General features: G+C 35.1%; 2 protein-coding genes across 2 annotated transcripts; both read left to right on the top strand.

Moving 5' to 3' along the window:
* Positions 1 to 792: 792 nt before the first annotated feature.
* Positions 793 to 17,664, top strand: LOC134534558 (FLYWCH-type zinc finger-containing protein 1-like). Its single transcript, XM_063373039.1, has 6 exons — positions 793 to 866; positions 1,618 to 1,769; positions 5,185 to 5,432; positions 6,103 to 6,184; positions 14,399 to 14,659; positions 17,405 to 17,664. The coding sequence occupies exons 1-6, from the start codon at positions 793 to 795 to the stop codon at positions 17,662 to 17,664; spliced, it is 1,077 nt and encodes a 358-aa protein (XP_063229109.1).
* LOC134534007 (FLYWCH-type zinc finger-containing protein 1-like) lies at positions 17,406 to 28,652 on the top strand. The gene is made up of 2 exons (XM_063371895.1): positions 17,406 to 17,693; positions 24,287 to 28,652. The coding sequence occupies exon 2, from the start codon at positions 24,292 to 24,294 to the stop codon at positions 24,631 to 24,633; it is 342 nt and encodes a 113-aa protein (XP_063227965.1). The 5' UTR covers positions 17,406 to 17,693; positions 24,287 to 24,291; the 3' UTR covers positions 24,634 to 28,652.
* Positions 28,653 to 60,948: the final 32,296 nt, after the last annotated feature.

Raw genomic sequence — 60,948 nt, 5'->3', positions numbered from 1 at the left:
GTAGCAAGATTTGAACCATGTCCCTTAAGTTTAATAATCACATGTTTTACCACTGTGCTACCATTCCCATGTTCATATTGCAAGACAAATATGTATTATGTTAATTGCAATTCCAGTTTTCTTTGGAATTTTAACACATAAGATTACCTACTTTTTACAATGACTTTTATTTTACCAAATATTTCCGGGGTATTTTCACAATCGTAAAGTTTCATTTGGTACACCAATACGTTTGGTATGTACCCTAATGTTTACGAAAGTGATTATGTATGTGTTTACGTTGCTACACACAGGTCCACCATCTTTGTGTCATATTTCTGTTCATCGATTTCCATTCAATTTTCACGAAATTACTCATACCAAATGCTGTATACTAAAGAGCTAAGATGGTTACTCATAAAAAAGTTTTGATATATTCCATTGCATCCACAATTCAGATCTCTACTTAAAAAAAAAATTATTACAAAGTGTAACCTGCTAGAACTGTGCTGAAATCACACCTGACTAGAAATGGCAGCAGATCAATAATGCGACTTGGTGGCCTAGGTCAACAACCGAAATTCACCTACAAAAATCTGAATGCAAGCTGTTGAATTGGCACCAAAATAAATACAGAATGTGTCGAGCCATAGCATGTCGTATTAAGAGATAAGTGAATATCTCGCTTCTCTTCCTCTTGGCTCCTGAAAAGAATATGACTTAAATCTAAGAGCTACGTCCCCACAATTAACTCTATATGTTGCTGTAGCCTTTCATTTGTAGAAACATAGTCTGTGTATTGTAGCATAGGTAATGAGGGCTGTGAGCAGGAGTAGAGTAAAGGTCCTGTCTAGTCAGAGCTATATTTGTGTTAGTGGGGCGGGATGGTAAGTGTGACGATTGTTGTTGTTTCTGGCTCGGTATCATCTCTAAGCCCAAGGCTGTGGACATCGTCTTGTCGTGCATAGGGCAACAATGAAATCTGAGCGGTAACCAAAAATTATGTGACAGAGAAATTAAGATAATAGTGTAATGCAAGTCCCTTGAGTGGTTGAATGGTCCAAAGGATGTATGGTCTAAACATAATTGATTTGTGAGTAGTAAAAGTATAATTAAATATTTATTTTATAACAGATTACATAAATTTTGATGATTTTTTTACTAGAAGAGATAAAGGTGGTAATCTTTGCTTTTAACTCTGTCAGAGTCAGTAAGTAATTTAAGTCTTGGTACCACTTGCAAGTTGATTATTTGCCTTTTCATGCCATTATTTTTATTTCTAGCACAATTTCTGTGGATGTTCCACAAGTATAAACATTGCATTTTGTGTTCTGTATCAAATTGTGTCACCCCGATATATGCTTCATGTTATTTGCCATGTCTTTAGTCAGAGAAATATTTACAATTAAAATTATTTATAAATTCTAAAGGCACTATTTTGGTGAAATTAGTATTTAGAAAAGTTTTGTTGTATTTGTATTTATTGAAAAAATAAATAATTTTTATGAAGAAAAAGAATTAATAAAAATAATAACACTGAAATATCCTTTTCAAAAAAATTGTCTTTAAAATAAACCCATTAAATCTTGTCTGTATATTCGTGGTTTGGTTTCCAGGAGGCGTAAGGTTTATCCGCAGCAGGAACGGCCACGCGAATCTTGTTCTCGGTGGCTACGTGCACTACGTGAGCAAACGCCACAAGAACATGGAGTATTGGCGTTGCACGCACTACGACAAGGATGGTTGCAGTGGCCGCCTGACCACCGTGAAAGGGGTGGTGGTTAACGTCCGTGGGGAACACAACCACCTGCCGACCGAGGGAGTATCCTCGACAAGATTCCGCTTCTAGTGCTTGTGTCATTCTCTGCATCGCTAATTCCAAGACTACACTGTCAGCTTCGTTTGTGTTTGCTGAAGAAAAGAGGTTGAAAAAGTTCTGTTTCATGTTTGCTACAAAGAGAAGAATTTGTGACATTGCAGGACCCTGCTTTCCCCTGCTTTGCAGAGTATTCTTGTGATACAATGTTTTTCAGTAATGCAGTTTATCAGCTGATTATATGGTTTAAGGTTAAGGCTACCTAGTTTGGTACTGGTATTTTATTGTCATGAATATTTTTGAAATAATTTCAGATATTAATTATTTTTATTCAGAAAAGCAGTTCACTATTTTTTTACTTTTTTTTTTCACGTTGTTTGCCAGGTTTGTAGTTGTCTAAGTGTCATTTTCAATGTTTATTCACTTAAAAAAATTGTTTTTTTGTCCTATATTTTAACGTTTCTGTTTATTTGGAAGCTATAATTATAGTTCTTAAACATTGTGTATAGTTTTTGGAAAGGAAGGGACGAGAGACAGGTGCCCAAGGTGGCAAGTCCCTGGACATTTTTTCAGCTGCTGAGACATTCTTGCATTTTCTGTATGAATTCTTATGATTAAAAAATCTGCAGGTGTTGGCTTTCATGGGAGGTTGTTAATTAATCACAATTTTTGCACTAGCCAATCAGAAAGAACTTTGTGCTTATTCATGTTTGTTTTTTTACAGAAAAGCATTGATGTAAGGGTTATGTAATTTGTGTAGTATTGTGTGTGTCCTTGGGTGTAAGAGGTGTGCTGTGATTGGTTGGTGAGGTCATGAACCTGTCATTTTCCTGTGGGTGGTAACCTCATCAGTCGTTGTTAGAGTGCTGTGCCGATTGGTCATGCCGCATTAACTTGTAATCTCTTTGTCTTTTTTTTTTGTTAATTTTCATTGTTTTATTTAGAAAATAGGCCCCAGACATGTGGCGCAAACCGGATAGTTTGTTGGTTTATTCTGTACGTAGCAGGCAATGAGGTTGCTAAGGATATTATTTCATAAAGACACCGAACTGAAGAGCGCTCTGCAAAAGTGAGTGAGTGCTTTCTTTCAGACGCACATGTATTTTTCGTCAGAAGAATAATTAATTGCAAAATTCATTACAAAATCTTTTATTTTAAAATAAACATTCATAGTTTTGAGAGAGCCAACAGTAATCAACAGAACTTTACACTCACCTACCTGCAACAGCTGATGAGGTAATTTGTAAGTTTTCTTTTGAATGTGCAAGGAACAGTCATTGTCTTAGCCGGGCATGATTGCAACTTTTCACAATTTATAATATGTACAAGCTTTCAATATATTTGTGTGATATTACTTTTTTTCATTTATTTTATGTAATGGTAAAACATTATCCTTATCCCCACTACCAACAGATTTAACTTAAGTGCAATCACTAACCATTAATTTATTTTTAATGTTTGTGAACTTTAGTAATTTTGATTAATAATCCTCATCTTGTAATGTGTCTGGTTGCATATGATGCTATAATGTGCAAGCACATTTTGCAATGTTAGCTTTTACTGTGTAAAGTTTTTCTTATTTACTGCTTGTATTCCTTATGCTATTTTTACATTTTACTCCTTGTCTGATGTTGAGAATGCTTAAGGCTGCATGAGAAAATTGAATTTCTCTGGCAGTGCAGCCACAGATTTGCTAAATCATTCTGCCGGGATAAATCATCTAGTTCCCATTATTAATATTGCATCGAATTTGCGTAGTAATATTCTCAATGAGTAATATGAAACTATTAAAATGAGGTGTTTTTATAAGTTTTTGAAATGCTAACGTATACCTAAATAATTAAAGAGCGCTAAAGTCATATAAATTCTTATCTAGGTGTTTAGGCACTCAGTAATGATTGTTACGTACTTCACAGACTTACAGGGGTTTATCCCCTTCCAATTCATTATTTTATATTTACAGGATTTGTCTATAAAGTAATGAGACTGGCCGCTCCACGGCGGGGGATGTGTGGTGGGGGGTCTAAACTAAGCAACGGACCTGGTGACCGTCGCTTCCGAGCTCTGATGCAGTGAGGATCACGTTTGGCGCACAAGCTGTATTTGAGTTTTTGTCACAGCAGAAAATATCCAAAATGGAGCGTTCGCTGGAGCAGCGCTACGCGATTAAATTTTGCTTTCACCTGGCCAAAACCGCTTCCTATACACTTGCCTTGGGTTAGGGAGGCTTACAATCACGACGACCTCTCCTAAGCTAGGTTTGCACCTTCAGGATTTTTTAATCCATGTGATGTCTAGTGTGTGAGTGTTGTGTGTTATTGAAGAAATGATGAATGCTTCTTGTACATGATTTACAAATAGTCAGTAGCTAACATTTTTAAGTTTGCTGCTTTGCCTATGTAATCTAGTACAAAATTTTCTTGGTGTGGTTTTTTTTCCCCATAGAATCATTATGATAAACTGGTTGTGTATTTGTTAAGCATATTTGCTTTGTAAAGTCCCTCTGAATTACCTACTCCGGTAAGTTAACAATAAACACTGGGCAGGTTGTTTGAATGTAAAGATGTTGTTACTGTATAGCCATAGAATAGCTTACGAACCACTATTATAACTAGCTAAGTTTGATATTTTGATACATTTTTTGAACTGTGATATTCAGTTTGAAGTCCGTGTTTGTTAAAATAAAATGTAATAAAAAATTATGGTGTAAAATTATCTACTTTTTTCTTAGTTGTGCTTTAATTTTTAATATGTTACACAGTTAAAACAAAATTAAATAAAAATGATATTACAATAATTAATGAGCTTCGACGTATTAAATATAAACATGTACCTCATGGTTACATTCTCAAACAATGAATATATTTTTGCATTTTTTAGAGACTGTTAAGTTGGTAATTAATTTATAATGATAGAATGAATCTGTTCACTGTTACATCGTTGAAGAAACACGACAAACAAAACTTCAGTAAGAAGAAGGCTTGATGAAGTGAAATTAAAAAAAAAAAAAAAGCATATAATGTAATGCTAACTATTGACTATCAAAAAATGGATTTGTTGAGTTGTTGATGTAATGTCAAATGATTATGTCATGGGTGCACATTTGGCACTCGCTTTCAGTTTGTGCTGACTGCCGCCAAGTTATTTCAGTTGATACAATTGAATATTATCTGGTAAGTAACAAAAAGTCGGTAAGTATGTATGAACCAAATATGATAGAGAAATGCCCGTTATAAAGTTTTTTTTACTGTTACTTGTGTAAGGTTAACTGTATGAGTAAATAATGCACATACATGTGTTGTCCTCTGCAGCGTACGTAGCTGCGGGATTTAACTTCGGTGTCAGGAGTGGGACAAGCGTAAAGCCTGTTGTGACGCTCGCTGTTGTAGGCAAGGTGCAGTTCATCACCAGCCGCAGGGGGCACCTCCAGCTGGTGCTGGACAACTACGTGTACAAGAAGAACAACGTTAAGGGCAGCAAGGTGCACTGGGTGTGCACCCACTACTACAAGACCAACTGCCGCAGCCGCGTGGCGACCACGGAGGGGGAGCTTCACCTCACCATGACCCAGCACAACCACGGGCCGCAGTTGAAGGACTCCAGCGAGCTCGTGCGAGATTCTGGCTTCCTTGACTTGGTATAACCCCTTCCCCCTGACGCCAGCCATCTCCGCGGCGACACAGCGGAGATTCACAGTGCGTTCGGGGCGCAGCTACAACTGTGGGAGCAGTCCATTATGGTGAGAGGGCTGGTGCATCATGTTGAGATTTTAAGGAATGGACTGGGTTATCGCTTTGTATCACTTTATTCGTTCAGTAATCAACATTTCGTCACCTTACACCATTGATGGTTATTCTACCAGTGAGGAAGAAAGAAACGAAAACGAAAAAACAAAATAACAAAACAATTGCATAGTGAATAGTGTTGCCACAGGGCATAATATAAGGGTCAAACAATCGATATATAATAATGGTAATAATAATATAGAGTGCAAGAGTTCAATGTCTCAATACTCTCCCTCATTGAAGAGTGCACTTTAGTCGTCATCACTTTAGTCCAATTCCATCGATGTGGTTTGATAGCTTCGGTCTGTGAAGTGGTTTTGTTAACATGTCCGCTAATTGGTTGTCCGTTGATATAGGTTGAATGTCAATTAGTCCTTCCTGTACGACTTCTCTGACGAAAAAGTGCCGGATCCGTATGTGTTTTGTTCTTCGGTGCATTTCCGGGTTATTGGCTAGTTTGATAGCGGATTCATTATCGACGTAGAGGCTCGGAGTCTCACGAAGGCTGCCGAGCTCTGTTAGAAGTCCTCCCAGCCAGACCAATTCCCTTGCGGCCTCACTGGCGGCCACGAGCTCTGCCTCAGTAGTGGATATTGCAACGCTGGTCTGTCTCTGACTGCACCATGAAATTGCTCCTCCAGCATACTTGGATATTATCCCTGATGTGGACCGTCCGGTGCTGGGGTCTCCACCAAGATCCGCATCACTGTAGCATTCGAGGAAACTTGGGTCCTTTCCTGATTGGTATACGATTCCAAGTTCCTCAGTTCCTTTCAGGTATCGGAATATTCTTTTGACACAAACTATGTCTTCAGCAGTTGGTTTTTCCAGTGCACGCGAGGCAACGCCTACAGCGAACGCGATGTCCGGTCTTGTTGCTACCATTAAGTACATCAGTGCGCCTACCGCTTGACGATATGGGTAGTTTTCGATTTCTCTCCCTGATTCAGAATTCCCTTGTGGATTACTTACAATGGGTGTCGACACGCTCCTACAGTTTTCCATGCCAAATCTCTTCAAAATCTTCCTAGTGTAGTTCCTTTGGTCTACTTTGATCGTACCATTGTCTTGATGGGTTACTTCCAGTCCGAGGAAGTAGGACAGCTTCTTATGGCTGACTTTGAACTCAGATTTCAGCGCTTCCAAAAAATTGTCCAACTCCCTTTTGCTGGTTGATGCAATTAGCCCATCGTCAACGTACAGTGCTAGGATGAGTTGATCTTCACCTATTTTTCTTGTAAATAGACAGGGGTCAGCACTACAAGTAGTGAAATCTAGGGTTTTCAGAAAATCAACGAATCTCTTGTGCCAACATTGTGCTGCTTGTTTCAGTCCGTATAAGCTCTTTTTGAGTCTGCAGACTTGATTTGTGCCGTCATTGTATCCTTCGGGTTGCTGTATGTAAATTTCTTCGCTATCATAGAGCTCACCATAGAGAAAGGCAGTGGACACATCAAATTGGGCGAGTGACATCTTCTTGCTTGCTGCGATGCTTAGGATGGTTCTTATAGTACTCATCTTCGCAAGAGGACTAAATGTTTCATTGTAATCTACCCCTTTCTCTTGTGAGAACCCTTTGACGACTAATCTGGCCTTGTATCTTTCAATGTTTCCATCTGGGTTTTCCTTGATCTTGTATGTCCACTTGCAAGCCTGTGCCTTCTTGTCTTTGGGTAAGCTCTGAAGCGTCCACGTTTCGTTTTCTGTCAATGCCTTCATTTCTGTGTTCATAGCTTGTTGCCAGCTCTCGGAGTTTTTCGAATTTATTGCTTCCTGGTAAGTACCTGGGGTGTCGGGATTTTCTGTCTTAATGAGTGAAACGTATTCTTCGTATCGCTGGGGGGGTCTTATTTTGTCCCTGTCTCTCAGTGCCATTTTCTGGTTTTTGACATTCTCTGGGTCGCTGAATTCTAGGAAATCTTCCAGATCACTTGATTCTTCTTGACATTTTTCGGGAGTATTTTGGCTATTGAACTGTTTTTCGTCCTCTGATTCGATTTCCTTTTCTTGACTCTCTTGTGACTGAGATTCCTCACACTTTTTGGGAAGGGAAATTGCCATTTTCGTTGTCAATGGTTTTTCGTTGAAGACTACGTCTCTGGATCTTATAATCCGTCTTCCGTTGTTCCATATTCTGTATCCGCAGAAGTCGTATCCAACTAGGATACCTTTGATGGCTTTTTTGTCCAGTTTACCCCTTCTTTGCTTTGGTATGTGAGCGTAGCATTCGCTTCCTATTATCTTAAGGTGCTTGAGGCTTTCTTTCTTCCCAAACCAAAGTTCAAATGGAGTCTTGTCTTCTATTGTGGTTGGACCAGTTCTATTTAGAATGTAGACAGCTGTATTGGTCAATTCAGCCCACAATGCTTGAGGTAGGTTGTCATGAGCGTGTAACATAGCTCGAGCAGCTTCCACGACCACTCGGTTGTCTCTTTCTATGTATCCGTTCATCTCGCTGCAGTAGGGCATCGTGAGAATCTGTTGGATACCTTGGTCATCTAATAATCTCTTCATTTTGGAGTTGTCAAATTCTCCGCCGTTATCACTCAGAAATGACTGTGCCTTGTGACCAGCACGTTCACATTCTTTCAGCACTAGGAGGAATTTTTCATAGACCTCAGATTTTTCCTTTATGAAATATATGAATCGAAATCTCGTGAAATCGTCTTTGAATAATACATAATAACAGGAACCTGAACATGATGGTTCGAATGGGCCGCATACATCGGCGTGGATGATTTCACCGGGTGCTGTGGCTCTTTTCTTTCTGCCAAACTTGAGTCTGTGTGCTTTGCCATAAACACAGCCTTCGCAAACTTCAGAATCTATCTTGACAGTTATGCCTAGTTCTCGTTCGATGAATGCCTTTACATGCTTCTTATTTTGATGTGCTAAGCGTTCATGATAGAGCTGCAGAAGATCTTCGTCGCTGGATACAGAGTTTACATGATTAGCACTGGATAGATGCAGTTGATACAGTCCACCATTCCGCATTCGGGAGCCGGTCAAGATGTTCTTGTTATTGACTTGGAAACAGCATTTCTCGGCTGTAGAAACGAACTTGCTGCCAGGGTTTTTGTCCTGAGCAGACAAGACAGAAAATAGGTTTTTGCTCATTTCTGGCACGTACCAAACATTAGAAAATGTTAATTCTCTCTGTGTACCGTCAATGTAGGTGTGCACAACAATATCGCCTGTACCGATGGCTGGCACACTAATGCCATTTGCTGTTGTCACCTTATGGGGAGAACTGAATTCTTTAACAGACATAAAAAGAGACTTGTTGTTGCAAACATGGTTTGTGGCGCCATTATCTACAAACCAATTTTCATTATCACAGTTGGCGGAAAATACATCATTGTTGGTAGCATATAACACCATGTTGCTGTCAGAAAGGTCTTGAGATTTATTTTTAGGTGGCCTACCATCCCTTTTCCATTGTATGCAATTCTTAATAACGTGACCTTCTTTATGGCAGTAGTAACAGGTTACTTTGGACTTGAAATTATGTTTGAATGCAACAAGTGCCTCTTGTGAGTCTAAACATTTGGCCTGAGAGCCTTTGATTGCTAATTCTCTTTCGTGGGTACAGAGCTGACTGGTTAAATTCTCAACCGTCCTTTCACTTTTAGGCATTAGAAGCCAGCTGGATTTGAAAGAGAAATACTCAGGGGGCAGAGTCTCCAGAACCTTACAAACGAGTAACATATCTGGCAGAGTTTTAATTTCCATGCTTTCAGACAACTGTATGTTGAGGTTATTCCAAATATTTTTAATCTTTGACAGGTGACTAGCCATGTCGTCATTGGAATCTGACTTGTACGTGAAAAATTGCATACATAGACAGAAAGCTTTATCTTCAGTGACACCTTCATATAATCTATGTAACTCTTGCCAGACTTCCTTTGAAGTGTTGTACCTCATTACTTGTGTTAAAGTTTCTTCTGTCATGTTACTTGTCAGAATCAATAAAGCTTTCGTGTCCGCATTTTGGTAGAAGTCTAATTTGGTATCATTTGGTATGTTGAGCAGAAGCCGTTGGATCGGGTGGGACAGGCTTGGTCAACTTGCCGATGACAACGTCCTCACCCCCGGGAATACTTCTGAGTAGGATAAGTACCTTGTACTTCCATGTAGCCCAGTTGTTCTTTCCTTCGAGATTGCCAATGTTTACCTTCAGATCCATTTCGAAAAACTTCGACCGACTAATGGATCAAGAACTTGAAACGGGTTAACACACGCGCAACGAAAAGATAAAGTCGATAAAAACAGTCCTGCGATTCTGGGCCCATAACCTGTTGAGATTTTAAGGAATGGACTGGGTTATCGCTTTGTATCACTTTATTCGTTCAGTAATCAACATTTCGTCACCTTACACCATTGATGGTTATTCTACCAGTGAGGAAGAAAGAAACGAAAACGAAAAAACAAAATAACAAAACAATTGCATAGTGAATAGTGTTGCCACAGGGCATAATATAAGGGTCAAACAATCGATATATAATAATGGTAATAATAATATAGAGTGCAAGAGTTCAATGTCTCAATACATCAAACGTGAAAGCAAATGATTATGTGCAAACTTTTCAGTTTTTAATTAAATGATTATGTGCAAACTTTTCAGTTTTTAATTAAATGATTCTTCAGCAGCGTTTCACTATAAAGATAATTTTGTTGGTAAAACAAACTAAGAAACTGACACATGAATTTATTTCTTAGAGGTTAAGTTTATGCTGTGTTTGAGATGGTATCTAAATACAGTGGAATCCCCATATCCGAAACCCACTAATTCGAAAATCTAATGAGTTTTAGATGGCAATAAATATTTAATAAAATAAAATTTTTCTTATTTAAAAAATTATATTTGGTATCATGACCCAATTATCAATATAGTCAGTGTTTTCCCGATTGTAAAAATGTTATAGGCTGTGTTATGTGAACTGCTAAATGCTTAGAAAGAGATGTGTTTCACATCACACTGTTGCATTACAGCAGTTATTCTGTTAATTTGAAAATATTGTAATCCAAACAGGTCTCGGCTCATTTAGGTCAGATTAATGGGAATCCACTGTTTTTTTTTTAAACCTCTTACCTTTTTAGTAGGTTATTTGTACTAATTTTTATGTGTGTAACAACATAACATATTTTATGTTTTAGTCATACGACAGTATTACTTTCTTCTTGTAGTAAAATATATTTGCATGTGTCATTTTCAGTTATTTTGGTAAATTTGCAGCCATCCTGTTATACACTTTGTTGCTTATCCTATATAATCATGTTTACTTCATTTGGAGAACTATTTTACTGAAAGTAGGTAGTCTTTTAAGAGCTTGTACATAGGTAGTCATAACCATGTTGCATGCATGAGCAAGTAATATTTTGCTGTTAGAACTTGTCAATATAATTAGAAATAATTTAGTAACTTTATAGTAAAATCTTAATAAAAGTTGAAAACATTATCATTTAATGTTGTCTACTTGAGGGGAACTTAGTGGGTTTTCTGCTGAATTTTTTTTTGCTATAATTTCTATCTTGAACAATTGATATATTTTTCTGACTTGATAGGACAAAGTTATGAATGTAGCAGCTTGGTATGAACTAACAGGATCCAGCTTTTACCATTACCATAAGAAGGAATTACAGATAATTTCACACAAAAGTGTCAACTATTTGATTTTACAGATGTCCAAAGTTATGTCCTAGGCTGTTTTGGGTCATAAAATATGATACAAATTGTATGCTGAAAGCTTTAGGATGATCCTACTAATATTATAAACGCAAAAGTTTGTAAGTATGGATGGATGGATGTTTGTTACTCAATCTCGCAAAAATGGCTGAACGGATTTGATTGAAATTTGGCACAAATAGTTTATAACCTGGATTAACACATAGGCTACATATTTATGTGAAATTCCATCCCTAAGGGAGTGAAAGTGTGATAATTTCATTTTAAAACAGAAAAAATCATAGGTCATGGACATACAAATAGTGAGTGTCATTTCTCTATGTCTGCCACACGATCATAAACATAGTAAGTTCTGGCAAATTCATATCCTTCTCCTTGGTCAGACCAGCCCGCTTAGTGGAGCTTGCAGCGGCTAGCAAAATAAAGGCGCTAATAACAGTTTTGTTCTTAACTTCGTCAATAGATAGAGTTGCCTTGAATTTTAAACGAACCATCGTTTGATGCGTTTGTCAAGTCTTGAATTTTCTTTTGTTTGTGCCGTATGCGTTCCTATACCATTCATCCGATTGCGATGAAATTTTGGTGAGTTAATAGGTAGCCCGAGAGTCGTTTCAATAAATGTGTTTATTTCATATTATATAGCGGCACTTTGTCAGTTTTCATTGTATAAGTGCGCACACATTAGACAATTTAATTAAATATAAAAGAGAGACAGAGATAGAGTGATAGATATAGAGTGAGATTGAGAGAGACAGAGATAAGTTGAGGTAGAGCTAGGTATAGGGAACGAAATGGAGTTAGATAAAGAGATATATAGATGTATAGAGCTATATAGTGTGGTATATAGAAGAGATAGATGGTGGGAGGTATAGATGTATATATGTATATATAGAGATAGATATACATAGATATATAGATGCAGATAGAAATATATATATATATATATATATATATATATAAAGATGGATAGATCATTTGTATATGTGTAACTCCTTCAAACATATTACAAAACAAAACTGAATGAGGCATTGCAACGCATGCCGAGCATTAGATAGATAATGGAATATTTTCTATATAAGTAATCTTTTATTTTTTTCACCTTTTAGCTATAGTGCTTTATAGAGTCTAGATTACATACAGACTACCAATTTTTAGATATATTAAGGTAAATAACTAAACACTGGCAGAACGTCTACTGGGTTCTGCCAGCGATATAAATTATTTTGCACATTTGACATTCAAACGAAGAAGACAATATTAATGTCTACATCTGATTTCGAAAAAGGTCCCCTTCACCCTGTGTTCAGCCCGGGCAACGCCGGGTACTGCAGCTAGTATTTTAATAAACCAAATGTAAAAAAAAATTAAGCCTCTTAACCAGGGAATATGACACTTTTCATCAACACAAGATAGTTAACAGGTTGAACAGTTGCAGAGTACTGATAAATGTTAAGGGCCCTGCCTACCCCAGCACACACATGGTGTGCAGAACTTCAGAAAAAACCACGCAATTTAAAAACTGATCAAGATATCAGAGTGGGGTCGTGTTTAAAAAAAAATAGCATTTAAGAATACGCCAATGGTGGATAAGTAATCCTGTTTCTGTATTATGTTTTAAAACTGTATTTTTATAAAAGTGTAAATGGATAAAACATGTGGTTTTATAATATTTTTTAGGCCTGTAACTCTTGGTAGAGATTCTTGAAATCACTCAAGGGACTGGAAGTACATCTTTGTCTTCATTTCTCAGCCATATAATGTTATTGTTACTGCTCAACTCTCATAGTTGCCCTAAGCACGATGAGGAGACTGCGCGTCAATCACGGCTTTACTCTTTAGCGTAATACTGCACTAGAAGCATCAGTGAGCATTGCACTTAACATCCTTTCCCTCACAAATACACCCAGGACTAGGTGGGCCCCTTAAGGGGAATTGCGTGCCACTATCTTGTATTTTTTAAAATATTTTTGCCATAATTATAATTATGAACTATTTATACCAATTTTTAGCATGTGAAGGCATATATCATATCTCCCAGGCCTTCTATACCTTGTTTCAACCACATATTTACTAACAGGCTCTAGTCTTTAACTCACGCGGGTGCCTACAACTATCATGATAATCATACCAGTTCACAAGTATTGACTTCAAAAAGTAGCCAAAGCTAAGTCTTATTCCCTGTCAAACTAAAACATTTATCACATAAGCTTTATTGCATGCGGTATCAAAATATTTAAAATTGCATAATAGCCATGTTCAATACCCCTTAAGTTCTCTCTGCAAACTGATTTTTAACATTATTTCGTACACCATGTCTTCCTCTTAATAGTGGCAGGATCAAGCTAAACGATGACTCAGGTTGTGTGTTTTTTCTATGTTAGATTTTCTTATGTGCATGTTAGTGTCATTTTTTTATTCACGACCGGAGTTATAACAACTTTTTGGTTTGGCCGGAAAGCTAGAGGAAGTCAGTAGGGGTTCATTTTAGCCACGGCAATCAGTCGTTGTTTCTTCACTGTGACTGCTGCCAAGATGAAGATGACCACTGTGTGATTCGTGGGCATTGCAGCGTAGCAGTACTGTCTATAGGGTGCATGCTAGGTGTGTGGAAACCAGTGTGTAGTGCCAACATTAAACTTTTTTTTGCCAAAGAACATTCGAAAACATGTCGTAGCATGCAGGTAGCATGTTAAGCATGTTAAGCTATATAATATCATAACTTTAGTTTTCTTGAAAAAATGTGGTACAAATATTTGCACTGCATCAGACATTAAATGTACGTGTAGGTTTGTAACAAAAGTACGAGTCTCTTGGTGTATCATTTAAATAGAAACACACATTGTTAAACACTGGACTCTCAATCCAGGGGATCAGGATTCCAGTCTCGGCATGGTCATACTGTTATCACTACAGGCATGATCCTTTACTCTAGACCATAGCTTATTCCATTCCCAGTATCCCTGGCCTGTTTCGTTTTATGGTATGTCCCATCACAGATGACGACATTTGGAACCTTAGAACCATTGAAATTTAAAGATTATAACAACATTTTCGATAACTCAAAAGTCCCGTATGCTGGATGTGAAGTGAACGCAAATGAGTCTTTCTTCATCTTGGGCTTGCATTTTGCAGGGCCGGCGAGGTTCATCCGCAGCAGGCAGGGCGGGGTGCAGCTGCTGCTCGGCGGTTACGTCTACGGCATGAAGTACAGCAAGCGCGGCAAGACGTACTGGCGCTGCACCAGGTACAACCGCTACGACTGCCGCGCGCACGTCACCACCTGCGACGGGGAGCCGTCCTTCACCTACGGGGTCCACGACCACCCTCCTCCCCTCTGCGCCGGGACGCCCGGTGGCAGGCCCTGGCCAGCCACGCTCCAGTGGGGCGAGAAGTGTTTGAATTAGCGTACGAGGAACACCAAGACGTTAAAATTTGGCAGTGATGAGGCTGGAATTTTTTAGGTGAAAAAGGCAATATCTGAACCAAATTTAAGTTTTCGATGTTCGAGGAGTGCAACGAGGTCATCGCAGGATGAAGCAAACGCTGCCATGTTTCTTTTTCCAGGTCACTTTATCCCAAGAAGCTTTGCAGCTTATATGTGCGTTGTGTTGTGCTTTTTTGGAAATTGAAAACATTGCTGACTTATAGTAATTAAATTTTATTTCTTCTTACTGTTGTTATTTAAAAATCTCTTTCTCTCGCTGTCCCCTATTTTTGGGGAAGCAAAACAGCAAATTGTGTGTGGGGAGGTGTAGATCAAATTTTACCTACATACATAGTATCTTCACTTATATACATAATTTCCAATGAAAAGACTAGGGACGCAAATAAACCCTAAAAATATTGCTTTCAATTATTAAAGTCTGCTCAGTTAGTAGTTCACAGTACATTCTAACAGGACTTGTTTTAATTTTTCCTATTATTTTTTTGTAATAAAATTTTTAGGAAAATGACGTTTTTTTATTGAGTTTATTGATACTTATCTAAATTATTAGCTAAGCTATTTTTTATTTAATATATTTGTTTCTTTAGTGTCCAATATGTAGGAGTTGAAAATTGTTACAATAATAGAAACACATGTTTGTTAATTGATTATTTAAATGAAAAATGACCTGGTGATAATTTTTCATTTCTCAGCAAATAATTTAAACACAAAAAAATATATTTTGGGTGATTTTTCAATTAATAATTGTGTGTACATGTACACACACACACACACACACACACACACACACACACACACACACACACACACACACACACACACACACACACACACACACACACACACACACACACACACACACACACACACACACACACACACACACATATATATATATATATATATATATATATATATATATATATATATATATATATATGTACATGTACACACAATTATTAATTGAAAAAAAAAATATATATATGTGTGTGTGTATACATATATACATTATACACACACACACACACATGTATATACATATACACATACATTCACACACACATATATATATATATAGTGTTACTTACCGAAACTTTGGAAAGAAATGCCATTAGTTAGGTAGCACTGTTGTACACTCTGTTAAAATAAACATTTTGTGCCCATTTAATGCCTTTGTAGATTTTGTAGTGGTGTTATAAAGTTATAAAGTTTGCTATTATAAATTTATATGTTATAATTGCTTGAGTGCTAATTACCTCATTAGTGTGTGTGTGTGTGTGTGTGTGTGTGTGTGAGATGATGACATGAATTTATTCTTAATGGTCTTGTAAATTTTGTAAAATATAAAATGTGGATTATTAGTGTTCATAAGTTTGGGTTATGTGCACGTGTATATAGCAGATAGAAACTTTTGGAAAATGTAGTAATTTGTCTTACCAAATAATATTTTGCACAGTACCTTGTTGAAAGTAATAAACATTACAATTACATATCTACTTGATGTCTTCTCTATTTATTTTTCCCATGTTGGCTAGTGGTATGTTAGTATGTTATGTCTAGTCTCTAGTGTCCAGCTACATAAAATGCAGTGTGCGTACTTTACTTCTTTCGTGAAGTAAGCACATGAGTTTACAGAATCAATAGGAAAGGTACTCGGTGGATAAGACTGGCAGCATCCAGTCGTGTAAAGTTTTAAGGACTAAATTATTATTTTTTGTCTAGGTAGGTATTTGTTTTTATATGAAAGCAAATATGGTACTTGTTATGAGTCAGTTTCGTAAGCCAACTAGATTTATATCTAGATGAGATTTAAAAAAAACATTTCGTGACACACAAGGTTCATTGGAGAAAACAGTTGTAGTAACATTCGGGGGGGGGGGGGGGGGGGGGGGGGGGGGACTTGCACACTGCAAGGTTGATTCTGTTTCCTGTCTCTGATCATATTCAAGTAATTTATGCCATACTATTATTTATAATATCAGAGTTTATTCCAAATTTACCGATTTTATTCACGTATTTGATTGGCATCTGCAGTAAAATAAGATCAATTTGCATATTTTCAAGTTTAGTCATGCAAATAACTGCCAAAAAGAAAGGTCTTTTGATGCTTAACGTATAAGCAACTGCACAAAAAAATGTTGTGTATATGTATGTTATAATCTTAGTTTTACTAGTGCCAAGGTTCCTATTTGCTATGATAAATGCCTATAGGTTAGCAAAAATGTTTGAAAAAAAAGTATTTCACATTTTTAATTGACTTTTATAGCTAAATTTACTAGACTTAATACTTCAGAAGTTTAATACTAAATTTTTCATGTAAATTGGAAGACATTGTGCAACCTAGTTTTAAGGGGCACATTAAACTGCAGCAATCTAGTGTTTTCTGTGACAGTCAATAGGTCTGTGCAACAACTGAAACTTGATGTCGTCGGTCAACATCTTTTACATGTCAGTGTAAGCTTGACACTTTGGTCCCAACGTACCGGTCGCTAAGTATCGGTATTCTAAAATAATGTTGACGTGTCACACAGCGTTACAGGTAAGCAGTCTGTTGGGGGGGGGGGCCTGGTTGGTTTTTAAAGTATTACCTAGACGTGTAAGCTAAGTTGAAGCTACGTTTCGTACCGTCCTGCTGATGAAGCAAGCTGAGCCGTGGTGCGGAGTGCTGGTACTGACGCAGGTTTCTCTCGCAGGCGCGCCAGAGTTCCACCGCACGGAGCGGGGCGGGCACCTGCTCGCACACGGGGACTTCCTGTACCGCTTGTCGTACCAGGTGGTGGACCGCGCCTACTGGAAGTGCGTCGACAGCAACGCCCTGAAGTGCCGGGCGCGCGCCATCATCGCGGCCGGCCGGCTGAGCGTGTCTTGCGGCGAGCACAACCACCCCCCGCACCACGACAGGATCCGGGAGAGGCGGTGGATCACCGACAAGTTCAACCGTGAATACTGTTAGCTCGCCGGTGAACTGGGCGGACACTCACGGTAAATATCGGCTACGCGTGGTCCGTATTTAGTATTGCTTGTGTCATATTATAAATGTTAAAGGTCTTGCAGATAAATAAATATTTGTCTTTTTTCTGTGTTGATGTTAACCTGTAATTATTATTGTAATTATTATTTCTTTTTTTAGATAAGTTTTATAAATTAAAGCTGGACATACCTCTCCATATCTAAGACTTTATCTGTGTACTTTAAGACACCAGCGATCCTAGCTACTTTAGTATATACACTGGCTAAATAGTTAACGGATATCCGGAAGTAGTTCCGAAGGTGATTTGTGATAAACGGGCTGCCTCTTCTCTCTTTCTTCCTTCCCCCTATTTCCCTGAAATTGTCTGATGTCATACTAAATACCAAAGCTATATCTATATGAAAGTTTGGATGTTGAGGACAAGGAATGTATAAAAGGCAGATATGGGTCATTTAACTCTGATGTTTACAATAATGGCCACATAAAACAATGTGTGTGTATACTGAAGAACTAATTATTTAACATGGGCATACATGATAAGAAAAAAAACTGTACAATAAAATACATCTTTCTCGGACCTAACAGAATCCAAATCCAGGTGTTGTTAGATTTAGTTTATTTTCTAAACTGAATAATTTTGAAACTATATTTCAAAAATGCATTAGTAGTAATTTTCCATGAGTAAAACAAGATATTTGTGGGTCTAAGTGCATAAATTATTATTAGAATTCTAAAAGGCTATATGTTTGGGCAATGTTTTATTATTTCTTTGTTTGAAAAGAATGAAAAAAAAATACACTACCACCCTCTTTGTCTTTTAAGGGTGGGTGTACAAAGAGTCCATTAAAAAAGTGAAACATACTGCTTAATTGGTTTATGAACTCACCTTGAGCTTAAAAATACCATTATTAAACCCCCATTAGGATCAAATAACTGAAGTAAGTAGGCCCTTGAGGCTATTCGTGTACAATTACTAAGCCTGTGTGAATATCAGTTATTTAGTTTGAATAGAATACGAACATCAAATTTGAATAATAAGAATTAGAATTCCACTAAAATTTTTTTTTCACATTTAACAAATACATATTGAAAGAAAAAGTAAATGTGTGGCTTCTGGAAAATTAGATAAATAATACTAAAGTGAAAGGTTGGTTAGGTTAAGTTAGCTACAATTTATATAAATAAAATTTTGTTGAAATTTTTCAATTTTGAAAGGCAAATATAGTAATTATTTTTCATGGTAATCAATACAGGATCTGCAAATAAAATAATATTTTAATAAACAGTGCAAAGCGAATATGTAAGGCAGTTTCAGTATGTGTGAACCAACTTCAAGAAAGTTGGTTTAAAAAGAATGTACAGTGAGCATTTTTAATCTATAGTTATATGTGATGTACATCTAAAAAAAATTTAAAACTTGTTTGTTTTTTCTCTAAGTGAAAATAAATAATTATTTATATTAAAATATATTAATTAATATTTGTGGATTATATTTTTTGGCTTCGTTTATTTAAAGTATAGGAACACAGACGATGCTTAGAATGTTCTCCTCTTTTTGTGTCCAGTCTGTATGTGGTTGGTAAAAGAGGCAAAGTTTTTTTCCCAACTTTTAGTGTGACTTTCTTTTTGGCCATGCGGGAGAAGATAATTGCCTGAGCTTTCACTGCTCTAGGAGTATGTGTGGGCCTGTATCCGGTCGGTTTGTCGTTCACTGTGTATTATACACTTAAAAAATGTTGTCGTCGGTTGTTAGGCTTTAGGAGTCTTTGCTGTGAGTATGCGACCAGATGTTTTCCACAAGATCTATACTAGATTTTTCTCTTCGCCGCCCCGTCCTGAACTAAACTAATCACGATTAGGCATGCATGACGTGTGTGTTTCTACGCTCTGATTTGAAAACTAAACTTTAACACCCGTGCAATGTTTTGATTTTTACAGACGCATATTTATCCTTATCAGTATTCTGTCAGTTCTAATCTATGACCTGTTGGACTCTCTTTTTGGGAAAATACTTCAGCTGATAACTTGGGTGTTAGTAATGGTTCCGAATTACTGTGTTAAATCCAGCTTTACATTAATCTTTTCAAAATTTACGTGGCCAGTTGTAGGAAAAAACTCCTCATAAATAACCTTAATAAATTTCTTAAATCCTGTGGAAATTTTGGCCCCGCCAGATGAGAAAATCTTTGATCTCGAAGATTTTCTAGCCTTTGGAAATTCCGCACAGCCATATCTGTTTGTATATTTGAATATTCACACAGGCCTAACAATTACTGATTAATTCTCTGTTTATGTAGTCACATAAAAATCTAAATTTAACTTTTAGTTACTTCATATACATATATACAGAGGCAAGATTATATGTTGAATAGCGATAAAACCAAATTAACAGCGAAATTCAGTCAGTATACCACCAAACATCGAAATGGAAGTCAATACACAGCTTAACACTGAAATGGAAGTCAATAACACTGCATAACACTGAAATGCAGCAAAATTCACCTAAATTACAATTATAGCCAGGGCTAGATTTTAAGCAATATTTTAACCTGCCCAACGGACAGGTGTAATCGAAAATTTGCCTGTCCGCCATCCAATTTGCCTGTCCGCTGTTTTACCCAAATAAAAAAAATTTCAAAGTCGCTAAAAAAGTGAGAAAAAAGGATTTTTGCTATATTTTGCACCTATTTTTATCACACACTTAACATCCTTATTTAATCATAATTTTCAGACGAGTCACTGTCTGAGTCACTGCACGAAGTACTTGGCTGATTCTGTCTTGAACATCTTCGATAAGGAGGCTGAAAGGGTCGACGTTTTCTCTGAACATTATGATACCAGAGATTTATTGCTGGTGCTGGATCAAACTCACTTTCAGCCATTATTGTTTATTTATAGATATTGTCAAAGACGTTTTATTTGCAGTCGCGGTCGCGGTCGCATAAATGTTATTAATCACCTCTGCTGCATTAGTGCGTGCGAATAACCTCGGCGTCACAAGTTGCACCTGTCCACCGGACAGTTGCCTTTTTTATTTTGCCTGCCCGGACGAGTTTTTGCCTGTCCCGGGCAGGCGGACAGGTGCTAAAATCGAGCCCTGATTATAGCTATTAAAATTTACAATTAATTTCATAAGTCTTTATGTAGGTTATTATTTAAAATCCTAAAATATTATGTACTAAGTAAAAACATTTCTTAGTTTCTATCTACAGTATTTCCAAAGAAAAATTTAATAAAAGCAGTCTATAGCTGATACCATACAGACAAGGGTAAATGGCCTGCAAAGAATCACCACAAGAAAATGTTTACGTACCTATAATGATTTTGGGGTTTTAACATTGTATATTGATTTTTTTATTATTGAATGTTATATTTGAAGTTTTTTTTAACTTTCATCAATATATGTAGTATTGTTTAGTGTGCACATTTTAAGTATGTTAACTCAAATTGTTGAAGCAGTTGATCAAAGTAATTGCGCTTGATTATTAGTGTTATTACATGTGTTTAAATTTTGAATGACGATAACGATGAAATCCAGTATTTTTATTGATGAAATGTGTGTTTTCATTACACCATAAAATCTTGGTTCTGTTAATACATCTTTTTCACAAATTTGAATTTGAAATAAAATTAGTATATTTTAGGTGTTTCATAATTGTAGAATAGATATAGCTAAACAAAAGAAACAGACTATATTTTACTTGTCTGTAAATTTTTTTTTATAATTGCAAACAATCTGGCAAAAAAATATTTTATTCATAGACATGTATTATTTTAAAAATGTTATTTTAAAAATGTACGTATTACAATTCTTTATGCAGTACCTGTTATTGACGTGTTAGATGTCCATTTGGTCATATAGCATTCTGATACACTGGGCTCCGTATTGCGTTATTTTACATTTAGTCACTGTAATTATTGTGTAAACAATGTGAAAGTTTATTTCTTGGTGTTGCGCCACACTCTCGCCATACTAAGTCAAACTAGACTGTTGAATGTTATCCTGTTTAAGAGATTCTTTTGCCTTGTGATATAACTGAAATGCTATCATTTACACTAAATACACATTAGAAAAATTTTATATTTTTGTAAGAGTAAAACAGAATATTTATAAAAGTAAAAGATAAAATTTTCCAGTGGGTTATGTTTTAAGCCTAACACAAAGTCAAATAATAGTTACTCTTAAACCATCCTGTATTAAAAAAAAAATCTCATGAATTAATTTTTAATTTTAATTTGTTATTATATTGCAGTTATTTTCAGCATATTAACGACTACCATTTTATAAATTAGCATTTGTGTGATCACTGATCATTTAACTTAGAGTGTGCGGCTATGCAGCCGGGTGCTGTTTGCTTGGGGGCATTGTGAAGTCTTCTGAAGATTTTGCACTAAAAAATTCATCATTGTGGGAACTGATATGTTCGGTTCAGTTCTTGATCAACAGTCCACAAAATTGCTCACCCAATTAATTTGTGCTTAAAAAAATGGCATACATGAAACACCATAATTAAATTATGGCATGAGTCAATAATTAAAGCATTATTATTTTATTTATTGATAAATCTCAGTACAAGAATTGAAAATTATTTGCCACTATTGTAAGGCAACAAGAAGCTGATTTGAGATGTAATCCACCAAACAACATGCAGAAGGGGTTACTAACACATTGGTGTCACATCTGGGCTTATCCATTCTGAATTAAGTTTTCCAGGGACAAAGGCTGTGGTGAAATCCTTCCCCTATTAACCTTGATTGTATGTCTGTATCTATTCTAATAACCTTGTCAAAGAGATGCAAGTCCGAAATAACTTAATAAAGTAACAAGATCGGAAATTTAAAGATGACATTGGTGACGGTCATTAATTTTTACAAAATGTATGCAGGAATTAAATTAAATTTATTGGAAAATTTTTAAATAAAATTTTTCAGAATTTGGTGAAAAATAATTGTCAGATACGTTAACCACTGGATAGTTTTCTGATTTTGAAATTGTTTAAAAAAAAGTTTAAAATTTAATAAATGGCATACATTCCATTTCGACATATGTGTAAAATTAACAGAGGCAAGTGCGAAGGAAGTGTTTAGTATTATTTTGTATTAATAATAATTTTTTTTTAGCTTAAGCAACTACATTTTAAACCACTTGCCTACATTATGCACATGGTCTGTCCTCGCTTGTTTTTCTGAGCAAGTGTGATCTGTGACATACAGTGGTGAGAGAATCAGGAGTGCATCTCTTGGCTGCAACACTTGGTGACTTGTAGCTCAGGGACAGTATGACTACTTGTTAAACAACAGGGACCTTAGCTTATGTTTTACCATCAGGAAGTTAAATCACAAAAAAATAAATTATGTATTTGTTTTCTTAGTTCCTTCAATAGAGTAAAAAAAAAAGTGTTTCCTCTGTAATATGTGTGTGTGTGTGTGTGTGTGTGTGTGCATGCGTGCATGCATGCTGCTGTACTTACAAGGTATTGTGTAAAACATGTATTGTCATTGATTTTCTTATGAAGTGGTGGTAAGGCCAGAAGAGAGAGATATTTCTTTTTGTTATGAATGGTTGTTGGTAGAAATACTAAAAATCTGTACCTCAAGAGCCAAACGAGTCTGAGTCAAAACTGGGTACTTTTTATTTTATTGCAGATTATGTCTTAAAAGTTGGAAAAAATCCCCCATCTGAAAGAAATCAACAATAACTTTCTTGTCGGTCACAAACACATATAGGGTTATGGAAAAATAGTCATTGAAAAGCACTTTTATTTACTCTCCTGTAAAGTTGTAAAATTATTTGTTTGGTTCTGAGGTACAGGAGTGAAGAACAAGTAACAATATTAATGTGTGAGGTTTTAACAACTAACCTTTTTCCTCTGTTCAGTCATGTGATGATGCTGCCAGGAAACATCAGGTGGTGGGGGAAGAGGGGATACCCCACTCCCTCTCTGATGTCAATGTTAAAACAATTTCTTTCTTTCATGCTGTCAGTGTGTTGATCATTTCAATATCTATATTTTTGTATCTGTATTAATACTCTGTAGAATTAAACTTTAATTTTTCACTGTCAAAGAAAATGGAAAGAAAAAACAGTAATTGTTAAGGCCAAACTAATTTACACAAACAATTTTTGGATATGTTCCTTGATGCTACCATTAAGTCAGATATTTTACTAAAAATTTGTTTTGGTAAATTTCTTTCTGTTTGCAACTGGTTGCCCTGCATTTAAAATGTTGTGTTACTAGGACCACACAACATGGGAGAAATAGTTTTTTTACTGGTTACCACCATGGATATCATCAATGATTAAATACCCTCAGGTTTCTTACTTAAAAATCCACTGAGTAATTTTTCAAAGCCCTTATTTGTTGATGTTTTTTCAGAACACTTCAAGAGCTGAAAGTTCTTTTCAGCTTGAGTCAACTCTACTCACTATCATCTATTAGGAATTAATTGTAAATTGTTGTTATTGAATAAACAATTTTTTTTATTGTAGATGCTTATTGGGATTGGTTGTGTCACCTGATAATCCCTACCGTTATTCCCATTCTTACATTTTGCTAAGAGGGATTCTCCTTGAGAACGTATAACAGCGTGCTCTCTGTTGCAGGGGAGATGTACTACATTCCTAGCCACAAGGGCCTACCCTTGTTGGTGTACGACGGCTTCATCTACTGCATGTCGCACCGGCTGGGCGACCGCAGGTACTGGAAGTGCATAGAGTACTGCACGGTGAAGTGCGGGGCGCGGGCCATCACCCAGGACGATGCCCTGATGAGGCTGAACCCGGTGGGGCACTGCCACGGGACCCACCGCGACGAGATCCGCAGGCGCACCAGCCTGCTGGGCTCCGTGTCGGCTCCTTGGTGCGAGCGCTGGCTCAGCGGGACTCCCCTCCTCGGACAGTCCGAGCCGGCTCCCGGCAATCCGGGGCTCAGCAAACATGGGGATTTTTGACTTCGAGTGTAACTCTCCAAAACTGTAATAGCATGTATTTTTCAGGAAAAGATTTCAAGACTTAACTTAGAGTTAAAATACTGTGACATCGTCTGTGTACCGTGATTGGGGTGGGTTTCTTTGCTGGCAAATGTCTGCTGTTACAATACCAATCACAGTAATTCAGTGTGGAAGCAAACTTGTCCTTAGTGGCTTGGTCTCTTGCACACTGCTGCCAATTGCAAATAAGAAACAGCTGGCACAGGCATACCATATTTGCAGTCGAAGGAGGTTAATATATTTTCGTGGAAAATGTCTGCCCCTAGTTATCATTAACAGTGTATTATACTTATTAAAAACTATTTTTTCGCTTGCTTATACACTCGATGTGTTGAAATCACTGTCTGAACTTTTACATTTTGTCACAGTGGAATGTTTTACTTTAAAATCATTTTGTATTATAATTTTTCAAAACATTTACTCTAAAATATAATGTGTGCACTTGTGTTGTACCACTATGTTGTTATGTCAAGATAACTGCTACCTATTAATTTTTTTGTTATTTTGTACATAGAAACAGAATAAAAAAGAATTTGCTTGCCTTGTTTTATAATACTATTTCTATCCCTAAAACTTAGAATGTATATAAGATAAAGTTAAAAGAAGACCTTTGCTGTGATTATTGACTATATGTTTGTGATAAATATAGAACTTTACGGTGGTTCATCACTTGTAGAAAGTTTATATCTTCTGCACAGCAGAACTCTGTGGATCTTCCTGTAGAGCTTTCAAACTTAGCAATACAGCTATAGTAGCTATCAGTGTGTGTCTTTTTACTCCTCCAGTGTGTTTTGTATTTACAGTGCATCAGTGACTCACACCAGTATCCCCCCAGCAAGGTGTTCTAAATTAAATTTCATGAACAATGGTAGGAAATAAACTAAAATAAGCTTTGTAATGATTACACCAATTTTTTTTTTCCAATGAATTATTTAAAAAAAAAATCTAACTGAAACATTTTAAAAGCAATGTCAAAAATCATAGTTAACGTGGGCTATACTTGTTGAAACATCTGCACTCGGATCTGCAGTGGGTGTAGAGGAAAATAAGTATGTAGTGGGTCTAAAAATTACCCGAACCTTAAGAGTGCTCATAAAATTACTGCAATTTAATTTAATTTTAAAAATTATATTCATAATTTTTTTAATTTGTTTAATGAAGTCACTAATAGGAGGCAGGCTGATGCTTGCTATTTTGATATTGCTTAAGCATTTGATATGGACTAATGGTTAATCATTCAATTATTTTTGGAAACTTACTAAATTTTGGTTTTAGTGACAATTTTGTTGATTGGTTCTCCACCTATCTAAATAATAGATCTTTTTATGTATCTTTTAATGATAATATTCGCTCCTTGTCTAAAGCTTGCTCAGGAGTCCCTCATGGAAATACATTGTCACCTCTACTTTTTAATATTTTTTATTTATGATATTTCTCAAGTTCTTAATCACACTACTTGTGTACTTTTTGCTGATCTAAATTTTTTTAGAAAAATCACAGCATTCCATGACAGTATGCTAATTCAAAATGACATACGTAAATGCAATTAACATGTGGTGCAAACAAAATTTAGTTACTTTAATAATAAAAAAATCAAAATAATGTATTATGCCAGAAGATATAAACCTCTTAAATATGACTATAAATTAGACAATGCTTCAGTTTCCAAAACATCATTTTTAAAAGATCTTAGCATTATTTGAGATTCTAAATTATACTTTCATCATGTATAATATTTAATTTCCCGTTCCTGATGAACCCTTGCCCCAATTAAGTACAGTACATCACTTTTTATGCTACTAATTTTGATTCTATTCTCACTTAATTTGGCTTTAATCAGATTAAAATCAGAATACTGGTCATTAATTTGAAATAGTAATAACATATCTGATAGTGAAAAAAGTAGATCACGTTCAAAACAAATTATAAAAATAATAAATTTAAAGAATTTTCTCAACTTACTTTAACTTCCCTTTCAGATCACATAGCTTATTTAGATCGCTCTTTTTGTTTAAATGATATAATTTCAGAATCAATTGCTAGTATATTTTAGATAATACTGGAGAATGTCCCATTTCAGTAGTCGCTTATCATCAGCTTTGTGTACGGTTTATAATAATAATTATATTATTTATAGGTAAATTCAAAACTCTGACAAATTTTATTTGAATTTTTATTAGTTAAAATATTTATACTTGGAATATTTTTACCTTCTATTTATTGTTCTTGCGCTCAATTCTTTATTTTATGTATATATATGTATATATATGTATATATATCACAAAATATTAATTTAAAATTAAATATTTCCTTGAAAATGTTAAATTGTTTTATCACTTTGTTTTTCCAATTAAGTTTGTTATATATTTAAGTTTTCCATAAAAAAATAATAGCTTTAACTTATCTTTTGTGAACTACCACATTTTGTCGTTCTCAAGAGACCTGGTGTTGATATTCGTTAATTCCCACCCACCTGCACCTTCTGCACCTTTCACACCACCTCCTGAGCAGCTGTAGCACTTCAGTTGCTGACGTTGTAGTTGCAGCTACCAGTGGAACTGTCTAGTTGTTACTCGAATTCTCTTCTGGTAACATGAACACCTTAGTTACTGTTTAGTTGCAGAAGATACAGCCCATTCGAAAAAAAAAAAAGCTATAAAGATTCTAAAGAAAAAAGGTTTTAGAGTATAAAAATAATTTTTTATGATGGTGGACTTAATGAAGGGAGGTTTAGCTGTAAAACTTTCCATGGTACCAGTGGGTATCTGTATAATTTGTATTGTTATCTGTGCTGATTAATTTGCTGAGATTGGCAGAACTGAGAACCATGACAGACACATCAATTATTCTTTAATTATTCTTTCATTAAATAAAGTTCATTTTAGTACTTAAAACTAATTTTGATCACATTGCATGTTCTTTTTAACACGTAGAATGCAGATAAATATTATGTATTTATTAGCAGGAAACACTTGAATGTGGATTGTTTACTTATTTTATGTGCAGATATAATTTTTTTTATTTTTCAGATAGCAGTAGCATAGTGGTTCTGCAGTATGCCACAATGTTGGTAGGTTTATTTTGAGCCTGAGGTTATCTTAATTTCCTTTGGTGCATTTTACAATCCAAAAAAATAAACAAGTAGGATGTGAAGTTTTTATTATAATAATTAAATAATTCTACATTTTAAATAAAAATGTTTATTTTGATAATACTTTAGGCAAAAATATCATTGATCATGGACTCGAAATTTCTCTGATGAATTTTCAGTTCTGAAAGTACGTACATTTTTATTATGAAGCATCATTTAGACCTATAGCATTGTCAGTAATTCTGTGCGTTACACTGCAACACAAAATTATACTGATGTAATTAGCAGGAATGTGCAGATATTTTGTAGTGCAATCAATATTATGACTTTCAGAACATTTTATTTTCAATTTCAATAATAAATTCTTTTACTTTATGTCAATGAAATATACATTTTTGAGTCAAAGGATTATTTAATGGCCTAATGAATTTTCATTTGGTTTACATGAAATTACTGTACTATGTAGTTTTGAATCCAATTTTTTATTTTATAATGAAAAATCTTACTACTTCAATTATCAATTTTAATTTTTTAGTTTTAAACATGTTTAGTTGTTCTACAGGATGACCTTCAATATAATTGCTCTAAAATATAAATGAATCAAATGTAGGGTGACATTAATATAATGCCTTGAAATTAAGGTGATGTAGAACATAAGACTAGCATAAAAATTAACTCAACCATGTTTACTTTTCATTTCTGTCTTGTGAAAGTTCATCATTTAAAATTTTTTTTTTTCACCTAAATAGTTGTTGCATTATAAAAATCAATCCTATTTACCCTGCAATTTGTGTAAAAAAATGTTCTCCAATTATTTAATTAGTTAACTAGGTAAGCTTAGAGAATATTCTTTATTAAATGAAATTACATTATTAAAATTTTAATTTTGTATAGCAGAAGCAAAAAATTACTTTTCACAAGTGTGAAAATTGTTCACATAGGTGATCCTTAAGGAAGAATTATTATTTTGGTTAAATTTTCATGAAATGTTCTCTTATGGTTTCATTTTTGTTTAATTGTATAACCTAGTAATCAGCTTTTAGTTTTATGTTGTTTTTAGCATAAAAAGTGAAAAAAAAACCTTTTCAAGATTCTTGAATATAATTAATTTAAGATAAATCATTTAAGTAGCTTGTATTTTATCATTGCTTGTGAAATTTTTATGTACTTTGATATGCAATTGTTTATTTGAATTTCATCATTTAATTGTATAGTGATAAGTTGTTAAATTTGTGATCAAGTGACACAGTAAAGTTTAAACCATATAAAACATTAATTCAGTAAATACTTAATTTTATTTGCTTAAATTAATGTTCAGAAATCAGTTTTATTTTTATGAAATAAATGTTCACACACAAAAAAGAACTGATCTTAGTGTAATTTATTAAAGACTGACAGTACTTAAAGTTAAAACAAATTTGTCCAGTCACTGTTTTCTTTTGGAGAAGTTAAAAATGTTTTAGCCATTGCGATGTGAGTTGTAATTGTGCAGGTCGATAGAAGACATAATTTTTAAATTTTTTAATTATTTGGTGTCTGTGGTTTTGTTACGTTCAAATCTCATAACTATAAAATAAATCAACTATTCTTTAAATAAATGTGTTTGCTAATGTAAACAAAGGCTTATACCACTTTGGAATGACTTCACTTTGGTTAAAACATGAGAGAAATTACTTGGCAAAAATTTTAAACACTATACTTCTTTTAATAATAACTTTATTTTACATAATTGTTACTATCTGTATGAATATGTAAGCATTTTATTTTTAATAAAATAATGAATTGAAAATTTTAATTATTTTTACTTGCTCCAGAAATTTCAGATGTACAGAATGTTTGGTTTAATGTTGGTAAGGGAAATGTTGATGGACTTAATTTCAACTAAGGTGTTCTATAAAATGGTTCTGAAATTAAATGCAAATGTCATTTACTTAATTTTCTTTCTTTTTGTGCCTATTTATCTTGACCATAATCAGGTATACAGACCACCTGTTAGCTAAGCGAATTGTTCAAGCCAATACATGAATACTGTTTTGTGAGTAGCTTTCAGTGCAATTCAGGAAGTAACACATAGTTATGAGTTTTGTCCACTTGTGCTTGCTTCATGTTAAACCTTGCTCTGCATAATGATTCATACAAAATGTTTTTTTTATCTACCACAAAACCAAAGCTGATGTGTGTATTAGTCATAGCTCTGAAAGAAATGTAGTGTGCTCATGGTCTGAATTCTTAACCATTAATCAGGAACACCAAATGGCTATTATTTGCTATCTTAGATCTCTTAATCATTTAAAAAATAAATGTGTCCAAGAACAAAGCATTTTTAATGCTATAAAGTATTTTTAAGCTTGAAACCTAGCAAACATGTTCATCTTGTTCAACTGTTTGTGAATTCAATATTTATTAGTGTAATTGTTCACAAACTTTAAATATGACGTTAAAAATATGTGTGTTTGGAAACATTTTTTTTAGTAATATAGATTGGTACTTGTTATATGGGAGAGTACAATTAAATATATTCTTGAATTCTATGGACTGATAAATTACGATAACATGAGGTTTTTAAGGACAGTATATTAATAACTTCATCAACACAAGTTTTTCTGTGGTTATAAACTAAAACATTAAAAAAAAAAAAAAATGCTTGTGAATGTGGTGTGCAAAACGCACCACTTTTGAACAAGGGCGTAGCTGGCTATTTACAGTCACACGTGCAAAAGAGGTCGGTTGACATGCACCAAAACATTGCCAATGTTGTGGTTGCTTTCCAACTTCTACCTTTTGCTCCCATTGTTCCACGGCAACGTGGCCAAAGCGTTCTGTGCTACGGCTCACCCTGTGCCGGGCCAAAACCTGGAAGCAGACAGACAGGGAGTGGCATACTCTCTGTTCAAGATGTGTCTTATTTTTTATTGGTGCTGCAAGGAACATTAAGACTTTGGCGCCTGAATATTATTATCAAACTAACAGTATAATTACTGATACACAATAAGATAGTCTGGTGTTACATGAGTCTGTGTTAGTTTTCTTAATTACGTTACAATATTCTGCTGTCAAAGTCGGAATGTTCGTTGAAACACATGTTTTATAAAATTGATAACTTATTTTGAAAAGGGTGTAGTTTCTCAAGCTATCAATTTAAGTTTAATAAAAATCTTTAATTAATTCATCAAAATTAAGGAAACCTTCAACTCCCATGCCTAATTTCGTAAAAATTTTAACACCTTCTGTTAGTATTGTAGAGAGCTTGATTCATAAAATTGTGTTCATTACTTAGAAACTTTTTTTATACTTAACATATTTTTTACTTTTTAATAACTAAAACTACTAATTATCAATTGGCCATATTTTGGATGAATCTTGTAGTTATTTACAAATCTACAGATAATAATATTATAAACATTTAAAGCGAGTACAAAAAAAATACACAACATAAACCACCATATGGTGGCCTTCAGGAATAGAGAAGACACCATCATGCACACACACAGAATTGTCTTCTCTTCTGATAATGATTGTCATATTGTTGAAAATTTGAGTAATATTTTTTGTTCTTATCGTGTTTTGTCTGATTTTTTTGTACACAGTCTCAATGTTTGTACTTCTGTTGTCATATAATGTTAGTACCTCATGGGAAATTATTCTATTTCTAAAATAAGTAAACAGGTAAGTCACATTATGGTAGTAGCAGAGTTGATGCTGTGTGGTTGGGTACCTTGTGTTGGATGCATAACGCAGGGCACTGCGGGTCCACGAACAGTGACTTTGTTCCAGACACTCTGGTCCAGTTCGTGCCGGGCTTGCGCAACAAGCCGCAGGCGCTGCACGGAGGCTACTTCTACAACATCTACCACGAGAACCAGTCGACGAGGTTCTGGCGGTGCTCGCGCTACTACAGGGAGTGCCACGCCCGCATCGCCACCACGGGCAGCCACCTCGTCAACTCCGCCTTCAACACGCACAACCACCCGCCCATGTCGGAGGCGGTCATCAACGACAAGCTGAGCCAGCGCGTGCTGCTCAAGCCCCTCTTACCGTCGGGCCTGCACTGAGCCTCGTCCCGGCGCGGTGGACAGTCGTTCGTCGGGAGGCACAACAACAGGAACAAGAATTATTGCTAGAGACCGGAAAAATTCGCGGATTCATTTCGTGATAGGCTGAATTTCAAACATGTGTACAATTCTGCTGGTTCTGCTATTGGCTCGCAGTTTAACTGGAGCTCTCTGGGCCAATGAGAGACTATCGACCAAAGAAGCGTCGAATCACAAGCTACCCATTGGAGACGCCTCACAATTTATTACCCAATGAACACGTGTGTTTACTTGAGAAATGCAGAGGATTATGTAGCCTATCCTAGAGGTCCCTAATTATTGCAGTGGGAGTTTATGATCGTATGAATGTAGGACCGATTCCATTGCCTTGCTTTTGTGGTCATGAGAAACCTGCAGCCCCAACGACAAGCACAGAAGGGTTTCTTCAACAAGCTAGTGATATTTCAGGAACTGCCGAGCTCTCGGTTTTCTGTGACTACAAAAAACAATGCAATTGCATCAGTCCACAACATTCATACGAGTCAAGATGGACATATACCCACACATTTACACACAAGCATTTAAACCTCATCCTCTTGTTAGTGTACATAGTCTCTGAAAATTTTTTTAGAATTTAGAGTTAAAAGTAGTGAAATTTAATCGTATTTATCACCAATACAAGTTTCTTTTCTTATTTTGTAGTTACAGAAAGTAACTTAAAAATGGTTGTTCTCTTTTTAACGTCCAGTAACAGCTGCTTTAGGTTTAGAAGAGGGGTCATGTTCTTAAAATATTATTTTTATAAAGAATACAGTGTCATTCTCCTTAAATTATATTATAATAAAAAAAACTGAATAACTTTTATATACATTTTAAGTTCAAATTAGATACAAAACAAGACAAACACTTTCATTCCACACATTGCTAGCACTGAAACCAGTGACCTTAAAAATTCAAGTGCTGTTTCAATAAATGATGCTGACAATATACTCTTTCTCTGAGTTCTTTTCTGATTCAAGAGTGATACATTTTTCACTGATTAAATCGGGTTGCAGACAGCAGAGATTTAAATTAGTGATATAAGCACTAAAGAAGCCCTTTATGATGTTAAAACCATGTTCTTGTCATTGTATTGAAGTAAACAGACAATCGCTGAAAGAGTTGCGTTTGAGTACAAAAGTAAAAAAATTAAAGGCTGTCTGTTGCATGCATGGGCACGGGCAGGCAGACAACAGACGTCCCTTAAACTTTTAGGTCATGTTTTTAGTGATGAGGATGGTCCCCCCTCCTCTACCCTTGCCCCTCCCTGAAGGGACTAGTACATATTCTGTCAACAACCTGCCTTTCGATTCCTCCCCTCCACTCTAGCTCTTCGGGGATACAAAACTTTATCAGAGTTTTCCGTTCATAGAAGGAAAAAATATTACAATACTGTTTACTAGTTTAGTCTAGTTAATTTTGTTCAGAACATTGTTCCATGTTTTTCATCATTGACCTCTGGCAATTTGTTGTCTCTTAAACCATGCATTTTATCAGGGTGCAAAAACAGCAAAATAAAGAAACTAGAAACCAATTACATCTTTTTAAATTTGTTTTCCCTCACACATTCCAAAATGCTATCGGTCCCATCTGGTGTTCCCGGAGGGATGGTCCAGTCTTCTACATGCATGTCGGTAGTGGTTGGAAGGGACTAAATGATGTTTGAAGGTAAAGAGAGTAGGTTTTCAACTAAGCCCCAAGAGACTCTTCTAGCAAGGTTTAGTTGCGTGTGTGTGAGGCGAAGTGATAGGTGGACCTTGCTCCTGTCTTCTCATAAGCACACTGGCCTTATGACTCGATGAGGTCGACATCCACAACTTAATCCAAGTAGCAGACACAATGAACATCTATTTTTTTTGTAGTACTGTTGGTTGTGATTCTAAGTATCTAATCAAGTATTATAAATGTTAGTGTTTTATATTGTGAAATGCTTTTTAAAAATTGTAAAAAGTTTTAATTTTTTTAAACTTTTTTAACTCTCTATTTTCCTTGTAATCTCAGATGTGTGTTATTTTATTATAACGTTTAAAAAATTAGCGTAAGAATGGTTTTTATTGCAGGTGAATTTCTAATGCCCCTACGTAATAGGTTATCCGTCACTATAGCTTATGTGTTTCATTCTGTGTTAACTTGTTCAATCGAAGGTACGCTGCCTCGTGCAGTTAATAAGTCTATTGTCAACACAAGAACTTGGTAATATCTCTTGGTTCCAGGAATATGTAGGTTCTAGGGAGTCATGCTGGAGAATCTGTGATCGCTGGGACTAGCATGAGCTCTTTTAACTGTGTGTTCATTGCATTGTATTGTGTTGCAAGGTTACTATTAAAATTTTATTGTTTACATTCTCTCTAGTTCTCTTTATTTCTCACATTGTATATGTATTGCCGATTGGGCTGGTAGGGTAGTAGACCAAACCGAAATTAACTGCCTTAGTGTCTTCCCATCTTTTGTTTTTTCTTAAGGAAAATGTTATTACTTTAGTATCTTTTGGGTTCAATAAAAAATAAAACTACCTGTGTAGTAACAAGAAGTTGAAAGAAAATAAGAAATTAAGATGCATTTTTGGGTTGTGTTCTAGGTTATGTTTGTAATTTTTTTACGTACATATTATGTTTTTATATTGGCAAGGATTCTAGTTGCCTGTTGTAATATCAGTTCTACATTTTCATTTGTGCTACTAAATGGACCAAGTATATTTAATCTGCGCAAGCTGTGTATGGTTTTTAAGTTTGCAGGATATTTTTGTACTATTGTACTACTTTCTTCTAAAAACATGATCTTTTTTTTAAATATTATGTTAGTTTTTAATTGCTATAGTCTGATTTTTTAGAGCTGCATCTGTGTCAGAAATCTGATGCAAATCTGTGTCACAATTTTCATGCAAGAAGGTAAGAGGTATATGAAATGTTGTAGTTGATGTGATGTTCTATTTTATGTTCAATTTTGTGTTTAAAATAAAATTTTTTATTGATTTTCATTTGATTCCTTTCGAACTACTTCTTGGCTTCAAGGTTGAGACCACATCCTTTTAATTTATTGATGATGTGTCCGATGTTATAACGTTGCAAGACCCTGCCCTCCCCAGCTTCCACAAGTATTTGTTAAAGAAATAAATGTTGTGTTTGGTCATTCAGAAGGGATCAGCTACTTAAGTAAGTTTAGGGTCACAGTGACCTCGTTTTTTAATCGTATTCTGTCATTAGGAATAGTCTTGTAATTAATTTTGGTCTTTTATTATGTGTATTTATAAAAGCCTGTTAACTACGTAAGTTGAATTGCAGTATTTTATTGCATTTAAATATTATTTTCATAGCTATATTTTTTTTGTATATGCTTCATAGTGTGTTTGTGACGTTTCAAGAACATAGGACAGTGTTTTCAAAGAAAGAATGAAAGATAAAGGCCCAACGTCTTGGCACCGAAATGATGAAACTATACTTTATCACATCCTGTGTAAGAGAAAGGCAGACACAGGAGAACTGGGGGAAGGCCTGCTGAACGGGGAATCATTGAATATTAGTTGTAAGAAATAGCCAATAGGAAGGCATTTTTACTGGGGAAGTCTCCAACTATGTAATGTAACGGACATTAGTTGTGGTTTGCAAGCTGGACTGAGATGTTGCACTGTTTCGGCGGCTCGGCAATCTTATTTTCTCGAGAAGAATAAATTGCAAAATTCATTTAAAATTCTTTTATTCCAATTCAACTAGTAACAGTTTCTAGGAATTTCATAACTAGTAACAGAGATTTACACCCAACAACCTTCAATACTTGTCGAGATATCCTTCAAGGGTTTATGTTTGTGCAATTCTAAATCAAGCCATAGCTAGCTGGTGAGGTCAGGATTGTAACAATATTCTAGATTGATTCCTTTCATTTTGTTTATTGCACAATTGATTGTTTCACCTTCATTCAACGTTCTACTAGGTTTTCAGTTTGGGTTATTTGTTAAATGACCTGAGAATAGTCAAAAAATCTGTCCAATTAAAATGCTTCTTTAAAGCATATATTTTTTAAACATAGCTCCAGTGAAGTACTTTTTAAAAGTAGCTTGATGTTTCTAATTTTTAAAATTTTTAAAATTTGTTAGTTATTTGTATATTAGCAAAGTTAAAAAGTAATTAAACCATATAACATTAAATCTTAATGTTCTCTGTGTTCTTTGAGCTGGGTACATCTGTGAAATCAGTTATCACGAGATACATTATGGTGCGAATAACAACATGGTGTATTAGCTGCTTGTGCTGTCTCTACATGTGTTGGACCCTACTACATAGATTAGACACCATTAGTTACTCTCTTTGTGGCCCACATAGTGTTGGCAACAGTTTTTTTCTTATATATGTAAAAAAAAAATTTATAATCTATAGTTAATTTCTGATTGGTTTAAATTTTGTTGTATTACCATTATAAATGTTTTTATTAAATAAATATACTTTTTTGATTGAGTGATTCTTGTGGACAAACACAGCAGTCTTTGGAAAATATGTTAAGATATGTGCTATGCACTGGTAAAGCCAGTTTTTATAATTAATATATATATAAATTTTATTGTCTCTACACCAGTTGTTATCGGTGGATCTAGCAGCTCATGGGGGTGTTGTTACTTTTTTCCGTGTAAGTTGAGGTCAGATGGCGGAAGGGGAGGGACGATTACGAATCAGTATTGATACGTAGTTAAGAATTTTCCTTCACAGCTACATGATTTTTCAGAAATTATGATTTATAATAAGGTTTGAAAAATATTTTAAATTTTGTGCATGTTAAGAGCAGTGCACGCTTTTAGCTTTTAATGAATTCTCCTCAGATGTATTCAGCTATTTTATTCGCCCCTGTTTGCATTTGTTTGGTGACTCTTCGAGAAGGAAAGTTGATCCGTTGAGGCCGTTAAGCACTCCGCACATTGGATATGGGTACTGTGTGTGTGCCGGTAGCTTCTGATGGTGTGTGTTAACCAGCAGCTCATTTCAAGAAAATGAGTATATTTTAGTGTTTAACCAGTGTTTTCTCAACAGACCTCGCTCACCTGTGACTGAAAGTTGGTGCCTGTGGGTTGTTCTGGGCGGTGTAGTGTCACGACTGGTGTGCGTCGCGTGTGTGCCCAGGTGGCGACGGGGTCCACTTCATAATGAGCGCGCACGGCAACCGGCAGCTGGTGGTCCAGGGCAACGTGTACTACAAGGAGTACGAGTGTCGCACGGGCGAGTACTGGCGCTGCAGCCACTACTGGCGGACCAAGTGCATGAGCCGCTGCTTCAGTTCCGAGGGGCGGGTCTCCTTCCTGCGCAGCCAGCACAACCACTGACGGACGCATCGGGGCCACACTATAGACAATCCAAGGAACTAGAGAAAACATGCAACTCTCTTTTTACTGTTCAGTCAAGTATGCCACTTTCGATATCGTTCTAAATCCTTACAAACCAGCATTAGCCCTTTTTGTGGTGTGCTGTCTGTGTTATTTATTTGAAGTGTTATGTTTTATTTGTGGATTAATCATGGCTTCAAATTTTTTTTTAAAATTCACATTGTGGAAGCCTATTTTAATATATTACTTTACAGTTGTATTTATTCTTTTTTTCTGAGTCACACATTACGTATTCGTTGATTTTAGTGATTGGTGAATAAATATAAAAAAAACACAACTGTTCCAACTACCAATGTGTTTCTTTAACAGGTCTGATATCCGATTCCATAGGTAATCACAGTGAAAGTCTCCAGAAATTCAATATTTTGTAAGTGTTAAGTTAGCTCCTTAAAAAATGTTTTGTCATTAAAACAATTTTCGGTGAATGACAAAATATTTTACATCATAAAATTTGTACAAAGCATTTGACTAAATAGAAGAAACAGATGTCTACAGGTAAAAATAGAAAGATGGGTGACACCAGGATGGATGAAAATGTACTCTTTTCATTTGTATCAGTTTTTTAAGTATCTGTTGGAAACAATTACATCAAAATTTTAGAATATTGGGAATATTGGCAGATACTGATACCTACTTAAATGATTTCATTGGTACATCACTATTTAATTTGCTCTTATTAAATGCTCTAGTTGAAATTACATGTTTGTAAATAGAACTTATTTTAACATAAAAGAAACCTTACCCAGAACTTCTGCCTTGTAAAAGTTGTCTTTTTTATTTCTAGTAGTAGGAAAAATTAAGATTGAAAATTAACGTTATTTTTTTTTAGAGATAGTATAATCTTATGTTGGGTTCATTGAACTTGTGAAGTCAATTTAATAAGTGTTCAATTATAATTTGTCTGTTTGTTTATTATTTCTATTTTTGTAATTTCTATGCTGTGGTTTGAAAATAAATCACTTACATACTGCATCTTGTTTTTTACACTAGTGTTTATCTTCCATCCTTGCTAAATCTTGCTGAAAAAGTTCGGAATGTTTTACACTGGGGGAAGTGTTACATCGGGTTGCAATGCAGAGAACGCTCGTGAAGGTAATGTGAAGTTAGCGAAAGTACAAATGTGTTTAGACGTCTTTCTGTTGGGCCGGATTGCCCCGTCTGAGCGGGCAGGTCGGCTTCTCGGCTCACCACCCCTGTCCTTCGTTCCTTCGTTGCAGGCGGCTGTAGCTTCGTGACCAGCTCGCACGGCAACAGGCAGCTCCTGTTCGGAGGGAACCTGTACTACAGGAAGTACGAGTCGAGCGAGGGGGAGTACTGGCGGTGCCGGTACTACTGGAAGACGCGGTGCCTCGGGCGGTGCTTCACCAGCGGTGGCCAGGTGGTGCGCTGCCACGACGACCACAACCACTGGCCGGGGACGTAGGCCGCCGCTCCTCCACGGCCTGTGCCACTTTTCTCAAGTGGTTTCTGAGAACCATCGGGAACCGGTACGAGGGTGACCGGGACCGGGACTCACCTGCGTCCGGAGTCGTACCGCTGTGCTACCTCTTTCCGTTTCATTGCCTCCGAGAGGGTTGAGTCTGCCGCCAATCTGATCCGGGGTTGAGTTCCGGTGATGTCAGACCTGGGCTCTCCGCAAGAGCGAATAGTGGCGGACGTTGTCGTGAGCTGGTGGGTATTATCAGGGTTATCCTGTTTACACCACTGATTCATTCTGACAATGATATATTGCTGCAAGCACATCAGAGGAAATTACATCTTGTGTGCTGTAGCACATTGCTGGGCTTGGCAGTCCCTGTAGCGCTGAGAAATAAGTTATTGAGCAGGATATGTTGGAACTATGTACATTGACCAGAAAAATTTTCATTGGGTTTTTTCTTGTCCACATTCTTGATGTTCCTATCTTTGAGGGGAGTTGTATACTTATTTTTTTTTTTGAAATTTCTAATTTTAGCATGAACTTGATTGTTATTTTTTTATGAAAAGTTTTGACGTAGTACATTCCGGGGTTTGGCACTTACTATAGTGCTATGAAATAAGTTAATACGGAATATGTTTGAACTATGTATGTTGCTTAGAAACTTTTCATTGTTGTTAGGTTTTCCTTGTCCTATTTTTGAGGGGAGTTGAATACTTTTTTAAAATTGATTTTTTCAGTTTTAGCATGAACTTTATTTTTATTTAAAAAGTATTGACTCCATCAATTAACAGAGCTTTAAAATTTAAAGTCTACAGTCTTTCATTCACCTGCCTGAAGATGGTTTTGACAATGTTTGGAACCATAAATTATGTATTGATCATTTGTTAAACACTGCTTCTTGTAGGGGCATTTTGTTTTTATAAAAAAAAATGTGTGACTGTTTCTCTTGTGAATGTATTTTGGTTAATAATTACATGAAACTTAAAAAGTGTATTGAAACTACCATTTAGCTTGACTATATGTTGCTTTTGTATCGACAATCAACCCAAATAGCACGTCAATATCCAGCTTCATCCAGTATGTTATAAGTTAGTATCAGCACTGTATGTAGTATATTTGTGTATTTACTAGTGAAAAAGTCTTATTTTGTATCTTTCTTGTGATAAACTTTTTTTGAAAATTTTATATACAATATAAAAATTTCTGATTATATTAATTACTAATAGTGAAACATGTCTATAACTGAGCAGATAGTTCGGTTTACGTTAAAAGTGTAATTTTATATTATTTATTTCTTTTATTTTGTTTTAAGTTCTAGTAATATAAATAATTATGTGAAACTGTTCTGTTTTATTTCACATGAAGTTGTAATTAAATTAGTGGCAAAATGTTTTGTATAGAGATTTTTGATTAAATACTTGTGTGTTTAAAAAAGAAACATATTCTGTAAAAGAAAAAAATAAAGCAATTTTAACAGTTATTGGATTTTTTAAATACTGTATATGTAATGACATTTGTTGTATCTGAGTGCGATGATCTTTTTGGCAGGTAAAGTGCAGTTTCTAATGTGCACTTTCGGGCTAACTCACCAATCGTTTAGTGTCTTTGACTGCTGAAAGATGTAAGCCTTTAAATAAAGAACTTTAATAGTGATAACTCTGTTGTTACCATTGATTCTCCATCATTATCGAAGTTGATAGCAACTCAAAATGTCAGATTTTGAGTATTTATTTGTCCCAGTTTGTGAGTAATACATTTATATAATAGCTTCTAAGGCGTTTCTTTATTTACAAAATATTATTAGAAAATACAAGAATTAATATGCAATTAAACTTATATTTTTTGATAGTTTTTCCAGTTACCTGAGTTATATTTTGTAAATGCTGCCAGACTTATGTAGTTTAAAAATGTACACAAGCATGGTAAGTCTTCTCTGCAGCTGTTTTGATAAGAAATATGTTTATGTTACGATGCTATCACCTTCTTATTATGAATTTTTTGATAAAGAATAAGTTGGTGACATGAATAAGTAGAAATTGATAAAGGTGCTAAATGTATACTTACATGAATATTTGAAGTTATGATAAAACTATTTAGAATTCCTGACTGTAGTTTAGAATTATGATTAGAAGTAATTAAGGCTTGGTTTCACACGAAAAGTTAATAATTTAATTTTTATTGCATTATTTTTCTTTTGGGGCCATTTCTGTAAATTTTACATGATATCTCTCTTGCATTTATAGTTCTATCTCATATATTTTAAACAGATGTTTACTTACTGTGATATAGTGAGTAAATTAAAGTTGTGCAAGTGTTAGTATTTAATCACTTGAGCAAATTATGTACTCCCATTATATTACATGTAGTGAATATCAGTTGAAAATATTTGTGATGACAATAAATGCTAGAGAGGTATTGTGTCAAATTTGCAGAAATGGCCTTTAACTAATAGTAATGAAGAGGAAATAAAAAAGAAAATCAACATAGCATGCGAAACGGAGCCTTAAGTTCAATGATGCGTTGTCTTTTGTCTGAATGAAGGTTGGGGTTGTTTCTAGAATGTGACTTAAGCTGGTGCACCTGGAAAGGGGGCCACCAGTCCCCCCTCTTCTTTCCTGCATGGTCCACGTGTGTGCATGATTGTGCTGTCACACCAGCTGTCTGTCCACCTGTCCCTGTGCGGTGAGGGGTAATGTACCGAGCTGCCAGAGTGAGGGTAGGCATACCCTTCCCCTATGCCCTGCCTCATGTCGTGCTAGCAAGCCCGGCTACACCTCTAGCTTCTTGGTTGTTAGCGATTGCTTGCTCCCTCTGGATGTTAACCAATTTTAAACTGAATGGTATTTGTGAAACTTCATTGCCATTAAGCATAATTAACCTCTGTAGCGCAGTTGGTGCGAGGGGTTCTGGCTTTGAATCTGGGTCAAGGCATGGTGTTTAGTGTAGTTGTGTAAGCCGTCGGCACGAGAGCGGTACCTGACGGCAGCTGTCGCTTCCCCGCAGGTGAAGTCCACTTTGTGCCGACCAACCGGGGGCGGTTCCAGGTGGTGCACGACGGCTGGATCTACAACATGTACCACCGCAACAAGGACCGCATGTTCCTGAGGTGCTCCAGCTACGTGAACAAGGGCTGCTCCGCCCGCGTCACTGTGGACGGCGGGGCCCTGGAGTCGGTGAGGGGCGACCACAACCACCCGCCCCCGAGCGCCGTGATGGTGCGCAGGAAGCTCGCGCTCGCCGTCGACCGGCCCTGGCAGGCCCACGAGGGCATGTTCGACGCCCGTCCCGACTGCGAGTGAGCGTGTCTCTCTGCCGCAGCAGTTGGCAAGTTCTCATGGAGAACTCATATTTTTACACTTTGTAGGGATGGACAGAGACTCGAAAATTAGACCTAGTTGAATGAGAAGCATCATCTCAACTCAAAAGTCGAGTACATCGTACTTGATGGGCCAAGACTCAACCAAATTTTTCTTCAAACTCAATACATATTTGACAAGTGCACTGAGCATGAAATCGTGTACCATTATTTTGTAAACAGTTAAATGTTCAAAATAATTTTTATTCATTTATCATATGACATTTTGTGTGTATTAAAACAGTTATAACACTGCCAAAGTAAACTCATAAACTCCTCCATGTTGTTACGTCAGTTGTTATTAAATCAGTGCTGCGCTGCATTTAAAATTATGGTTAAAAGCGACTAGTGTTGTAATCTAACCTAATATTTGCTATAGGGTTTTATTTAATATTAGGATTAGTATTTTTGCAAGTAAAATAGGAAAAGAAAAACAGAATTATTCACTTTATTAGTAATACGTTTGTACACTCACAGAATTGGAATGTATGTTATATAGAAAATAAACAAATCTAGTTCCATTAAGATGACCTGTGGAATTAGGGTGAGGGTAGTCTAAGATCCACCGAACCTCTGTTAAACGACTGTAAAATCAACGTCTATGCAGCTTAAAAATTTTGCTTTCGGGAAGCATAGCATACTGTATTGGGCTTGGCTCAACTTGAAAATTTGTATGCTTGTCCATCTCTGATTTTTAGTGTTTGCTTACAGTAACCATTTTAGTTTATGTGAATAAGAAATTAAAAATTTGTTTGTAGTAAATAGTGACATTAAGAGATTTTATTTTGTTTAAGAGTAATATAAAAAGTAGTCACGTTGTTTGGAAATATGAAACCTTGGACATTACAGTTAAATATTTGTCAAAATATTTTCTTCTTAATAAAATTGGTGTGTATAAATATTGTCAAGTAGTATCTAAGGAAGATGTGAAATCATTATTATAATTATATAGACAATGTGTAGTTGCTAAGTCAGATGTCTAAAATTTATGTTAAATTTAGTTCTTTTGTATAAACAAAAATAAAATTTATCCAACAGGGTATGCAAGGAATTCTTCTTTAATACTGGTGAACTTTTTCTATGGTACCTATTGTAATATTTGATCAAGCATTATTTTGACTCATGGTTTTTTATTTTTCTGTAGGAATGTTATTTGTGATATTTTTTTGTTTTGTTTTGTGCTTTGGTTAATGTTTCGCAAGGACTGGTGTGGTGAGTTTATTTTATGGTAAATTATGAATCAACAAGTTAAAAACAGCTTAAGGTAGTAAAATGTTTACTTTTTTAAATTACTTTTAAAACATTTGATAGTGACATTTTTATTAGTGATGTGTTTAATCTAATTTCATTCCTGATATGTTGTTACATGGCTATAAATAAAGCTATTACACCTTCAGATAATTGAGCACATTTATTTGGCTTTTTCTGAGCATGTTACTGATCACACATTTGTTATTCTGGGGTGAACACAAGGCTATGTTTGTTTTTACTGATATTGTTTTCATTAATTTATTGATTTTATCTTAAGTTGAATGTTAAAATTTTCATGAAACTGGCACAAAAGAACTTGCTGCCAATGAAGAAGACTTACTCTAATTTTTTTCTGTCACTTAAGCTTTAAATAACCATTTATCTGTTCGAATATAATTAGACTAATAAGTAGAGACAAGATGGTTTTATTTTTAGGTAAATTTAATTTTTAAAACAAGATTTTGGTGTTTTTTTTTTTTAATTTTTTAACTTCTGTTTATTCATATAATTTAACAAAAATTGACTCTTAAATATTTCATAATACATATTTCACACAAACAAAAAAGTATTTTTGACTGCTAAATAATGCACTTTTACAATATATGTCTAACTACTTGGAATAATAAAAATAAACTTGCAAGTATTTGTATGTTTAAAAAATGTACCAACGTAATATGTGATAATGTGTTACTATGTAAAGATAAAAAAGTAATATTTTTTTTTCCAAATCTTATTTAGTCCACATATTTTGGTAAAAAAACTTCTAACTTAATTATATTCATTGAATATAATGTATTCAAAACTTATGGTTGTGTGATTAAAAATAGTTTTGATTAATAATGCTGACTAATTTTATGATTTTAGTTACATTTGGTGCTTTATGGTGTACTAACTTGCATTTAGGTGTTACATGGTTTATTACATGCTTTTCAGTGTTATTTCAGTTTTATTGCAATGCATTCAATAATCTTGTCCCTACTAATGAGTGACAGTTTACTAAGAAAACTTGAGTTATCTGTTCCTAAACAGAAAATCTTATTTGCGCAAAGCCGCATGGGCATTGTGGTGATGTGCAAGCCGCCTGCGAATGAAATGGATGCCTTGGCCATATGCATCATGGCAATTCGAATATGCAATGCGTGTAGCCTAAATACAGGTGCTCAGTAAACATCTCTGGAAAACTTTTAAGCAATCTCCTTTACTAGAGTCGAAAAATGATGGCTACCGTTTTTTTGAAACAAAAAAGGCATCATTTCGGATAATTTAATGAAACGTGGGTCAAAAATTACTGCAAAAATTACAAAATTACGATTGTCAACCTGGTTTGATTTCCAGGCGGCGAAAACCTATGCAGAGGGGTTAAAGAAACTGGTGCTTGGAACTGAGTGGTGGAGTATGTGAAATTGTGAAGTAGATATATGTAGGTAAACTTATAAAAAATTTTTCTCACGAGATTACTTTTTTTAAATGACCAAACGGTTCTTACTTTACAGACATCCCTCGTAGATTAATTGGCTCTGCATTGCAGGGAGGCAGAGCGACGGCTGTTCACGGAAGGCTCCAGCCACGGAGCTCACGGCGGTCCCTGGTGTGTTCCAGGCCGGGGGACGATAGTGCAGAGCAGCCGCGGCGTGCCCAAGCTGCTCTTCGGCAACCAGACGTACAGCGTGTACAACAAGATCTGCCCGGGCGACGGCCGCGGGGCCCGCCTGTTCTGGAGGTGCCGCCACTACTGGAAGACCAAGTGCGCCAGCCGCTGTGTCACGTTTGGGGACCGCGTGGTCACGCTCCTCGGTGCCCCGCACAACCACTAGGAGCGTCACAGTCGCAAGGATCTTTACCCGGGGGTCGGCAGACTTTCCAGCGGGATGAGCCAGATGTTAAATATACAGATTCTCCAATTATTAGGAGGCCGCAACATATATTTTCTCTGTTTCTACATGCAATTGTAGGATGATAAAAAAATATAAAATCAAAATATTTTATTCACAAAGTCAACTTAGTCTTAAAAACTAAGGCTGCTTAGGGGAAAATAAAACACATAAATGTAGGAAATATTGTATTAATTAGTAGAACTCTACTGATAAAATGGTAAAACCTAAATTATTGTAATTAATTAATTAATTAAATAAAAAATCACTTGGATGAGTGCGATGGTGGTGCAAGCGCAGGTTGAGGACATGCGCTGTGATTGTGTCGTTTTATTTTGTTTGGCTTTTTTTTGTGCTGTGGTCTGCTGATCCCTGCTCTGTCCTCACAACTTTCCAAGTTTTTATGGCACCAGTTCACGGTTGTCCATATTTAAAAATTCTTTTCTATAGCTTATACTTGATTAAAAGTTTCCTGAAAAAAATTTTTTTAAAAGTTGTCACCTGTCAAAAACAACTTTTGATGCACCAAATTTTGTTTCCAACTAAGGAAATAGGATAATATCTTTTCATGGCTAGTTACTAATTGCAAGTAGTTTTTTAATCAAATGACTGGTAAGGCTGCATTGGATAAAGATGCGTCTTAGTTGTTTGGAAACTACTATAGTAAATAAAAAAAATTGTAGATGTGAAGTTATGTTGATGCTGGATTTAGTCTCATAAAAGATAGCGGAATGTCTTCCTACTTGCTTCTATCTCGTTGACAAGTTTTTTTTTACGCCTCTTCTTCATTGTCAGTAGTGTATCTTGCAAAAATATGTTGAGTTAAATGTAATTCATTACTAATAGTAAATAATGATAAATGTTATTATAGAAAACTTTCATGTTTTTTTAACATGCTTTTTAATAGTTTCTCTTATAACTAACTAGGTAATCAAATCTTAGAAGTCGATTTTGACCTACTTCTAATTGTTGATAAACTTTTCAAGTATATGTAATCCACGGTATGCTTGATATCTGTTGTCATAAATTTTGTATCACTAATTACTATCCGTTAGGATGGAGTCATCATGAAAATGAAAAAAGAAAGCACCTCATGCTTTTTAGGTAGATTTCAAAGAAATTCTACTTATTGTAGCCGTTACCATGTAGCAACTTCCGGAAAATTTTTATGTACGGGGTTTTTCCGTAAAGTGATGAGACTATGTCTGGTAAAAAGAATTTATTGATCCAATCGGTAATTTATGTTAAAATTCTTTAAAATAGTCTCCTTGGGTATCGATACACCATTGCCAACATGATTCCTACTCTACATAGGCTCCCTGGAAGTCAGCTACTGTTACATCTTTCAGAGACTCTTTGACAGAACGTTGAATATCTTTTGAATATCTTCCTTGAACATTTTCGAAACTGTGACCTTTCATGATTCTCTTGAGCTATGGGAACAACAAAAAGTATTGTTGCAGGGGGTTGAAACAATAAAGGGTGGAATTAAAAAAAATAATGAATTTACATTCTAGATATCTGTTAAATACTTTCTGTTTTATTCTAAAACCTTAAATTATCTACAACTTTCGTTAAAATAATTTTTTATACAATCAACCATTATTTCAAGGGGTAGAATAACAAGGATTGGAGGACAAAAAAAAATCATAACTCGTCCTTTGGCACAACATCGAATTCGTACAAAAGGTGTATTAATGTTATAATTTTTATCTAAAACTTTTGTCCGAAACTTTTTTTTTATTTGACGAACTATTGCAATAAGGTGTTGAAAAAATGAGGGGTAGAATTTAAAAAATAATTCATAACATACTGTGTAGGTACACTATCAAATCTGTTCAAAATGTTTCTAAATTATATGATTTTTACCTAAAACTTTTGTCTGAAACAATTTTTGATAATATAAACTTTACTGCAAGGGGTGGAAATAAGGGTAGAAAAACAAATTCTCATTAATTTTTTCAAATGCATTTACTTTAATTTTCATTATAATTTATTGTAAAATTACTTGAATTTATCTAAAACCTTTGGCTGGAACAATTTTTGATGAAACAAACTATTTCCGTTAAAACGGGTGAAATAAAAAAAAAACTTTTTAGTATCATATTCGTTAGAATTTATTAATAACTGTCTTAATATTTCCTTAAAACTTTGTCTAAAAAAATTTATACGACTATGTATTAGTGTAAGGGATGAAAAATAGTTTTTGAAGATAAAAAATAATCGCATGACTACGTTACTAGGCATTTTATGAAATTCGTTAAGACATTAAATGCGGATGAATTAAGTTAAACATTCGAAATATTTTCGCCCATGGAATATGAGAAAATGTTAAATCAATCTTTTTTGAATTTTGACGAACATATAGGATGTTATGTCAGTTACTTTAAGCTATTAATTTATTTTAGGAGGAGTTTATAAAAGTTTCCAAATAATAGGTTCTTCAAATTCTACCTACGTCTGTAAGCTCTGCTGTAAGGTATTTTTTTATTAAAATTAATTGTTTTGTTTTTTACTTTATTCTTATTTTAAACTTATTGGAAAAAATTACATTGTACAGTTGCAGTTAATTCACTCGCTGAAAAAATTACTTAAATAATAAGATCATTTTTTTAGTTTTTTAAAATATAATTTTATTCCAGTCATCTGTTTCTGTTTTATATGTATTTTTGTCATGTTTTTTCTTTGTGTATGTATCCTGTTTTGTAACTACACTAATAAATTATAATTCATTAGTTTTGTTGAATTATTTGTTGATTTATTCCACATTGTTGGCACCATTTAAGTAGCTATTTTTTGTTACTTACGATTTTCTCATGTTGCATTTTGCTTCTGGGTATTTTTCGTAAAATTGCTATGTTTTTATGTTATTTCAAAGTCAAGTTTAATTATTACTATACAAAGTTGTAGTGTTTTATATAAATATAAAACTGTGTTTGTGTGTATGTAGTATGTGTATGTATTCACATATACACACATCAAACCCTGTCCCTTTTAAAGAATATTTCATGTCATTTAACAAGTGATGAGAAATAATCTACCTTTTCACTTATATTCTGACATATTGCAACACTTAGGACTTTTATCTGAAAATGAAGATCTTGTAAAAAGTTAATAAATTTATTAAGCTTTGATAACACTTTACATAACATGGAAATAATATTTGTGTGTTTTGTAGTCTCTCTTTGTTTTTGAAATCCTTTCATCCCTAATTTCTTGATGTATTTTGATAATAATGAATTTTGTGAATGATGTAGCATTGTGCTCAGTGTGCCTGTGCAATATATCTTTTAAAAATGTTCCCCTTTGCAAGCATTACAATTTATAGTTACTGCCATAATAGAAACTTAAATATACTTAAATTCTTAAAGCTCTGAATGCTTGATGAATGTGTGTACTTTGTTTGTAATTGTAAGTAAATATATTCTATGTATGTATAATTTTCTATGCCTTTGTTTCTATGTACATTCATATAATAGTTTTCCTAGTAAATATTGAGAAGCCTAAAGAATAATTGTTGTCGCTAATTGTTACAGCAATTCTCGAAAAAATATAATTAAGTTCTTTTTTCACAAAATTATTTGAGTGTCTACAAAGTATGTGAAAGTATTAAAAAAAAAAAAATTAATTCTGGTTGTTCCTTAGTAATTTATTACATATGTTTTTTTTCATTCATAAGTATAGGTTTATAGTTTCTGGTATTTCTACACTGAAAGAAACTAATTATTTATATGAGGCAGTGCATAATTTGTGAGTCTTAAGTACTTCAACCTGTAAGATTTCTTATAAGATTTTAACTAGGTATGCCCTAGAGCTAGAGCCATGATGTTCAGAAATTAATGTAGACAAACTTTAGGGAGGGATTACTTTCATAACAAACAGGGTAAAAAAAGGCTTGTTAAACAAGCATTTAGGATTACATGTTAATAAAATTATTGAACTAGTATCTGTTCATCATGCACAGCACCATTAAAATCATGGAGTGGCAAACATTCAATGATCCCAGGTAGACTTTGAACATCATGTATGTTGCGCATGTTTTGCCCCAACATCTACACACACACACACACACACACACACACAAACACACTCACACTCGCACTCACACACTCACATACTGTACCTACTTTCTCACTTAACCCTTATTTGCTATTTTACTGGGAATGCCGAATTTCGGCATCTTGTGGAATTCAATGGTGCAGCATAAGCATGGTTTATTCCAAGAAAATATATTTGACACTCCATTGTATATACACATACACACGTATAGATATGCATACATGTATGTGTATGTATACACATACATGCATACACATACATGCATACATATTTAAGGTATAATCATATATATAAACATCATATGTACATAATAATTTCATTGAATCCTCAGTATTTAAAAAATATGACATCCCAGGATGAAATTGTGAGTCAAGGATACAGTAGTAATAATGGAAAGGTTGGTGTGGTTAGCGGGCATTTTATATTGATAAAAATGATATGTTGTAAAGAAATTAAAAAAAAACTATGCTGCCATTTTGAGTCTTGATGTTAAGCTGAAATAATAATGTACCAGATTTATTTAGACTTAATTGTATATTTCAAGAAAAATCATAATTTGGTTTCAATTTATTGTAAAAGTTTGTGTAGATGTGTTTAATGCATTATTTATGTATATATATATATATATATATATTTAGAAATTTGTTATTATAATTTGTGTAAAAGTTTTATTAAAATTTTACTGTATAGAAAACAATAAAGAATGTGGTAATAATTCTGGTTTACCTATATTAATCAAGTTTATTTTATATCCTAATTTTTTTAATCTGATTAGAGACCGGAAAAATTCGCGGATTCATTTCGTGATAGGCTGAAATTCAAACATGTGTATAATTCTGCTGGTTCTGCTATTGGCTCGCAGTTTAACTGGAGCTCTCTGGGCTAATGAGAGGCTATCGACCAAAGAAGCCTCGAATCACAAGCTACCCAGTGGAGATGCCACACAATTTAGTACCCAATGAACACGCGTGTTGACTTGAGAAGTGCAGAGGATAATTGAGGCTATCCTAGAGGTCATTGAATCCGCAAATTTTTCTGGTCCCTAATCATTCATAATTATAAATCTAGTTATATGGGTGTAAAAAATTGCTGGTGGAAATGACGGGAACCGGACGGAACTCGGACTGACCGCTCGGCTTGCCCTCTGGCCGCAGGAGGGGCGCGGTACGTGAGGAACCGGCGCGGGAACCGGCAGCTGGTGTTCGCGCGCCACGTGTTCAACAAGGACCACTCGAGCTACGCGGCGCTGCCGGACGGCGGCGAGTACTGGCGCTGCGTGCGCTACAACGGTGGCTGCCGCAGCCGCTGCATCACGTCGCTCCACGGGGTGTGTGTGGTGGGCGCCCCGCACAACCACGAGCCCCCCCGAGTGCACCGCCGGAGGTGGGCGTTCCTGGCCCAGGCCGACGCTTCCGGCGCCGTCGCGGCGCTGTGATCGTGTCCATCGTCGTCACTGCACCGTCACACTGCGAAATAGGAAATTCATTTTTTTTTCCTTCTTCAGAATTTGTGTGACTGAGAAAATAATTTTTCAATAGTTTTTGTAAATAACAGGGCTGGCACGTCCATACAGGCGAACTAGGCAACCGCCCAGGGCGCCAAGTAGCTGGGGGGTGGCGCAGCACGACACACAACAGCTGGTATAATATGTTTAACGATTATTGAAACTGGATGAAAATGGATTTTTGTTAACAGTTTGGAATGTTTATATTGATACAAGTAATTATTTAAAGTCCACGGTGACCTGTTTATGATTTGTAATAACTAAAAAAGTAAAAAAAAAAACACAAGCCAGCTTACATTTGATTGTTGACAAAATCTTAAGGCTTACGTGATATATTTTGAGGCAAGGAAAATTTTTTTTTTGGGGTGTTCGGCGGGGGCTGGGGGCTTTAAGGTTTTTCGCCTAGGGCGCCAATTTACCCTGCATTAGCCCTGGTAAATAAGTTATTCCAGAAATTTTGTATGTTTACATTTTGGTTTTCTCCGTTCGTTTATAGTACTTAATGAATCATGACTTGGAGGTTCCATGTTGCCATCTGCTGACCTTCTGGTGCTTCTTAATCATCAAGATGATGTGAAATGGCTTTATGTTCATTTAGAAAACCTGTCTTTGCCCAAATTTGTAATAATTACACTTTTTTTTCCCCAGCAAACTATATGTACGCAAGCAGACTCAAAGCAGTTTTCTTGTTAGATTTTTAATTGCGTGTGAGAGCTGGTCCAGCATACCTTGAAAAACCCAGTATGCTGCCAGCAAATTGTTTTACTTTCATTTTCAATCTGCAATGTCTGGTTGAATCCGTAAACAAAACTCCTGCCAAACTTAATGTAGCAGTTAACATTATTCACTATCTCCACATCAGCTGATGTCTAGAGCCACAATTATTGTGCGGATATTTAGGGTGGCCATGTAGACTCCAAGCACATATGCACCATATGATCGGTAGAGGCAGGATTATGTGGTGAATAGCGATAAAACCGAAACGGCAGTGAAATTAAATCAATACATTGCCAAACATCAAAATGCAGTGAATTTTACCTCAATCACCTTAATATAGCTATTACAATATACAATTCATTTCATAAATTTTAGCTGTAATTTTATTTAAAAACCTAAAATGTTATATAGAATGTGAAAAACATTTTTTAGATTCCATCTATGGTTTTTTTAAAGTAAAGTAAATAAAAGCAGTCTATATATGATACCATACAGTCTAGAGAAACATCACAAGAAAATGTGAGCTTGACATGCACTTATTATTAAATGGGTTGAAATTTTTTATGAAGATAAAGATGAAATCCACTATTTTTAATGATGAAATTTGCTTGATAGGCCCTTGATAAACCTGACACAGGTTGAAGGTGAAGAAGGGGTTATCCAATCACGTGTAACACTGCAAAGGATGCAACGTGTGATGTCTTGTTATCAATAAATGATAATTATAAAAAGGCGAGTTGAGTCTAGTCTGGAGTGAAATAAATTCGCAAAATAATTGTGGCTCTACTGATGGCATTACAGTTACTAGCAGCTGATTATTCTTGCATTCCCGCAGTGAGAAGTTATATACAATCCGTCACTGCCTTGCATTTTTCAGTATTTGTTCGAGTGTTTTGATTGAAAGCCTTTAAAACACTGTATTTTATATTCAAACAGAATCATTATGTTCAGAATTCTTTATTGTGTTCTTCTATATGGTTAAGAATAGTTGACATGTCATTGTACTTTTAGCAAAAGTGGTTTTCACCATTGAATAAGAGTCAAGAAATAATAAAATAAAATTTTTATCAGATTTTAATGAGCGATTGTACCTTTTTACATTTATTTCTTGTTCATAGTGTACAATTATTCAAGAAATTTCCAGAATTTAGTTATAGTATTTTGTATTGTATATTTTTATTAAGTGCAAATTTTTTATCCTTTAAAACAAATAAAACTGATCTTCAAAGATATGCCTTCTTAAGTTATTTTGTTCCTGCCCTTTGATCATTTGGTTACGGAATGAGTTTACGGAAAGTGAATTCTGCCGTAATGTTTTAACATTGTCTTCTAGATATAACTGCATACTATCACAGCCACAGAGAAATGTATTTCGACAGAGTGGCAAAGGCAGCGAGTGTGAGTGTATAAACTGAAGAAATACTGACCAGTAGGTATAGATATTGTGTAAGTTGTAAGTGGGGCCTGTTCAGATGAAATCTTCTCGTATACTTAAAGTGCTAACATGAAGACTTCATTGGTGCTGCTAGGGTTACATTTGAAGGTTTTATGTATGATTATCACCTGTGGCATTGGTATTAAGGGTTTGTGTAAGTTAGTGCCAGGGGCACCCATAAGCAAGCAGTTGGTGGGTTTGCGAACGTGAGCAAATGAGGTTCTGATCGGGCTCTCTCGTTGCAGGGCGCGTCCGCTTCATCAAGAGCCTGCGCGGGCACCTGCAGCTGGTGTGCGATGACTACCTCTACACCAGAAACAACAAGTCGGGCAGCAAGACGTTCTGGCGCTGCATCGACTACCACCGGCTCAAGTGCTGCGCGCGCGGCGTCACCTCGGGTAGCGTGCTGGAGCTGGCCACGGGCAGCCACGTGCACCCCCCGCACGGCGACAAGATCAGGCGACTGCAGAGCCAGCACGTCTACGACCGCTGCAACTGGCCCGAGCCCAGCGTGCTGCTGCACGTGGACACCAAGTGGAACACCGCATTTCCCTCTCGCCCTCTGTTGTAGTCTCCCTGCCTCACGCTGCTGTCCACACCGTGTTCATTTGGTCAGGGCACAGCGGCCGAGTGTTCGTGTCCCTCCCCGCTTCCCCCACCCGAGACGATCCTGGTTTCATTCCCGGTGGGGTCGGACAGGGATGTTTTGTGAGTGGGAAACTTGGCACTCTCGGCAGGCCAGTGAGTTTTCTCAGGGTGTTTCCGTCCCCCCCCCCCCCCCCCCCCCCCTAAACCAATATTCATTCTGTCGATGCTCCGTTCTCACCTCATTGCCCCTTCACAATCTCAAATGGCCTCAATGTGGACAATACTAAAAGTCCCAATTCATTCATTTGTCTGTTCATTCATCTATATATCCATTCATTCACGTTGCAACATTGTTCAAGCAACCATTAATGTGGCTGCCTTTAAGTATATGTGCACCTTACACACGCACAGAAGCACACTAGCCGCAGTTCAGCAAACGTGTAAAAATATTTTATCCCGTAATGCAGTCTAGGTAGCAGACTCACAGATGCCAACTGGCATGGATATCTTCCATGTCTCTTGCTCATAGAACACACCGCACCATACAGGTATCAGTAATTAAGAGGCTGGTTTGTGTTAGTAACCAACTAGAAACCCATTCATCTGTGCTCGTTAGCCTGCATCAAGAAGTTGCTAGTGGTTCGTCTTTGTTCTCGTAATAATTGTAAGTCACCTGGCGCTGCTAAATTGTGCAGGTAGTATACCTGTTAGTTGGATGTAACTACTCCAAGGTTTACAAGTTTACAACAGAATGCAAAATTTGAATATAAAGTTTATAATTTAAAAAATAGAGAATATTTATTATAAAATTCAGTAATTAGAGGACATTTATTATAAAATTCAGTAATTTGAGGATATTTATTACAAAACTCAGTAAATAGAAGATACCCCTTAGTTGTAGCCTCCTTTGCATACCATGCTGAAGTATGAAGTACATATAGTATCATGATCTTAAGTATCTGTATTCTTTACATATTTTGCTTGCTTAAGTTTGAAGTGTAGCCTCTGTTTCCACCACAGATGGTGAAGTGATACATAATGTTTGATTCGATGATGCCATAAAAGGGAATCGAAAGTTTTTTTTTTACACACCGGTGCTTGCTTTTATATTTTTTAAACTATTTTTTTATACTAGATTAAAATGTTATAGCTTGGCATTAGCCTAGAACTCAATAGTTTTACATGTGATATGAAATTTTACACAAACTGCAAAAATTAATTGGCTACAGTAACACTTTAGCCTAGACATCTGTAAGATGGTATTTTAATATTCAGTCAAGTTGTGTTAAATTATTTATTAATACCTCTGACATGTGTGAAAGAGTTAAGGCTTTTTGAAAAGCACTAATTTTTCTATCAGTTGTTAATTTTCTTTGTTTTCTCAAAAAATAACTTTGTTGGATTGCAATTGAAATAATTCTTAAAATAAAGTTGAATAATAATAATATTTATAAATACTCAAATTCAAACAATCTGAATAATGCATTTTTCCAACACAGCATTAAATTCAGTGTTGGTATAAATTTTAAGCCATCAACATTGCTATGTGTTACTCAGTGTTATCTTATATTGAAAGTCTTATATTTGACTTATATTCTTATATCTGTTATGTCTTGTATTCAATGTCATTTGGCATCCATTTTTCATGAGAGAACGTCAATCACGTAATACAGCATGTGATTGGTGGTTGTCATTAGTCGGAGTTGTCGTGTAACTTAGGCCATAATATAATTGAGCTTGTTACATCAAAATAATAGTGTAAAATGTGTCATTCTGTAATCAAAATTTCAAATAATCAAGAGTATCATATGAATGATAATGTTACATTAATCAATATCATAGTAAAATTAAGGTTTTAGTGTAATAGAGGGTATCGTATAATCGAGGTGGTAGTATAATCATGTTTTTTGTATAATTAAATTGTACAGTGAAGGTTGTAAGATATTCAGCATCATATATTTGATATTGTACAGTCAAGGCTTTTTAGTACATTTGTGCTTTTATTACATGTAGGCCTATGTGCTAGGTTTCATCCTTAGCAGTTAACCTGCATAAATGTTTTTTTTTTTTTTGAGTATTTGTCACAATGCCTGAGTTTAGTTACTGCCATGAATATTATCTAGAACTATATTTTAATAATTGACAGATGTTTAAATTACATAAATGAAGTGCATTACAAAATATTTATGTATTGTTTTTCTATATCATTTGCAGTGCTAAGAAATGTGTGTGAAAAATTACGTGTGGAAGATCATTGTAATTAATTAAAATGTTGCTAATATTGGAGTGTGTAGCAACTTACAGATATAATAATACCAGGGGATTGGGTTTGAGAGTTACATTGAGAGGAAATGTTATTTCTCCCTTATCCTGAATACTCATTCAGAATTTTAATGTCATCATGCAAAGAACAGCATACATTACATATATACATACATTATATATATTATATATACTATATATATTATATATATTATATATATAATGTTTACTGTGGTCCTGTAAAAATAAATTATCATCTTTACAGAAAAACTTGACCACAATGGTGCTTGTTAGATGCGTACTGAGATTTATATATGTATCTAAATACATGGCGCTGCAATGAGTATGTGGGTTTCTCTTGGTTCTGTACTTCTAATTACCATTCTTTCTCAACTCCACTACCGTTACAATTCATCTGCCCGTCAGGTACGCACCTGGCCTTGCAAACCACCAGTCGGTTCTTTTCTGGAATATTCTCAGCACCAAGTGCAAAACCACTTCCTAAAGCCACGATGTCTACAGGTCACGAAATTCACGCAAGTCAGGAAAATGTAACGAAACTGGAGGACTGGTCCAAAAATAAAAGTACTGGTGCTGGAAGCCAAGAACCTTTAATTTCCAGCAGCATTTTCTAGCTTGCATTTTGCTTTTTGATGTCTCTTTTTCAGTTTGTACACTCGCACATTAAATAGCTGTAAATGTAAATAGTTGGCGACTGTCCTCTTATGTAGGCACACTGCTGCAAATTGTAGATCTGTTTCCTATTGTATTTAGTTTTGCTTAGTATATTTAAAGAATTACCCTGGGATATAAAAAGTTTTGAAAAGGCATGGGTGTAGACCCCAGGGGGGCCCGGCCCCCTCGGGAACTAAGGGGCCCCTCACTGAGGGGGCTTGCCTGCACTTGCTAAAGGTGTGACTGTGAAACAGGTTTGATGTTAAAACTATATCTTATGGAAAACTTTATGTATATTTTCAATTTTTCTGCTTATTGCATGCACATGGGCCAACATATGAGCAGTATACAACATACAAGTACCGTGTCCAGAGATGACGTGTCGGTTAACCCTGTGTACAAAACTCTCAGGCCGCGCCGACCTCCCTTGGGGAATCCTACAGATTTGTTCCCCTTCTAAAAGGTACTAAAAAGTCAGGAAGTTGGTTCACCTTTTATTGACGTGACAACGTCTAATAAATCGATGAACGCCGGCTGCACGCACGAAAAAAAGTCCCGTTATGCACATTGTTCCGTTACGCTGTGTCCCGTTACACTCATTGTACGCTTGCGCCGCATCTATCTCTCTTCCACTCGATTGGAACAACCATCGATTTGACTTTTTTGAGGCACATTAAACTTGAAACACTCCCATTCATTTCCTACTTTTCCTATCATCGTCCAATCCTTAACAGAATAACACAGATTGGAAGAAGTTAAATAGCAAACATGTATAAAAGTTATAGTTAAAATAATCTGTTCGTTAAAGTAATAAACATATTTGAATTAATGAGTGCAAATAAAGTAAATTTATCTATTAAATTGTAGATTTCATTTCACTCATTCTTTATATCCATACAAAATAGTGATAATTCAATAAAAATGATTTAAATTTATTCATAAAAGTATGCAATCATTTCATCAATGTTTTGTTATGACGTTGTCACGTTAAACTATCGTCCGTTAACCGACTTTACAGACAACCAATTTTTTTTGTAGACATCCTGTTATACTATAATAGATTAATGGGTATGTTTTTAAGTTAGCACTAATAAGTAGGAGGCAATTTTATTTATAACCGATGCATGTGTCGAGGTGTGTCTGGAGTTGTTCCAGTAGAATAACGGCTCTTGCTAAATGCGTAAGCTATTGCCAGTGAGCAAATTTTCACAAGTTAATGGGGCAGTCAGTTGCAGATAAGTAGCTAATTGTGTAGTGTGTTCTTTTGAATGCTCTGTATTTTAGGTTGAGTAGAAGTCAAGTTCAAATAATTGTGTTTCATAGTAATATAATTCACTTAGCGTGTTCAAACAATTTAATGTAATTTGGAATATCTTACCATGACTGAAAATGCTTCTGATGATTGTGTGCAAGTTTGAAATATTTAGTAAGGGAATAGTTATTTAATTTTCCAAGAACAATGAAGAAGTTAGGTATTGAGTGTGAAACACAATTTGTCTACCCCATGATTTATCTCCTGAATTTTTTGTATTGTTGATACAGTTGTAAAAGTGCATGGAAAAGTTATAATTTTAATAATTTTAATATAATTATACGAACATGCTAGATACATCACTTTGCCTAATTGATATTGTTGAGACTACTTATTTTAGGTTTGCTGTTCACATGTAGAAGTGAATACATAAATTGATCAGTGTAGTAATTCTCCAACCCTAGTGATGTATTTTTTTGAGAAAATGCTTTGAGAATGGGTATTAGAATCACACCATACTTATTTCTCTATTAAAGTGGTTAAAATAATAATGTTTTAAATGCATGATCACTTTTATCTTAAGTTGCGTGAATTCTGCTATTCCTAATTGAAATTAAAAGGAAACAATACTTATTTTATTTTCATGTAAATTAAAAAAAAAATAATATTCTTCATTACAGTAAAACTTTCTAAACAAAAATTGTTTACAGAAAAATGTTAAGTCCTTTGAAATGTATAAAAAAAGAATGTATGTACTGTAATTTACATTCAAATATACAAAATATTTACAATGTTTTCTAAGAAAACATTTAGTCAAAAACCTTTAACAAAGAAAAGCTTACATAAACTTGTAGATTAATAAAGTTGTGTGGATGCAGTGTTTTTTCTCAGAACTAAATTGAAAAAAAAAAGTATGAAAATTTGCAAGATTTTAATATAAAGTACTGTTATTAGTAGTTTAATGTAATGCTGTCTTGAGTAAAAGTTTTAAAAAAATATTAATATTTTTATTACTTCTAAACTTAGTATTATTAAAGGATTAAAAAATTTATTAGTGTGATACTTTTTACTTGTTCAGACCCCACTTTTGTAAATGTAGTAATACAGTATGTCCATAAAAGAATGTCCCCGTAATATAATTTAATAGTACCAACTGTTAGCGTTGGAGATTGTTGGTTCCATGTCACAATTAAAGAGTAACTCGAACAGTTATATTTAAAGGCATCTTATGTATAAGTTGTGTTATATTCACTAGTATTGTGAGGTTGACTTACATTTGAAATTTTCTTACATTCGAGGCCTTTCAAAATGTTAGTATTAGAACCAAACCAGCTATCATTTGGTACTAGAATATTCATTTAAGTAGGAAGTTTTTTTCATTCTTATTAGTAACTTAACTTCTTAAGGGGCCCGCCTACCTGGTCACACACACGGTGTGCAGAGCTTCAGGAAAAACAACGCGATTTCAAAACTACTCAAGATATCCGAGTGGGGTATGTTTACGAAAAGCATTTAAGAGTTCGCTGAGGCCCGAAAAGTACTTTTAATTTTGGATCATGTTTTTAAACTGTATTTCTAGAAGAGTTAAAATGGCTGAAACACATATTTTCAGAGTAATTTTTAGGTGTAAAACAAGTGGTACAGATTCTTGAAAGCACTTAAGGGACTTGCATTACACCTTTATCTTCATTTCCCCGTAATATAAAAATACGGTCACCGCTCAAATTTCACAGTTATCCATTGACAACGAGAAGGCTGCGCGCCAGTTCAGAGCCTTGTGCTTAGAGGCGATACCGCGCTAGAAATACCATCTATCGTCGCGCTTATCATCCTGCCTCACTAACACACATACACCCCTGACGAGGCGGGCCCCTTAAGGAAATCTAAAATTAATTTGCATGACTACTTTTTATCTTACTTAAATTTAAAAAAAAAATTACACAAGTTATGTTTTCAGGAAAAGTTACTACTGCTGATGCTCATACATTTGTTTTGAGCTATTTGTATGTATTAAATGGCTGGGGACCTACGCCAAGTGGAAATATAACTGAAGCTTCGTTTCGTATGTTCCTAGTCAATGGATGTGCACTAACTCATTATTTTAAAGCTGAATTAGTAGTGTCAATGTGTAAGTTTTTTTAAAGACTTTAGTGTGTGTTGTGTGTGTATGTGTAGATGCGTTCCTATCTATAAAACATAAGTGAACTTGCTATTTTTATAGTAAACCAATAATATTGTAAACTTCAGGAAGTTTAACAATGATATTTGTGCTCATGGTTTAAAGTGTAGTCTGTGTTAATATAAACATTAAAATATTTAATTTAAAGATCAAGGAATCCAGTTTAGTGTGAAATAATCTTTAAGTTCATATCAGAAGGTAATAATATATATATTTTTTTCCTTTTACCAAAAAATTATGATCTTGTAGTTAAATCAGTATTATATTTTTATTCTATTTCATGTTGATTTGGGGCAATAGTTGTAATTTTGTAACTACCTCAAGTGCAATGTAATATATTTACTTTTCTTGCTACTGTGTATGTATCATGTTTTAAAATAAATGTTTTGTGTGCTTTTATGTATTTATTTTGTGCTTCAAATGTTCAAACATCTTCAGTGAATGTTTTAGTTTTAGTAGCTGAACTCCTTATTTAAATTCAGATAAACTGTAAACGTTTATCGGATAGGAATTCAGATATGCAAAAAATACGGATAATAGGGAAATGTTAAGAAAAAAGGCTATCAAGCATCAAACTATGTTTTAATTTTACACATAGTGAACTTAATAATAATGTTATATGATAAACCAACAGATAAAATTACCTGAAAAAATTAACTTACATAATTGTTTTAAGCTAAATTCAATATGGAAACAGTTGTCCTGCGATGATTTAAAGAAATTTTTGATCACAGTCTACTTTCCTGGCGAGTGCTGTTTCTTCGCTGCCAAGTCGGACACTACTTTATGTTCATGTGTGAAATTGTCACTGTCACCGGCCTTGTTATTAGATCATATTTCCAATTAGTCTTTTTTTTTTTTTTCAGGGTTAGTAGTTTGTTTATAAGTAGATTATAAATCATTACAATTATAGAAAGTTTATTTGATACATCTGTATTTCAATATGCATACATGTGTCTATACATGTGTTTTGTGCGTGCACACTTACAGCCTGTCCAGTCATCCATCCTTCATCCATCTGTCCTGTTGCCCATGCATCCATACTTAAATTCAGTAACTTGTCCATCTATTCACCCAGCCGTTCCTCCGTCCCTGCATCCATCTGATTTACAATGAATGTCAGTTGTGTCATCAGGTGGGCCTGTGCGAATAATCAGTTTTTTGATGCGAAGCAAATATAAA

The sequence above is a fragment of the Bacillus rossius genome, chromosome 7, assembly GCF_032445375.1.
Source record: "Bacillus rossius redtenbacheri isolate Brsri chromosome 7, Brsri_v3, whole genome shotgun sequence".
NCBI lineage: Eukaryota > Metazoa > Arthropoda > Insecta > Phasmatodea > Bacillidae > Bacillus > Bacillus rossius.
The sequence above is the reverse complement of the archived record's forward strand: the minus strand, read 5'-3'. Positions and strand labels throughout refer to the sequence as shown.

What these genes read in the sequence shown, in the direction of transcription:
- LOC134534558 (XM_063373039.1), top strand. Translation starts at nt 793, where the DNA reads ATGAGGGCTGTGAGCAGGAGTAGAGTAAAGGTCCTGTCTAGTCAGAGC. An exon ending in TGTGTTAGTGGGGCGGGATG is followed by an intron (nt 867 to 1,617) that starts GTAAGTGTGACG and finishes GTTTATCCGCAG; the next exon opens with CAGGAACGGCCACGCGAATC. An exon ending in ATTCTGGCTTCCTTGACTTG is followed by an intron (nt 5,433 to 6,102) that starts GTATAACCCCTT and finishes GAGCTCTGTTAG; the next exon opens with AAGTCCTCCCAGCCAGACCA.
- LOC134534007 (XM_063371895.1), top strand. Translation starts at nt 24,292, where the DNA reads ATGTACTACATTCCTAGCCACAAGGGCCTACCCTTGTTGGTGTACGAC.